Raw genomic sequence first — 72,089 nt, forward strand, 5'->3', positions numbered from 1 at the left:
GTTTTTGCCGTGACCCTCTCTACTCTTTCGCACATGCTATGCGGGTGAAATGATGATACCATGCCAATTTTCAACATTTTCAGAATTCATTTTGTAGTGATTTTCAATTTCACGGTCATTTGGCTCTCTAAACAATTACGTAAATTACCGAAAAACAACAAATGATGTCAGAACATGTTGGAAATTGATGACGTCGCTTTCAATGCTGCATACTGAACACAAAAGAAGTCCGGAGTTCAAATAAGTTTAAAAAACATTGAAGTGCCCGTGTAACAGATGAGTTCTCGTCCGAAACCCTGATACTCCGAAAGAGTTTGTCCAGTTTGTACACGAAGTGCGTCCAGTTTTCGCCGTGACCCTCTCTACTCTTTCGCACATCCTATGCAGGTGAAATGATGATACCATGCCAAGTTTCAACATTTTCAGAGTTCATTTTTGTAGTGATTTTCAATTTCACGGTCATTTGGCTCTCTAAACAATTACGTAAATGACCGAAAAACAATAAATGATGTCAGAACATGTTGGAAATTGATGACGTCGCTCTGAATGCTGCATACTGAACACAAAAGAAGTCGGGAGTTCAAATAAGTTTAAAAAACATTGAAGTGCCCGTGTAACAGGTGAGTTCTCGTCCGAAACCCTGATACTCCGAAAGAGTTTGTCCAGTTTGTACACGAAGTGCGTTCAGTTTTTGTCGTGACCCTCTCTACTCTTTCGCACATGCTATGCGGGTGAAATGGTGATACCATGCCAAGTTTCAACATTTTCAGAGTTCATTTTGTAGTGATTTTCAATTTCACGGTCATTTAGCTCTCTAAACAATTAGGTAAATGACCGAAAAACAAGAAATGATGTCAGAACATGTTGGAAATTGATGATGTCGCTTTGAATGCTGCATACTGAACACAAAAGAAGTCCGGAGTTCAAATAACTTTAAAAAACATTGAAGTGCCCGTGTAACATATGAGTTCTCGTCCGAAACCCTGATACTCCGAAAGAGTTTGTCCAGTTTGTACACGAAGTGCATTCAGTTTTTGCCGTGACCCTCTCTACTCTTTCGCACATGCTATGCGGGTGAAATGATGATACCATGCCAAGTTTCAACATTTTCAGAGTTCGTTTTGTAGTGATTTTCAATTTCACGGTCATTTAGCTCTCTAAACAATTAGGTAAATGACCCAAAAACAACAAATGATGTCAGAACATATTGGAAATTGATGACGTCGCTTTGAATGTTCCATACTGAACACAAAAGAAGTCCGGAGTTCAAATAAGTTTAAAAAACATTGAAGTGCCCGTGTAACAGATGAGTTCTCGTCCGAAACCCTGATACTCCGAAAGAGTTTGTCCAGTTTGTACACGAAGTGCGTCCAGTTTTTGCCGTGACCCTCTCTACTCTTTCACACATGCTATGCGGTGAAATGATGATACCATGCCAAGTTTCAACATTTTCAGAGTTCATTTTGTAGTGATTTTCAATTTCACGGTCATTTAGCTCTCTAAACAATTACGTAAATTACCGAAAAACAACAAATAATGTCAGAACATGTTGGAAATTGATGACGTCGCTTTCAATGCTGCATACTGAACACAAAAGAAGTCCGGAGTTCAAATAAGTTTAAAAAACATTGAAGTGCCCGTGTAACAGATGAGTTCTCGTCCGAAACTCTGATACTCCGAAAGAGTTTGTCCAGTTTGTACACGAAGTGCGTCCAGTCTTTGCCGTGACCCTCTCTACTCTTTCGCACATGCTATGCGGGTGAAATGATGATACCATGCCAAGTTTCAACATTTTCAGAGTTCATTTTGTAGTGATTTTCAATTTCACGGTCATTTAGCTATCTAAACAATTACGTAAATGACCGAAAAACAACAAATGATGTCAGAACATGTTGGAAATTGATGACGTCGCTTTGAATGCTGCATACTGAACACAAAAGAAGTCCGGAGTTCAAATAAGTTTAAACAACATTGAAGTGCCCGTGTAACATATGAGTTCTCGTCCGAAACCCTGATACTCTGAAAGAGTTTGTCCAGTTTGTACACGAAGTGCGTTCAGTTTTTACCGTGACCCTCTCTACTCTTTCGCACATGCTATGCGGGTGAAATGATGATACCGTGCCAATTTTCCACATTTTCAGAATTCATTTTGTAGTGATTTTCAATTTCACGGTCATTTAGCTCTCTAAACAATTAGGTAAATGACCGAAAAATAACAAATGATGTCAGAACATGTTGGAAATTGATGATGTCGCTTTGAATGTTGCATACTGAACACAAAAAAAGTCCGGAGTTCAAATAAGTTTAAAAAACATTGAAGTGCCCATGTAACAGATGAGTTCTCGTCCGAAACCCTGATACTCCGAAAGAGTTTGTCCAGTTTGTACACGAAGTGCGTTCAGTTTTTGCCGTGACCCTCTCTACTCTTTCGCACATGCTATGCGGGTGAAATGATGATACCATGCCAAGTTTCAACATTTTCAGAGTTCATTTTGTAGTGATTTTCAATTTCACGGTCATTTGGCTCTCTAAACAATTAGGTAAATAACCGAAAAACAACAAATGATGTCAGAACATGTTGAAAATTGATGACGTTGCTTTAAATGCTGCATACTGAACACAAAAGAAGTCCGGAGTTCAAATAAGTTTAAAAAACATTGAAGTGCCCGTGTAACAGATGAGTACTCATCCGAAACCCTGATACTCCTAAAGAGTTTGTCCAGTTTGTACACGAAGTGCGTTCATTTTTTTCCGTGACCCTCCCTACTCTTTCGCACATGCTATGCGGGTGAAATGATGATACCATGCCAAGTTTCAACATTTTCAGAGTTCATTTTGTAGTGATTTTCAATTTCACGGTCATTTAGCTCTCTAAACAATTAGGTAAATGACCGAAAAACAACAAATGATGTCAGAACATGTTGGAAATTGATGACGTCGCTTTGAATGCTGCATACTGAACACAAAAGAAGTCCGGAGTTCAAATAAGTTTAAAAAACATTGAAGTGCCCGTGTAACATATGAGTTCTCGTCCAAAACCCTGATACTCTGAAAGAGTTTGTCCAGTTTGTACACGAAGTGCGTTCAGTTTTTGCCGTGACCCTCTGTACTCTTTCGCACATGCTATGCGGGTGAAATGATGATACCGTGCGAATTTTCAACATTTTCAGAATTCATTTTGTAGTGATTTTCAATTTCACGGTCATTTAGCTCTCTAAACAATTAGGTAAATGACCGAAAAATAACAAATGATGTGAGAACATGTTGGAAATTGATGACGTCGCTTTGAATGTTGCATACTGAACACAAAAAAAGTCCGGAGTTCAAATAAGTTTAAAAAACATTGAAGTGCCCGTGTAACAGATGAGTTCTCGTCCGAAACCCTGATACTCCGAAAGAGTTTGTCCAGTTTGTACACGAAGTGCGTCCAGTTTTTGCCGTGACCCTCTCTACTCTTTCACACATGCTATGCGGTGAAATGATGATACCATGCCAAGTTTCAACATTTTCAGAGTTCATTTTGTAGTGATTTTCAATTTCACGGTCATTTAGCTCTCTAAACAATTACGTAAATTACCAAAAACAACAAATGATGTCAGAACATGTTGGAAATTGATGACGTCGCTTTGAATGCTGCATACAGAACACAAAAGAAGTCCGGAGTTCAAATAAGTTTAAAAAACATTGAAGTGCCCGTGTAACAGATGAGTTCTCGTCTGAAACCCTGATACTCCGAAAGAGTTTGTCCAGTTTGTACACGAAGTGCGTTCAGTTTTTGCCGTGACCCTCTCTACTCTTTCGCACATGCTATGCGGGTGAAATGATGATACCATGCCAAGTTTCAACATTTTCAGAGTTCATTTTGTAGTGATTTTCAATTTCACGGTCATTTAGCTCTCTAAACAATTAGGTAAATGACCGAAAAACATCAAATGATGTCAGAACATATTGGAAATTGATGACGTCGCTTTGAATGCTGCATATTGAACACAAAAGAAGTCCGGAGTTCAAATAAGTTTAAAAAACATTGAAGTGCCCGTATAACAGATGAGTTCTCATCCGAAACCCTGATACTCCGAAAGAGTTTGTCCAGTTTGTACACGAAGTGCGTCCAGTTTTTGCCGTGACCCTCTCTACTCTTTCGCACATGCTATGCGGGTGAAATGATGATACCATGCCAAGTTTCAACATTTTCAGAGTGTATTTTGTAGTGATTTTCAATTTCACGGTCATTTGGCTCTCTAGACAATTAGGTAAATGACGAAAAAAAACAAATGATGTCAGAACATGTTGGAAATTGATGACGTCGCTTTGAATGTTGCATACTGAACACAAAAGAAGTCCGGAGTTCAAATAAGTTATTAAAAATAAAAAAGAGGTGCAATGCTGGTTAATTTGCTTCAAACCTTTCGGAATAGTGTAGACTGCACTGCACATAGCTTAGTGCAATCTATGCTATTCCGAAAGGCTTGAAGCTAATCAACGTGCAGGTGAGCATTGCGCCTCTTCGTCATTGTCTCTGCACTCACGTTTTATAAACCGCTCATACTGCCTCTCTCTTGGCGAGGTGAGACTAAAAATCAGCTTACTAAGAAACTCTAGTACCGGTTTATGCCATGAACCGGTACTAAAGGTCTTCGTGGGGGCCCCAGCCTAACCACAGCCGCACTGGCCTCATTAGTACCGGTTTGTGGCATGAACCGGTACTAAAGGTTGCCCACGAACCGGTACTAATGATGCCCGCCCTCCTAGCCGTTGGAACCGGCACTAATGGTCACATTAGTGCCGGCTCAAATTCAAACCGGCACTAATGTGCTTCACATTTGACCCTTTTTCTACTAGTGTAACCGAATGATGTGACGATCCCCGCAAGCTCAACTCCATGAAGAAGTGTATTAATAGGGTTATGCTTGACATGATGATAAGAATAAATAGTGTTAGGATAATTCGAGGCCATTGTCGATCCGTCGAGGACAAACAATTCCACAAGCACGAGTAACGGCACCAACATTTCTTAACGAGGTGTATCAACATGGCTAAATCCTAGGGCATGCTATGGGTGCTTCTCCCCATGTATCAAATCACATGATACAGTCCGATTATACGCCTTCTAAGGTCGTCAAATAGTGCTCCGACCACCACTCTGTGGTTGGTCCGGCCACCCCTACCAGGGCGTCCCGACCGTCCTTCTCGTGACCTCTGTTCTAGTCTATTTGGCTACCCCACAGTGCCTACATATAATAGGCTTGGGTTAGACGTGTCCGACTAAAACAACCCTAATTCATAGACCTAATGTTCAATACATATTCTAACCTTCACCTTGGCAAATATGTTCTCGCCATCTTGAAACCACCATGCGTGAATCTTCGTGTACCTTGGACTTGAACCATTATTCATGAGCTCTGCTACTACTCCCTTAACATCACATGATTCCACATGCAACTATAGTCCCTTCTTTTCTTCATGATAGTCAAAACTCGAACGAATAATCACACAACATGTCATGATGTTACTCAGGGTTTGCTTGTTTCAAAACCGAGCAGGACCACGAACAATGGCAAATCTAGATTGCAAACCCTGAAGTCTCTTTCAATATCTTTTCGGGAAGCCTCGTGTACCTTTGCAAATTCAATATGCTTCTTAGTTTTGGGCTTTTTAATGCTCTTGACAAATGTACAACAAGAAGGGTAAATATCATCTGCAAGATAGTAACCCTTTGTGTACTCATGCCCATTCACTATGAAATTGCAAGCACGAACATCACCACTAGCAAGTCTAGCAAACAAATGAGATTGTTGCAACACATTTATATCATTGAGAGTACCAGGCATACAAAAAAACAATGCCAAGTCCACAAATACACGGATGCTATGGCCTCTAGCACAATTGTTGCATCACGAGACTTGCCACAATACTGCCCGTGCCATGCCTTCGGGCAGTTTTCCCAAGTCCAGTGCATGCAAATCAACGCTTGCTAGCATGCCGGGCCAACCTCGCTTCTCATTTGCTGCCATCAATTTTTTTGTCTTCCTCATTGATTTCACGAAGATAGACAGGACCAAAGACGCGGATGATCACTTTGGTGAACCTACGCACTGACTTAATTGTAGTATCTTCGCCAATGCGAAGATACTCGTCGACATAGTCAGCCGGGATGCCTTATGTAATCACCCGCATAGCTGCGGAGATTTTTTGATATGCGCTGAAACCCAACAAGCCCGCAACGTTTCTCCTTTGAGTAAAACCCCGAGAATTGGCCTCGCAAGCTTGCACAATTTTTACGAAGAGGGATCGGCGCATTTGATACCTTCTCTGGAAGAGGTGTGGCGGATAGGTAGGATTGTCCACGAAGTAGTCTTGCATCAACATCATGTTCCCGAGAAGGCTGTTGCGAGGGATGCCAAGACGGCCGACATTCGATCCTCGCCGTCTCTTGCGGTTTTGATCCTTGACCTCCTTCATGGCTAGGACCGCCACCACCATCTGCTGCCGATGGCGTTTGAGCAGTGAATCCACATCCGAGTCGTAGGACGAGGACGAATCCTCGAGCAAAAATTGCTCTCAAGGGCTCAAATCCATCTACAAAAAACCGCATGCGAGCTTGCACCAACGAAATTTCAGCTGCGATCGAGCTACAAGGGGCAGAAAAAGGGGCCCACTGGGGGCGGCTTGGCGAATGAGGACAGCTCAGCGAATCCAGGGCGGCCGACGACTCAGCGGCGATCGATCTGGGGCGGGTGGCGACCAGGGGCACCTCGGTTCGGTGGATTCGGGGCGCCAACGAGTGGACCCGGGCCTAGTCAGCCCGACAAAGAGATTCCGCTGGCGGAGATGGCCGAAATCACAGGCGGCGGGCCGGCGGCGACGGTCGCGGGCGGCTGCGGGAGGGGATGTGAGGAGCGCGCGCTAAAATGGCCCTCCCGTTAACCGCTTTCGCGGGATACAGGGTACCCATGGGGCGAGGGGGAGGGGGGCTGGGTTTTCACGGCTCGGAGTAGGGAATTTTACCGTGCCCCTCAAAAATTTTAAGAGTCAGATGCCTTTAAGGTTTCTGTTTGGGTCACTATTTTTGCCCAAAATCTAAACTGGCAGTTATTTTACGGGTCGGGAAGATATAAGGGTCTACCAGAGATGTTCTAATGCCCTTCTTTTAGTCTTGAAGGATTCATGAATTCGAAAAGGTGCTATGGCACCCGGGTGCCCCGACACCCTCTTATCGGACGTGTCTAGCAACTTGAAGATTCGTGTGGAGAAATGACAGCAGCAGTGCATTTGCATCCGCAGGTTAATTAATCAGATGGCACAGGCAGGTTGTGGTCAGAACAGGCCGGTCATAGGCATCTTTCCGATGGAGGCACAGATGACTTGACAGCACTGTTGTAGCCCTGTCAGGCCTCGACTGTTTCTCCATATATTTTTATGCATGCGGTGAAAGGGCTTGTCATGGTCAGTGTGCATGTGGTGCAACCAATGCGGGACCCTAGGTTTCACGACAGAGTTTTTATAATAGTTGATCATGTTCTTTCTGCAACAGAGAGTGGCTACCGTGAGAGAGTGTCAATTGTTTATAATCAGCGACGGGCGGTACATGTGGCTCACGAACGACACAGTTCTAGCTAGCCAATGGCGATTAAAAGGCTTCAGGGGCGTGATCATTGCGGCTATAACTGGCTTCAACTAATCACGTTTACCATTGAAAATGCGTTGTGGATTCCTGTGTAATACGACCCACTTGTCATAGAGCATGAGATAGGTCAGGTAAAAACACCTTCTATTAATATTTAGTGTGTCTACCCATTAATATCTTGTAGGACGCCCAACAGCCCCACCAAAACTATTAAGGGCATTTCACAACAACAAAATTAAGGCCAATGAATAATAATATTTTGACCTCGTACATCCATATTCCAGAGTGACCTATACACTAGCGGATGCTCGAAGCAAATCATAATTAAATTTGACGATCGCAAACGGTGTAGGCAGCGGGGGCTAGGCAGCCAGTGCACAGGCCTGGCAACAGTGACAGATCGGTTCACTGTTCAACCCACCATGCTTTTTTTAATTGGAAACCACGCAACTATTGAAGAGAGAGGATAAATGTGAGGAGAGAGACTCTTTTGAGCCTGCGAGAGAGTTTGCGTGAAAAAGAACAGAGAGAGAGAAAAGAAACGTTTACTATAAGAGAGAGAGAGGGGGGGGGGGGGGGGGGGGGGGAGGGAATGTTGGGTAGAGAAGGAAGGAGAAAAGTGAGAGGCAGTAATGCGCTAGAGCAACAACTTCGGTAAATATTATCTTATTGACTGAGGCTTCCGTAAATATTGTTTATGAGAAGTTGAGGAAAAAAACTCTTCAATAACTTCTATAAACCCAAAAGGATTTAATATATTTTTAAAAACCCGATAACTTTTCATGCAACTACACGGGAATATCTAGCGAAAATCAATCTCTGCACCTGAGCTCATCTGCACCCGCGCTGACGAAAATAAAATAAAAACAAATACTAAAAAATTCCAATTTTTTTTGTGCAGTAGATAATTTGATGCATGAGGTCCACTCCAATTTTCAAATCATTTGGACATCCGAGGAGCTCTCAGCAAAAAAGAATTGTGTACCAGAAAAAATTGGATTTTTTTCAAAAAAAATTTACGATTTTTTTTCTAACAGGGTGCAGAAGAGCGTGGGCACCGAAACGCCCTACTCAATATCTAGCCCTTTCTGTATAAATTGACAGGTAGATATAATTAATTTTTTATGAAAACTAAGAGAAGCAGATGTTAGACAACTCTTTTGAAGATGATACCCCGTGCGTTGCTGCGGGAATTGCTTGCAATATATTTAACTGAGATTTTTTTATAGAAATATGAACATTGGTAATAAAATGACAACTGGATTTCAAATATTATAATTTACCATATTTTATTATCGTATAGTTTTAAAATATCCATTGCATACAAGTAGCATAATGGAGTGCATAGTGGGTCTTTATCCATGCATGGATATACAGACTCCTTTAAGGAATACCAAAGTGAATAGTTGGCTTAGCAAAGTTAAATAGTAAAGATGAATTGAGAGAGCATCTTGCATCTCTACAATTTTGTATGGTAAGGTTTCACTTAGTTTTGTTCACGTTGTTATCCCCTAAAAACTTTGAATTGGCAGGTAGCAATGTGTATGGAATTAAAGGCTAGTAATGTGTATGGAATGTACCAGGTCCAAGTATGTTGTGTCGGCTGAATGTACCAGGCCCAAGTATGATTGTGTTCGGTGACGTATATGACCGCGTGGGGTAGTTGGGCGGCTGACGCACAGGCCTGAGGCAGAAATTGAGCAGACGCGTGAGGTGTCTTTCTTGGGTTCGTGTGGACGCAAATCGGGGGCAAATTTGGCCGGGAGTGCGTCCAGACGGACAGCGAGCAGACCAAATATGGTTTTAAGTCGACGTGTTGGGTCGATGTTTTCGTCTGTTTCCACACAAACGGACACGCACGGACGAATTGCGTCGGGGCGTTCGAGTTGCCCTAATTCCGAAGATGTACTAGAATTGGTATTGGTCAATCCAATTCCTACTTCCCACCTAGAAAAGGCAGCACAACCTGAAACAAATTGAATTATGATTTGTGTTGTCTGGGTGTAGTAGGTCCAAGTACGTTTGGGGTCCGATGAAGGTACCATTTCCAAGTATGGTTGTGTCCACTGAATGTACCAGGTCTAAAAGTATGATTGTGTCGGTTGAATGTACAAGGTCCAAGTATGGGGTTGTCGGCTGAATGTACTAGGGCCAATTATGATTGCGTCCGCTCAATGTACTAGGCCCAAGAAGGGTTGTGTCTGGTGAACGTACCTGGTCCATGTATGGTTGTATCGGCTGAATGTACCAGGTCTAAGTATGGTTGTGTCGGCTGAATGTACCTAGTCCAAGTATGGTTGCGTCGGATGAATGTAACAAATCCAAGTATGGTGGTGTCCGCTAAATGTACCAGGTCCAATTATGGTTGCATTGCCTGAATGTACTAGGTTCATATATGGTTGTGACGGAAATGTACCTGGTCCTTGTATAGTTGTGTTCGCTAAATATACCAGGTCCAAGTATGGTTCTGTCTGGATGAATGTACTTGGTCCATGTATGGTTGCGTCTCGCTGAATGTACTCGGTCCAAGTATTGTACCAGGTCTATGTATGGTTGCTTCCGACTGAATGTACCAAGTCCAAGTATAATCATGTTGAATGTATCAGATCCAAGTATGGTTATGTCCACTGAACGTATCAGATCCAAGTATGGTTGCTTCGCTGAATGTACCAGGTCCAAATATGATTTTATCGGATAAATGTATCACGTTCATGTATGGTTGCGTCGGCTTAATGTGCTAGGTCTAAGTATAGTTGCGTCGACTATATATACTAGATCCATGTATGATCATGTCCGGTGAATGTACAAGGTCCATGTATGGTTAATGTACGAGGTCCATGTATGGGTTCGTCTGCTAAATGTAGCAGGTCCAAGTATGGTTGCGTCTGGACGAATGTACCTGGTCCATGTATGGTTGCATCCGGTTGAATGTACTAGGTCCAAGTATTGTAACAGGTTCATGTATGGTTGCTTTCGGGTGAATGTACCAAGTCGAATATAATTGCATCGGCTGAATGTATCAGGCCGAACTATGGTTGTGTCTGTTGAATGTACCAGATCCAAGTATGGTCGTGTCCACTGAATGTACTAGTTGCAAGTATGGTTTTGTCCGATGAATGTACCAGGTCCATGTATGGTTGCGTATCAAGTGTGATCTATCGAGGCCGATTCCTTGTATTTCACTCACGATGACGACTCTGTAGTGTAGAACATCTAGTGTGATCCACTGAAGGTGATTCCTCGTATTTCACTCTAGGTAATAACTCTACAGTGTAGTATATCGAGGTAAACCTATCGAGGGTGATTCCTCCGGTTACACATTCATGGTATGGACCTGAACCCCGGCTCTTACAATGATAAAGGCAGGTCGGCCTCAAGGGTACCCACGAGAGATAATGTGGCGGAACAACAGGGCAGGTTGAGACCACCTAGGATAGGGGTGGGCCTGGTCCCTAGCCGTGGTCCTCGAGTTATCTAGTCGGAGCAACGGCCCTGATCGTCTCCGTGAGATGCTAATAATAGACTAACAGGTTTGGGTATTTGATCTGAGTTGGCCGCTGGCCTATACGCACTAACGGACGCGCGAGATAATGGTATATGGGACCCTCAGCGTCGTACGTTCCTTCCGAAAGCGATCCAGATATCATAGTTCAGAGATGCGGGCTGATTGTTGGGGTGGACAATAACCACCTGTGCTTGTATAAAGAAGTGGGTTTGGTCCCCGGCCAGTCACGCAACATGCAGAAGTGCAAAGGGCGATGGGCCCAAGACCCCCGAGAACTTAGGATTTAGACCGGCGTGCTAACCTCTCTGGAGAGCCTAGGTTGGTCTATGGCGTGTTGATTATCCGAGGCCGGGCATTACCCAGAAAAGTGTGTCCGGCCAGAGGTGGTTGAGCATATCGGGTAACTTGGTGCACCCCTACAGGGAAGTTAAACTATTCGAATAGCCCTGTGCACGGTAACATGACGCTTGGAGTTGTATCCCGATCTACTACAACTAGAACCGGATACTATTGTGATACTTAATTGTTTTAGCACCCCGAGATCGCTTTTTCTTTGGGTAGTCGATGAAGGATCTCTGGGTTTTGGTGATATATACATGTTACTAAATAATGTTATATGCTCCTCTAATCTACTGCTGCAAGATGATGGCCGTAGTAGATGCAATTTTCGATAGGATGAGCTTCTCTCCTTTATCCTGGCATTTCTGCAGTATAGTCCAAAGATATAGTCCCATTCCTTTGACACCGATGCATACTTAGTATAGATTTGATGTAAGTCTTACGAGTACTTTGGATGAGTACTCACGGTTGCTTTTCTACCTTTTCCCCCTCTACCCGATTGCTGCGATCAGATGATGGAGCCCAGGAGCCAGCTGATCCCGCCGATGACTATTACTACACCAACGGAGCCTACTACTACGTGGAGACCCACGACCAGGAGTAGTTAGGTGGCCCCAAGCAGGAGGCCTGCACCTTTTCGATATAGATGTCGTTATTTTGCTCAGCCTTCTTAAGGCAAACTTGTTTATCTTATGTCTGTACTCAGATGCTGTTGCTTTCGCTAACTTATGTATTCAAGCCTTCACAACCTTGACTTGTAATATAAAGTTTTATGTTTGAATTTGTGTCTATAGTTGTGTTGTGATATCTTCCCGTGAGTCTTTGATCTTCATCGTGCGCATTTGTGTGTATGATTAATGCATGGTCGAGTCAGGGGCGTCACATGCCTGAGTTGGGCGAGGCCGAGGTGTTGGAGTGGGTCTGGATATTCAACCAACACAATTATACTTGGACTTGGTACATTTCGCCGTAACCAACCATACATGGATCTGGTACAATAGTTGGGTCTGTACATTCAGTCCAACGCAACCATACATGGACTAGGTACATTCATCCAGACAGAACCATAGTTGGACCCGGTACATTTCAACGGACATAACTATACATGGACCTGGTACATTCACCCAACACAACCGTACTTGGACCTGGTACATTCAGCCAACACAGACATACTTGTACCAGGTACATTCAGCCAATGCAACTATACCTGGACCTGGTACATTTTAGCAGACACTACCATACTTGGACCTACTATATTCACCCGACGCAATCATACTTGGACTGGGTACATTCAGCCGACACAACCATACTTGGACCTGATACATTCAGCAGATGAAACCATAGTTGGACTTGATACATTCAGCCGATACAACCATACATGGACCAGATACATTCATTAGACACAATCATATTTGGGCCTGATACATTCAGCGACCACTTTCGGGTGAATGTACCAAGTCCAAGTATAATTGCGCCGGCTGAATGTCCTAGGTCCAAGTATGATTGTGTCTGCTGAATGTACTAGATCCAAGTATGGTCGTGCCCTTTGGATGTACCAGATCCAAGTATGGTAGTGTCCGCTGAATGTACCAGGTCCAAGTATGGGTTTGTCGCGTGAATGTACCAGGCCCATATATGGTTGCATTGGCTAAATGTGCCAGGTCTAAGTATGGTTGCGTTGACTAAATGTACTAGGTCCAAGTATGTCCATGTCCGGTAAATGTGTCAGGTCCAAGTATGATTGTGTCAGGTGAATGTACTAGATCCAACTATGGTTGCGTCGGCTTAACGCAACCCACAACTTGCAAACCATTCGTTTAAACTCCACGGACAACTACCCTCATGTTTCTCTATCCTACTTCATCTCTATGTCCCCTCTCTATCTATCGTTATCCCCCGCTCCATCCGTATATGAATTTAACACCTTTGCCAGATTTCCCACACAAGAACACAAACACACAAAATAGATTGGCATAGGTGAATGACTCGTTACATATGGTGCGTCAGTCATAACAGTTGGTACGCCGAGGGCCGCCGGCGACCCTGGCCTCAGCGTGCCATGTAGTACTCCCAGCGTCGCTAGTAGTGGGCGTCGGTGATGGTGGGGCTGACGGTGGATGACGCCACAAGGCCTGGGATGATGGTGAAGTGGCGTGAACTAGGCGGCGGCGACGAGGAGGAGGAGGAGGAGACCAAGGTATTGGAGTGGATCTGGTACATTTAGCGGACACAATTATACTTGGACTTAGTACATTCAGCCGGAAGCAACCATACATGGACCTGTTACAATACTTGGACCTGGTACATTCAGCCGGACGCAACCATGCATGGATCAAGTACATTCATTTCGACACTACCATACTTGGACTTGATACATTCAACAGACACAATTATACATGGACCTCGTACATTCACCCGACACAATCATATATGGACCTGGTATATTCAGCCAACGGAACTGTACTTAGACCCGGTACATTTAGCGGACACTACCATACTTGGACCTAGTACATCCAGCTGACTCAATCATACCTGGACCGGGTACATTTAACCGACATAACCATACTTGGACATGATACATTCTGCCGACGGAGCCATACCTGGACTTGGTACATTCAGCCGATACAATCATACATCAACCAGATACATTCGCTAGACACTACCATACTTGGGCCTGGTACATTCATCGACTGCTTTGGGCTGAATGTACCAAGTCCACGTATGGTTATGTCCGCTGAATGTACCATATACAAGTATGCTCATGTCTGTTGAATGTACTAGGTCCAAGTATGCTTTCGTTGGGTGAATTTATGAGGTCCATGTATGATTGTGTCGGTTAAATATGCTAGGTCCAAGTATGGATGGACCTTGTACATTCAATGGACCAGGTGCATTCACATTACACAACCATACATAGACCTGGTCCATTCACCCAAGAAAACCATATCAATTCCTAGAGAGAATGAAATATGTGACACAAGGGGACCCCCACTTTGTCCCAATATGTCTGGACTACCTGCAAATTCTCATATCCACCCCATATATTAAAAGAATATAAGGGCTTGCGGGTGCGCGGTCAGTCAACCACGTAGGACGCGGACCATCCTAGATCATATTTTCTTTTTCTTTATTCTTTCTTTTTTCCTCTCTCCATCCTCATCAATCATATGCATAGGACTGGTAATTTAACGGCAAAATAGATGATATAGCTGATTCATACATAACCGAGGGCTTAAAACAAACACCAATCGGACACGTCTCTGGACATTTGAGGAGACAAAATGGACGGGACCTGTTGTAGATGTCCTTGGAAGATGAACGTCAAACAAAACAAAACCCGATCTTTTGGAACCATAATTCCAATACCATATTTTTATGCTAGTTACTACTTGTTGTGGGATGATAATTTAATGACTATTCGACCGTAAATTAATATTGTATATGAATGCACCAGACAGTTTTAAAAATTCATCAAAGAGTCTTAATTACTTGGCCATACTATTATAATTAGTTGTGGAGTCAATTACACTGATGGTGCTACAACTTGCGTAAATGGTCACTTTGGTGCTAGAAGTTGTGGTGTACATTGAAGTGGTGCAAAAACTTGGCATTAACATGCAAATTCGGTGCTTATCTCGTTTATATACGGAGTAGGTGCTGACTAGGCGCGTGGGGCCCGCTGTCAGCCACTGCACCAGAAAGAATATAAGGGCTTGCGGGTGCGCGGTCAGTCAACCACGTAGGACGCGGACCATCCTAGATCATATTTTCTTTTTCTTTATTCTTTCTTTTTTCCTCTCTCCATCCTCATCAATCATATGCATAGGACCGGTAATTTAACGGCAAAATAGATGATATAGCTGATTCATACATAACCGAGGGCTTAAAACAAACACCAATCGAACACGTCTCTAGACATTTGAGGAGACAAAATGAACGGGACCTGTTGTAGATGTCCTTAGAAGACGAACGTCAAACAAAACAAAACCCGATCTTTTGGAACCATAATTCCAATACCATATTTTTATGCTAGTTACTACTTGTTGTGGGATGATAATTTAATGACTGTTCGACCGTAAATTAATATTGTATATGAATGCACCAGACAGTTTTAAAAATTCATCAAAGAGTCTTAATTACTTGGCCATACTATTATAATTAGTTGTGTAGTCAATTACACTGATGATGCTACAACTTGGTGTAAATGGTCACTTTGGTGCTAGAAGTTGTGATGTACATTGAAGTGGTGCAAAAACTTGGCATTAACATGCAAATTCGGTGCTTATCTCGTTTATATACGGAGTAGGTGCTGACTAGGTGCGTGGGGCCCGCTGTCAGCCACTGCACCAGAGAGAAGGGGTGCGTGGCCTGATTTTTTTGGGAAACACCCTCGAAATATATATTTTCACAAAAAAACCCCTGTTGACGTGGAAGAGTGGACTTTTTTCCCTATATTAGGAGTGGGTCCCACCTGTCAGAGAAGAGTGAAAATTATATCAAAAGTGAGGGCACCTGGACTCGAGCCCATACCGACAAATAGTCATCAGTACTGCTAACCAACACGGCAACAAAGTCTCATGTCAAATTTGGATAAGAAAGCTATCTGTACTAACCTGGCAGCATGCGGAGCTTTTATTGGCTGCAGATAGTGCGGCCCATTCTACACCTGTTCCTTTTTTAAATTTATTTGTAAAACATAATTGATAAAAAATATGTTCAAATATTTGTGTGATACAAATATTATACATGGAAAATATTATTAGTGAATAATAACATTTAAATATACATCCTTGCATGATATAAAAAATTTAGTTAATACTGACATTTAATAAAATTAAAATATTTAATGAATACATAAATATTATACAGTCACGGCTTATATTCAAATTATAGAAAATGAATATTCATATGAGCAGCTTAAATTATAAATTATGATTATTTTTTATTATAAAAACATTGAACTATACAAACATGCATATGATTATTGAAATGTTGTATACCTAAACTAAATTTCGTAATTGTAATTTTTTTAGTTCTATAGTTTGCAAACACTGTTATAATTCATAAATATTATTTAAATAATATGTGAAAAGTTTTATAAAATAATTTATTCTGTTTGCATGTACTCCCTTTGTTTGTTTTTATAAGACGTTTCAGACAGCTTGCTTTGTGCTGTTTTCAACAGTGTCTGAATGTCTAAAACGTCTTATAAAAGTGAACAGAGGTAGTACAATATTTATAAACACAAATATTTATTCGTTATTTTTATTACCGAGAATATAATTTAGATTTTTTAAGAACTTATAATTTAGATACTTTCTGCTGAAAAATAAAAGAAACTAACAGGTGGAAAATAAGCCGCAAGATGTACAGCCCATTTAACCTCCGCCTGCGCTGCGATTAAAATACATATAATATGTTTACCCGTATTGCCCGTAGAAGACTTAATCGGTGACAAAATCTTCCCACGTCAACAGGGATTTTTTTGTGAAAAAATATTTCGAGGGTGCTTTTGAAAAAAATCTGGCCTCAACAGGGATTTTTTTGTGAAAAAATATTTCAAGGGTGCTTTTGAAAAAAATCTGGCCACACATCCCTTCTCTCTGGTCGAGTGGCTGACAGCGGGCCCCATGCGCCTGGTCAGCACCGACTCCGTATACAAATGAGATAAGCACCGTATTTGCACGTCAATGTCAAGTTTTCGCACCACTTCAATGTACACCATGACTTTTAGCACCAAAATGACCATTTACGTCAAGTTGTAGCACCACGAATGTAATTGACTCTTAGTTATGATTTTATCAAAATTGATGACACTTGGAAACACAAATGCGCGTGATAATCTAGCAGTAACCTTTTCGAAGAAAATGTTAATCTTATAGGTAGCGTCGAAATGTCAGGCACCTGTCCACGTACTTAAAAGGAGGCCCCCTCCCATACTAGGAACAACATCATGACGCAATGTGATCTTGTACCAGGAACATACATTTTTTTAGTGTACCAAGAACAGACATTTTTATTACTGTACCAAGAACAGATGTGATCTTGTACCAATAACAAGTTGTTTTTCATACTGTACCAAGAACAGCTTGGATGTGGAACATGATATGAATCTTTGAAGCACGTGACAGTTTGCAGCATAATTGCCGGACACACCAGTTCACGTGCACGTCACTAGTACATCTGAGTCTATGCCGCACCGATTTACAGCTCCATAGGTGATACTGCTACAGTGTACCACGAATAAAGAATCTCTCTTCTTTTAATGAGCATGGGGCTGTATCTCTCTCTACACAAAACGAGGCACCAGGGAAGCTGTTTCAGCGACAGTCTCAATGCCCTGCCGTCAAGGTGGCGGATTCCATTTTAATCCTCCTTTGGTTTGAAAGAATTTCATAAGAATTTTAGAGGATAGGATTCTTATAGAATTTTTTTTCTTTAGAGCCCTTTGGTTCATAGGAATAGATTTCTATTCCTACATAGGATTGATTCCTATCCTCCACATTTCATAGGAAAATAAAAATGAGCCTAGACTCAATGGAAAAATTCCTTTTGCGTCAATCAAATTACATCTCATTTCCTATTCCTACTCATAGGATTTAAGATACATGCTATCTCATTTCCTATAAAATTCATATTCCTATGATAATCCTATCCTATGAACGAAAAGAGGCCTAAGATGTGTACCCCCACAAAGTGTGATCACGACCCATGCACGAGCGGTAAATCGGTGCTTACCTTGCAAACCAAAATCAAAGTGAGATATTGATAGGGCTAATGTCTTTAATATATATAGCAAACTGATTGCAGTAAGCAAAAATCACAATGTAAATGACACGGCTAACTTTAAAAGAGATGGCTAACTTGGATATGCTAGGAATTCCATGTTTTGCCCAGTTCGGGAAACTAAATATAGCTATTTTGCATACGAAATTAAGTAATATTCTTCGTGTGAATGCCCTTACCAAGTTCAAGTTCTGCCCGCAAAAACCAAGATTTTAGTGTAACAAGATAATCTCCAACAAGTACTATTAATTCTGGTTGGGGAGCCTTACAACCCACTTGTAACTATGTATCTTTTAATATTAACTAGATCATGAAGATGCGCGTTGCCGTGCCATCCCATGTTGAGAAGGTACAGATATATGCATTATGATGGGTAACACAATGAATTAATTATTCGAGAAACACAATATTAACCCAGTTAATCTTAACAATCTAGGATAACACTCACTTCTGTGAAATGCCAAGGTTGTTAGTATATCATCCTAACATTGGAGAAGGTTTTGCCTACTTCCGCCATCGCCCATGACTGTTATGACAATGGCATTCAACGCACATAATGAAGTAGACGTCAAACTTGGCAAATAAAACATCCTCGCAAACTGGATGGTAAATTCATCAGGTACTGAAACAGATTAAAACTAAAGATCAAAATTAAAGTTAAAATTATTCATGCCGACAATTACTCAGACAGAACCGTGCTACAAGCAAAGTACTAATATTGACAGTTTCCATCTACATACATACATGCCGTGTCATAGGGTCCATCCTTGACTTGTGGAAAAATAGTCCCAGAAAAGTAATCCTGAATAGACCCAGAATTGCCCCCCCCCCCCCCCCCCCAACACACACACACACACACACATGGAACATCCGTATATTTCAACATAATATGAGTGAGCAAAAGATCATGGATAACAAGTTGCTGTTTAACAGTATTTGCATTAGGATTGCACACTTTAAATCCTAAAGTGGTTCATGGCTAGAAGGAATTAAACCAGACCTCAAATTATCAACATTTGGCAATGACATTTTATTTCCAGAAGATCCAAAATAACAGAATGCATGATCAATAAATGCCATTTTGTCATGATTCATGCATCAAGCATATTCTGCCCATTCCTACTCATTTTAGACTAATTATGTTCTTTAGCTAGAACAATTATAAATTGTTGATAGCAATAGCAAAGGAAAGAACATAGGCAATAAGAGTTATTCAATCTTGCATACCAGAGCCGTACGAAAGAAGCCAATCTTCATAGGTTTAGCTCATGCGAGAGACAGATTATATGAAATCTGAAAAAAAAGAGAAGGAAAGGGAGCAGGCATAACGGAAGTGTCTGGCTGAAATAAAAAAAAGAAACAAAACGCATGGAATGCAGAACTAAACTCACTGTAATAAAGAGAAAAAAGATGAATAGACAACAATAATTTGTGAGTAGTCGCACCTGCCCGCCCCCCATGATCGCATAGGTGGCTTTTACTGTTTTTTAATTGGGTTTGATGCACACCCCTTGAGAAATTCGTACAGAGAAACTCCAATGAACGAGCACTGCAACCCAGCAAGGAGGAATAGATCCAAATCAGTTCCACAGATACGAAGACATGGAGGAATGTGCGTCAAATAGAATTAGGGAGAACGGTAGATTGTAGTGACACAGCGATAACAGAAATCATTTGCCACCATTACAGACCATAATGGTTTGTCAGATTAATTATGCGCTAGGTTTCAGCTTTCATGGGGTGAGGTTTCAGTTATGGAATTTGAAAGGATACGATCAGCCGACCATGATGCCAGCAGCCACCGACGCGTGCGGCCGCCGCAGCCGCCAAGAAGATGTGTATGTCACTCTTGCGCCGACGAGGATTCTGGCGCAGTGGTCGCCCCCACCTCCTCCTGGCACTAGCGAGACGCCGCCGCGTCATCTTGCGTCATCAAGACGTAGCTGCTTCATGCTGCCGCGTCACTCTTGAGCCATTCACATGCCTCCTCCTCCAACTGATTGCCCGCCTTCACCTCAGCCAAAGCTCTCTCGCTCGTTGTCGCCGCATCCATGATTCATGGACAATCACCAATAAGAACAGCCGTGGTTAGCACTAAGAACTTAAAGGACATAGGGAGGGGGAATCAAAATGTAGGGCTGCACTTACGATGGACTGTTACCGGAGGAATACCATCGACATTGACCGGCGCCACCGCCGGTTTCAGGGCGATGGGGAAGAACCACTTCGGATCTAGAAAAAGGAGTTTGGGTGGGGGGGTCGAATCGATACAATACATCAGATGAGGTTAGAGAAATCGGCAATAGATCCGACTGAGCATGGCGACTCTGACCTGGAGCTTGGTTCCAAATCCAGATCGGCGGCTATTGATGCCAGAAGGTCGATGCCATGAGCCGTGCCGGGATCTGATTTACCTATCATTGGTGATTCACGGCCGTGGAGTAGTTCGGCGAGTCCTGAAACCATATCATCTCCACGAGGCTCGATGGTCTCCATTGCCATCATCGGTGGGGTGCGTGGGCAGAGTGCGTGATGAGAGGAAGGTGGAGGGGGTGGGGAATAGCGATGTGGAGGGCGAAAGGCTTCAAGGCGACACGTCTCTTTCTTTTCTTTACAGCGGGCCGACATGTCAACTCAACGTCCATCTCGTGTCGCTAGGTGGAATCAGCCTAAGATGTACAGTGCCATACTAGGCCCAGATTCTTTTCTACTCTGTCCAGCCTCCCACGCTTAGCAAGCTGTGGCCTGTTAATCAAATTGCTGATATCGTACGTGGTACAGATCTCTAGGTGCTGCACCCTGAACATACGGTGGGGATAAGAGGGTGCCTGGACACCCGGGTTCATGAATTTTAGTCTTACCACAATGTGCAGATATAATATCCATTTTCATTTCAGTTAGTTGCATCTTGAAATAGGCAAACTATAATGCCCTTGCATTTTTGGTATTTTTGTCAGACGATGGACGGCTCTTCTGTTAAACTAGCTGCTTTACATGCCATTATTTAATTAATTTGTCTCCGAATAAAATTGAATCTAGAACCGGCATTTCATGAATAGTATAATTGAATAATATTGAAATTTCGGGAATCACTTTCTGAACGACAGCCCCATTTAGCTCTGGAACAGTTTTTCTTTTTTGGGGTTTAAGATATATATATTCAGTCTGTCGTCCACAACTAAGTAATTTTTGGAGCAACCCAACCCTGTGAAGCACCTAGATTGTTTGTTCCGGAAGCAAGCCACATATGCCTCCAGGTGATGTATTTGTGTTTAAGATTTATGTATCTTTTCAAGTGTCAGAATGCAACTCCTCCAAGCTCAACGCCGCTTCAAGAAGAAGGCGGACCGCCACCGCACGGAGCGCAGCTTCGAGGTGGGCGACGACATGCTGCTCAAGCTCCAACCATATGCTCAATCCTCCGTCGCCAACCGCCCGTGTGCCAAGCTCGCGTTCAAGTTCTATGGACCGTTCAAGATCGAGGACAAGATCGGCTCGCACGCCTACAAGCTGGTGCTGCCGCCGGACAGCCGCATCCATAGCGTCTTCCACGTCTCCCAACTACAGTCCTGTCTTCGCCGAGCTGCCGCGGCCACCAGACTTGTCCACTGTCGAGACGGCGCCAGAAGAAATCTTGGACATGCACATGATCAAGCACGGCGACACGACACTGGTCCAGCTTCAAGTTCGTTTGTCATCGTCATCTCGAACGGCCACCACCTGGGAGGACTACGACACACTCCGTCAGTGTTTTCCGACTGCGGCAATCTGGCAAGGGGCGACCGGAGCGCCAGGTGACGCTCGTTCTGAAGAGGAGGGCAATGTCTGTTGGGGAACGTTGCAGAAAACAAAAAAATTTCTACGGTTTCACCAAGATCCATCTATGAGTTCATCTAGAAACGAGTGATCGGATTGCATCTACATACCTTTGTAGATCACGCGCGGAAGCTTTCAAATAACGGGGATGAGGAAGTCGTACTCGACGTGATCCAAATCACCGGAGATCCTAGCGCCGAACGGACGGCACCTCCGCGTTCAACACACGTACGGTCAGCGTGACGTCTCCTCCTTCTTGATCCAGCAAGGGGGAAGGAGAGGTTGATGAAGATCCAGCAGCACGACGGCGTGGTGGTGGATGCAGGGGTCACCGCAGCAGGGCTTCGCCGTTCTACTACGAGAGGGAGAGGTGTTGCAGGGGAGAGGGAGGCGCCAAGACTCAAAAGGGTGCGGCTGCCCCCTCCCTCCCCCCTTTATATAGGCCCCCTAAGAGGTGCGCCGGCCCTAGGAGATGGGATCTCCTAGGGGGGCGGCGGCCAAGGGGTGGAGTGCCCCCCAAGCCAGGTGGGGCGCCCCCCCCCATCCTAGGGTTCCCAACCTAGGCGCATGGGGTGGGCCAAGGGGGCGCACCAGCCCACTATGGGCTGGTTCCCCTCCCCACTTTGGCCCATGGGGCCCTTCGGGATGGGTGGCCCCACCCGGTGGACCCCCGGAACCCTTCCGATGGTCCCGGTACAATATCGGTGACCCCCGAAACTCTCCCGATGGCCGAAACTGCACTTCCTATATATAATTCTTCACCTCCGGACCATTCCGGAACTCCTCGTGACGTCCAGGATCTCATCCGGAACTCCGAACAACTTTCGGGTTACTGCATATTCATATCTCTACAACCCTAGCGTCACCGAACCTTAAGTGTGTAGACCCTACGTGTTCGGGAGACATGTAGACATGACCGAGATGGCTCTCCGGTCAATAACCAACAGCGGGATCTGGATGCCCATGTTGGCTCCCACATGCTCCTCGATGATCTCATCGGATGAACCACGATGTCGAGGATTCAAGCAACCCCGTATACAATTCCCTTTGTCAATCGGTATGTTACTTGCCCGAGATTCGATCGTCGGTATCCCAATACCTCGTTCAATCTCGTTACCGGCAAGTCACTTTACTCGTACCATAATGCATGATCTCGTGACCAGACACTTGGTCACTTTGAGCTCATTGTGATCATGCATTACCGAGTGGGCCCAGAGATACCTCTCCGTCATACGGAGTGACAAATCCCAGTCTTGGCCCGTGTCAACCCAACAGACACTTTCAGAGATACCCGCAGTATACCTTTATAGTCACCCAGTTACGTTGTGACGTTTGGTACACCCAAAGCACTCCTACGGTATCCGGGAGTTACACGATCTCATGGTCTAAGGAAAAGATACTTGACATTGGAAAAACTCTAGCAAACAAACTATACGATCTTGTGCTATGTTTAGGATTGGGTCTTGTCCATCACATCATTCTCCTAATGATGTGATCCCGTTATCAATGACATCCCCATGTCCATAGCCAGGAAACCATGACTATCTGTTGATCAACGAGCTAGTCAACTAGAGGCTCACTAGGGACACATTGTGGTCTATGTATTCACACATGTATTATGATTTCCGGATAATAAAATTATAGCATGAATAATAGACAATTATCATGAACAAGGAAATATAATAATAATCCTTTTATTATTGCCTCTAGGGCATATTTCCAACAGTCTCCCACTTGCACTAGAGTCAATAATCTAGTTACATTGTGATGAATCGAACACCCATGGAATTCTGGTGTTGATCATGTTTTGCTCTAGGGAGAGGTTTAGTCAACGGATCTGCTACATTCAGGTCCGTATGTACTTTACAAATCTCTATGTCTCCATTTTGAACACTTTCACGAATGGAGTTGAAGCGACGCTTGTTATGCCTGGTCTTCCTGTGAAACCTGGGCTCCTTGGCAAGGGCAATAGCTCTAGTGTTATCACAGAAGAGAGTCATCGGGGCCGATGCATTGGGTATGACTCCTAGGTCGGTAATGAACTCCTTCACCCAGACTGCTTCGTGTGCTGCCTCCGAGGCTGCCATGTACTCCGCTTCACATGTAGATCCCGCCACAACGCTTTGCTTGCAACTGCACAAGCTTATTGCCCCACCATTCAAAATATACACGTATCTGGTTTGTGACTTAGAGTCATCCAGATCTGTGTCGAAGCTAGCGTCGACGTAACCCTTTACGACGAGCTCTTCGTCACCTCCATAAACGAGAAACATTTCCTTAGTCCTTTTCAGGTACTTCAGGATATTCTTGACCGCTGTCCAGTGTTCCTTGCCAGGATTACTTTGGTACCTACCTACCAAACTTACGGCAAGGTTTACATCAGGTCTGGTACACAACATGGCATACATAATGGAACCTATGGCTGAGGCATAGGGGATGGCACTCATCTCTTCTATATCTTCTGCCGTGGTCGGACATTGAGCTGAGCTCAATTTCACACCTTGCAACACAGGCAAGAACCCCTTCTTAGACTCATCCATATTGAACTTCTTCAATATCTTATCAAGGTATGTGCTTTGTGAAAGACCTATGAGGCGTCTTGATCTATCTCTATAGATCTTGACGCCTAATATATAAGCAGCTTCTCCAAGGTCCTTCATTGAAAAACTCTTATTCAAGTAGGCCTTAATGTTGTCCAAAAGTTCTATATCATTTCCCATCAAAAGTATGTCATCTACATATAATATGAGAAATGCTATAGAGCTCCCACTCACTTTCTTGTAAACGCAGACTTCTCCATAAGTCTGCATAAACCCAAACGCTTTGATCATCTCATCAAAGCGAATGTTCCAACTCCGAGATGCTTGCACCAGCCCATAAATCGAGCGTTGGAGCTTGCACACCTTGTCAGCATTCTTAGGATTGACAAAACCTTCCGGCTGCATCATATACAGTTCTTCCTTAAGATAACCATTAAGGAATGCCGCTTTGACGTCCATTTGCCATATCTCATAATCATAGTATGCGGCAATTGCTAACATGATTCGGACAGACTTCAGCTTTTCCACGGGAGAGAATGTCTCATCGTAGTCAACCCCTTGAACTTGTCGATAACCCTTAGCGACAAGCCTAGCTTTATAGATGGTCACATTACCATCCGCGTCTGTCTTCTTCTTAAAGATCCATTTATTTTCTATGGCTCGCCGATCATCGGGCAAGTCAGTCAAAGTCCATACTTCGTTTTCATACATGGATCCTATCTCGGATTTCATGGCTTCCAGCCATTTGTCGGAATCCGGGCCCGCCATCGCTTCTTCATAGTTCAAAGGTTCACCATTGTCTAACAACATGATTTCCAAGACAGTGTTGCCGTACCACTCTGGTGCGGAACGTGTCCTTGTGGACCTTCGAAGTTTAGTAGGATCTTGATCAGAAATATCTTGATCATCGTCATTAACTTCCTCTCTAATTGGTTCAGGCACCACAGGAACATTTTCCTGAGCTGCGCTACTCTCTGCTTCAAGAGGCAGTACTTCATCAAGCTCTACTTTCCTCCCACTTACTTCTTTCGAGAGAAACTCTTTCTCTAGAAAGGATCCATTCTTGGCAACAAAGATCTTGCCTTCGGATCTGAGGTAGAAGGTATACCCAATAGTTTCTTTAGGGTATCCTATGAAGACGCATTTTTCCGACTTGGGTTCGAGCTTTTTAGGGTGAAGTTTCTTGACATAAGCATCGCATCCCCAAACTTTTAGAAACGACAGCTTAGGCTTCTTCCCAAACCATAATTCATACGGTGTCGTCTCAACGGATTTCGACGAAGCCCTATTTAAAGTGAATGCGGCAGTCTCTAAAGCATAGCCCCAAAATGACAACGGTAAATCGGTAAGAGACATCATAGATCGCACCATATCCAATAGAGTGCGATTACGACGTTCGGACACACCATTACGCTGAGGTGTTCTAGGCGGCGTGAGTTGTGAAACTATTCCACATTTTCTTAAGTGTGTGCCAAATTCGTGACTCAAGTATTCTCCTTCACGATCTGATCGCAAAAACTTGATTTTTTTTGTCACGTTGATTTTCAACCTCACTCTGAAATTCCTTGAACTTTTCAAAGGTTTCAGACTTGTGTTTCATTAAGTAGACATACCCATATCTACTCAAGTCATCAGTGAGGGTGAGAACATAATGATAGCCACCACGAGCCTCAACACTCATTGGACCGCACACATCAGTATGTATGATTTCCAATAGGTTGGTTGCTCGCTCCATTGTTCCTGAGAACGGAGTCTTGGTCATCTTACCCATGAGGCATGGTTCGCACATGTCAAATGATTCGTAATCAAGAGATTCTAAAAGTCCATCTGCATGGAGCTTCTTCATGCGTTTGACACCTATGTGACCAAGGCGGCAGTGCCACAAGTATGTGGGACTATCATTATCAACCTTACATCTTTTGGTATTCACACTATGAATATGTGTAGCATTATGCTCGAGATTCATTAAGAATAAACCATTCACCATAGGAGCGTGACCATAAAACATATCTCTCATATAAATAGAACAACCATTATTCTCGAATTTAAATGAGTAGCCATCTCGAATTAAACGAGATCCTGATACAATGTTCATGCTCAAAGCTGGTACTAAATAACAATTATTGAGGTTTAAAACTAATCCCGTGGGTAAATGTAGAGGTAGCGTGCCGACGGCGATCACATCGACCTTGGAACCATTCCCGACGCGCATCGTCACCTCGTTCTTCGCCAGTCTCCGTTTATTCCGCAGCTCCTGCTTTGAGTTACAAATGTGAGCAACCGCACCGGTATCAAATACCCAGGAGCTACTACGAATGCTGGTAAGGTACACATCAATTACATGTATATCACATATACCTTTTGTGTTGCCGGCCTTCTTGTCCGCTAAGTATTTGGGGCAGTTCCGCTTCCAGTGACCACTTCCCTTGCAATAAAAGCACTCAGTCTCGGGATTGGGTCCATTCTTTGGCTTCTTCCCGGCAGCTTGCTTACCGGGCGCGGCAACTCCCTTGCCGTCCTTCTTGAAGTTCTTTTTACCCTTGCCTTTCTTGAACTTGGTGGTTTTATTGACCATCAATACTTGATGTTCCTTTTTGACTTCTACCTCTGCTGATTTCAGCATTGAAAATACCTCAGGAATGGTCTTTTCCATCCCCTGCATATTGAAGTTTATCACAAAGCTCTTGTAGCTCGGTGGAAGCGACTGAAGCATTCTGTCAATGACCGCGTCATCCGGAAGATTAACTCCCAGCTGAGTTAAGCGGTTATGTAATCCAGACATAGTGAGTATGTGCTCACTGACAGAACTATTTTCCTCCATCGACTTATCGGAGACTTCATATCTCTCGACCCGGGCATGAGCTTGAAAAACCATTTTCAGCTCTTCGAACATCTCATATGCTCTGTGTCTCTCAAAACGCTTTTGGAGCCCCGGTTCTAAGCTGTAAAGCATGCCGCACTGAACGAGGGAGTAGTCATCAGCATGTGTCTGCCAAGCATTCATAACGTCTTGGTTCTGTGGGATGGGTGCGTCACCTAGCGGTGCTTCTAGGACATAATCTTTCTTGGCAGCTATGAGGATGATCCTCAGGTTCCGGACCCAGTCCGTATAATTGCTGCCATCATCTTTCAGCTTGGTTTTCTTTAGGAACGCGTTGAAGTTGAGGACAACATGGGCCATTTGATCTACAAGACATATTGTAAAGATTTTAGACTAAGTTCATGATAATTAAGTTCATCTAATCAAATTATATAATGAACTCCCACTCAGATAGACATCCCTCCCGTCATCTAAGTATAACATGATCCGAGTTAACTAGGCCGTGTCCGATCATCACGTGAGACGGACTAGTCAACATCGGTGAACATCTTCATGTTGATCGTATCTTCTATACGACTCATGCTCGACCTTTCGGTCTTCTGTGTTCCGAGGCCATGTCTGTACATGCTAGGCTCGTCAAGTCAACCTAAGTGTTTGCATGTGTAAATCTGTCTTACACCTGTTGTATGTGAACGTTGGAATCTATCACACCCGATCATCACGTGGTGCTTCGAAACAACGAACTGTCGCAACGGTGCACAGTTAGGGGAAACACTTTCTTGAAATTATTATGAGGGATCATCTTATTTACTACCGTCGTTCTAAGTAAACAAGATGCAAAAACATGATAAACATCACATGCAATCAAATAATAATAATGACATGATATGGCCAATATCACATAGCTCCTTTGATCTCCATCTTGGGGCTCCATGATCATCTTGTCACCGGCATGACACCATGATCTCCATCATCATGATCTCCATCATCGTGTCTCCATGAAGTTACTCGCCAACTATTACTTCTACTACTATGGCTAACACGTTTAGCAATGAAGTAAAGTAATTTACATGGCGTTTCTCAATGACACACAGGTCATACAAAAAATAAAGACAACTCCTATGGCTCCTGCCGGTTGTCATACTCATCGACATGCAAGTCGTGATTCTATTACAAGAACATGATCTCATACATCACATATATATCATTCATCTTTCATCACAACTTTGGCCATATCACATCACAAAGCACTTGCTGCAAAAACAAGTTAGACGTCCTTTAATTGTTGTTGCAAGTTTTACGTGGCTGCAAAAGGGTTCTAGCAAGAACGTTTTCTTACCTACGTGAAAGCCACAACGTGATTTGTCAACTTCTATTTACCCTTCATAAGGACCCTTTTCATCGAATCCGCTCCAACTAAAGTGGGAGAGACAGACACCCGCTAGCCACCTTATGCAACTAGTGCATGTCAGTCGGTGGAACCAGTCTCACGTAAGCGTACGTGTAAGGTCGGTCCGGGCCGCTTCATCCCACAATACCGCTGAAGCAAAATAAGACTAGTAGCGGCAAGAAAGTTGACAACATCTACGCCCACAACAAATTGTGTTCTACTCGTGCAAAGAGAACTACGCATAGACCTAGCTCATGATGCCACTGTTGGGGAACGTTGCAGAAAACAAAAAAATTTCTACGGTTTCACCAAGATCCATCTATGAGTTCATCTAGCAATGAGTGATCGGATTGCATCTACATACCTTTGTAGATCACGCGCGGAAGCGTTCAAAGAACGGGGATGAGGAAGTCATACTCGACATGATCCAAATCACCGGAGATCCTAGCGCCGAACGAACGGCACCTCCGCGTTCAAAACACGTACGGTCAGCGTGACGTCTCCTCCTTCTTGATCCAGCAAGGGGGAAGGAGAGGTTGATGAAGATCCAGCAGCACGACGGCGTGGTGGTGGATGCAGGGGTCACCGCAGCAGGGCTTCGCCGTTCTACTACGAGAGGGAGAGGTGTTGCAGGGGAGAGGGAGGCGCCAAGACTCAAAAGGGTGCGGCTGCCCCCTCCCTCCCCCCCTTTATATAGGCCCCCTAGGGCGTGCGCCGTCCCTAGGAGATGGGATCTCCTAGGGGGGCGGCGGCCAAGGGGTGGAGTGCCCCCCAAGCCAGGTGGGGCGCCCCTATTGGAAATATGCCCTAGAGGCAATAATAAAAGCATTATTATTATATTTCTTTGTTCATGATAATTGTCTTTATTCATGCTATAACTGTATTATCCGGAAATCGTAATACACGTGTGAATACATAGACCATAATATGTCCCTAGTAAGCCTCTAGTTGACTAGCTCGTTGATCAACAGATAGTCATGATTTCCTGGCTATGGACATTGGATGTCATTGATAACGGGATCACATCATTAGGATAATGATGTGATGGACAAGACCCAATCCTAAGCATAGCACAAAGATCGTGTAGTTCGTTTGCTAGAGCTTTTCCAATGTCAAGTATCTTTTCCTTTGACCATGAGATCGTGTAACTCCCGGATACCGTAGGAGTGCTTTGGGTGTATCAAACGTCACAACGTAACTGGGTGACTATAAAGGTGCATTACAGGTATCTCCGAAAGTGTCTGTTGGGTTGACACGGATCGAGACTGGGATTTGTCACTCTGGATAACGGAGAGGTATCACTGGGCCCACTCGGTAATGCATCATCATTATGAGCTCAAGGTGACCAAGTGGTTGATCGCGGGATCATGCGTTACGGTACGAGTAAAGTGACTTGCCGGTAACGAGATTGAACAAGGTATTGGGATACCGACGATCGAGTCTCGGGCAAGTAACATACCGATTGACAAAGGGAATTGTATACGGGGTTGATTAATCCTCGACATCGTGGTTCATCCGATGAGATCATCGTGGAGCATGTGGGAGCCATCATGGGTATCCAGATCCCGCTGTTGGTTATTGACTGGAGAGTCGTCTCGGTCATGTCTGCTTGTCTCCCGAACCCGTAGGGTCTACACACTTAAGGTTCGGTGACGCTAGGGTTGTGAAGATATGTATATGCAGTAACCCGAATGTTGTTCGGAGTCCCGGATGAGATCCCGGACGTCACGAGGAGTTCCGGAATGGTCCGGAGGTAAAGAATTATATATAGGAAGTGCTGTTTCGGCCATCGGGACAAGTTTCGGGGTTATCGGTATTGTACCGGGACCACCGGAGGGGTCCCGGGGGCCCACCGGGTGGGGCCACCTATCCCGGGGGGCCACATGGGCTGTAGGGGGTGCGCCCTGGCCTGTATGGGCCAAGGGCACCAGCCCCTATAGGCCCATGCGCCTAGGGTTTCCATGGGGGAGGAGTCCCACTAGTGGAAGGCACCCCTGAGTGCCTTGGGGGGGAGGGAAACCTCCCTGGCCGCCGCACCTAGGAGATTGGATCTCCTAGGCTGGCGCACCCCCCCTTGGCCCTCCTATATATAGTTGAGGAGAGGGAGGACTTCATACCTCAGCTTTTGGTGCTTCCTCTCTCCCCGTTACGTCTCTCTCTCGTAGTATAGGCGAAGCCCTGCTACTGTGACGCCCTGCATCCACCACCACGCCGTCGTGCTGCTGGATCTTCATCAACCTCTCTTCCCCCCTTGCTGGATCAAGAAAGGAGGAGACGTCATCCGTTCCGTATGTGTGTTGAACGCGGAGGCACCGTCCGTTCGGTGCTAAGATCATCGGTGATTTGGATCACGTCGTGTTCGACTACATCATCCCCGTTCTTTGAACGCTTCCGCTCGCGATCTACAAGGTACGTAGATGCATATAATCACTCGTTGCTAGATGAACTCATAGATAGATCTTGGTGAAACCGTAGGAAAATTTTTGTTTTCTGCAACGTTCCCCAACAGTGGTATCAGAGCCAGGTTTATGCGTAGTTCTCTTGCACGAGTAGAACACAAAGTAGTTGTGGGCGTTGATTTTGTTCAATATGCTTGCCGTTACTAGTCTTATCTTGATTCGGCGGCATCGTGGGATGAAGCGGCCCGGACCGACCTTACACGTACTCTTATGTGAGACAGGTTCCACCGACTGACATGCACTAGTTGCATAAGGTGGCTAGCGGGTGTCTGTCTCTCCTACTTTAGTCGGATCGGATTCGATGAAAAGGGTCCTTATGAAGGGTAAATAGCAATTGGCATCACGTTGTGGTCTTTGCGTAGGTAAGAAACGTTCTTGCTAGAAACCCATAGCAGCCACGTAAAACATGCAAACAACAATTAGAGAACGTCTAACTTGTTTTTGAAGGTTATGCTATGTGATGTGATATGGCCAAAGTTGTGATGAATGATGAATGATCTATATGTGATGTATGAGATGTTCATGCTATTGTAATAGGAATCACAACTTACATGTCGATGAGTATGACGGTGACAGGATGATCATGGAGCCCCAAGATGGAGATCAAAGGAGCTATGTGATATTGGCCATATCATGTCACTATTATTATTTGATTGCATGTGATGTTTATCATGTTTTGCATCTTGTTTGCTTAGAACGACGGTAGTAAATAAGATGATCCCTCATAATAATTTCAAGAAAGTGTTCCCCCTAACTGTGCACCGTTGCTACAGTTCGTCGTTTCGAAGCACCACGTGATGATCAGGTGTGATAGATCCTTACGTTCACATACAACGGGTGTAAGACAGATTTACACACGCAATACACTTAGGTTGACTTGACGAGCCTAGCATGTGCATAGACATGGCCTCGGAACACAGAAGACCGAAAGGTCGAGCATGAGTCGTATAGAAGATACGATCAACATGAAGATGTTCACCGACGTTGACTAGTCCGTGTCACGTGATGATCGGACACGGCCTAGCCAACTCGGATCATGTTATACTTAGATGACTAGAAGAGGGATGTCTATCTAAGTGGGAGTTCATTAATAATTTGATTAGATGAACTTAATTATCATGAACTTAGTCTAAAATCTTTACAATATGTCTTGTAGATCAAATGGCCAACGTTGTATTCAATTTCAATGCGTTCCTAGAGAAAACCAAGCTGAAAGACGATGGCAGCAACTATACGGACTGGGTCCGGAACCTGAGGATCATCCTCATAGCTGCCAAGAAAGATTATGTCCTACAAGCACCGCTAGGTGATCCACCCGTCCCACAGAACCAAGACGCTATGTACGCTTGGCAGACACGTACTGATGACTACTCCCTCGTTCAGTGCGGCATGCTTTACAGCCTAGAGCCGGGGCTCCAAAAGCATTTTGAGAGACATGGAGCATATGAGATGTTCGAAGAGCTGAAAATGGTTTTCCAAGCTCATGCCCGAGTCGAGAGATATGAAGTCTCCGACAAATTCTTCAGCTGTAAGATGGAGGAAAATAGTTCTGTCAGTGAGCACATACTCACTATGTCTGGGTTACATAACCGCTTGACTCAGCTGGGAGTTAATCTCCCGGATGATGCGGTCATTGACAGAATCCTCCAGTCGCTTCCACCAAGCTACAAGAGCTTTGTGATGAACTTCAATATGCAGGGGATGGAAAAGACCATTCCTGAAGTATTTGCAATGCTGAAATCAGCAGAGGTAGAAGTCAAGAAGGAACATCAAGTGTTGATGGTCAATAAAACCACCAAGTTCAAGAAGGGCAAGGGTAAAAAGAACTTTGAGAAGGACGGCAAGGAAGTTGTCGCACCCGGCAAGCAAGCTGCTGGGAAGAAGAAGTCAAAGTATGGACCCAAGCCTGAGACGGAGTGCTTTTATTGCAAAGGGAAGGGTCACTGGAAGCGGAATTGCCCCAAATATTTAGCGGACAAGAAGGCCGGCAAAACAAAAGGTATATGTGATATACATGTAATTGATGTGTACCTTACCAGTACTCGAAGTAACTCCTGGGTATTTGATACCGGTGCCGTTGCTCATATTTGTAACTCACAGCAGGAGCTGCAGAATACTCAGAGACTGGGGAGGGACTAGGTGATGATGCGTGTCGGGAATGGTTCCAAGGTCGATGTGATTGCCGTCGGCACGCTACCTCTACATTTACCTACGGGATTAGTTATAAACCTCAATAATTGTTATTTCGTGCCAAGTTTGAGCATGAACATTGTATCAGGATCTCGTTTAATACGAGATGGCTACTCATTTAAATCTGAGAATAATGGTTGTTCTATTTATATGAGAGATATGTTTTATGGTCATGCTCCGATGGTCAATGGTTTATTCTTAATGAATATCGAACGTAATATTACACATATTCATAGTGTGGATACCAAAAGATGTAAGGTTGATAATGATAGTCCCACATACTTGTGGCACTGCCGCCTTGGTCACATAGGTGTCAAACGCATGAAGAAGCTCCATGCAGATGGACTTTTGGAGTCTCTTGATTATGAATCATTTGACACGTGCGAACCATGCCTCATGGGTAAAATGACCAAGACTCCGTTCTCAGGAACAATGGAGCGAGCAACCAACTTATTGGAAATCATACATACTGATGTGTGCGGTCCAATGAGTGTTGAGGCTCGCGGTGGCTATCATTATGTTCTCACCCTCACTGATGACTTAAGTAGATATGGGTATGTCTACTTAATGAAACACAAGTCTGAAACCTTTGAAAAGTTCAAGGAATTTCAGAGTGAAGTTGAGAATCAACGTGACAGGAAAATCAAGTTTCTACGATCAGATCGTGGAGGAGAATACTTGAGTCACGAATTTGGCACACACTTAAGAAAATATGGAATAGTTTCACAACTCACGCCGCCTGGAACACCTCAGCGTAATGGTGTGTCCGAACGTCGTAATCGCACTCTATTAGATATGGTGCGATCTATGATGTCTCTTACCGATTTACCGCTATCTTTTTGGGGCTATGCTTTAGAGACTGCCGCATTCACTTTAAATAGGGCTCCGTCGAAATCCGTTGAGACGACACCGTTTGAATTATGGTTTGGGAAGAAACCTAAGCTATCGTTTCTAAAAGTTTGGGGATGCGATGCTTATGTCAGGAAACTTCAACCTGAAAAGCTCGAACCCAAATCGGAAAAATGCGTCTTCATAGGATACCCTAAAGAAACCATTGGGTATATCTTCTACCTCAGATCCGAAGGCAAGATCTTTGTTGCCAAGAATGGATCCTTTCTGGAGAAAGAGTTTCTCTCGAAAGAAGTAAGTGGGAGGAAAGTAGAACTTGATGAAGTATTACCTCTTGAACCGGAAAATGGCGCAACTGAAGAAAATGTTCCTGAGGCGCCTGCACGAACTAGAGAGGAAGTTATTGATGATGATCAAGATACTTCTGATCAAGCTCCTACTGAAATTCGAAGGTCCACAAGGACACGTTCCGCACCAGAGTGGTACGACAACCCTGTCTTGGAAATCATGTTGTTAGACAACAGTGAACCTTCGAACTATGAAGAAGCGATGGCAGGCCCAGATTCCGACAAATGGCTAGAAGCCATGAAATCCGAGATAGGATCCATGTATGAAAACAAAGTATGGACTTTGACTGACTTGCCCGTTGAACGGCGAGCCATAGAAAATAAATGGATCTTCAAGAAGAAGACAGACGCGGATGGTAATGTGACCATCTATAAAGCTCGGCTTGTCACTAAGGGTTATCGACAAGTTCAAGGAATTGACTACGATGAGACTTTCTCACCGGTAGCGAAGCTAAAGTCCGTCCGTATCATGTTAGCAATTGCCGCATTCTACGATTATGAGATATGGCAAATGGACGTCAAAACAGCATTCCTTAATGGTTTCCTTAAGGAAGAGTTGTATATGATGCAGCCGGAAGGTTTTGTCGATCCTAAGAATGCTGACAAGGTGTGCAAGCTCCAACGCTCGATTTATGGGCTGGTGCAAGCATCTCGGAGTTGGAACATTCGCTTTGATGAGATGATCAAAGCGTTTGGGTTTACGCAGACTTATGGAGAAGCCTGCGTTTACAAGAAAGTGAGTGGGAGCTCTGTAGCATTTCTCATATTATATGTAGATGACATACTTTTGATGGGAAATGATATAGAACTCTTGGACAGCATCAAGGCCTACTTGAATAAGAGTTTTTCAATGAAGGACCTTGGAGAAGCTGCTTATATATTAGGCATCAAGATCTATAGGGATAGATCAAGACGCCTCATAGGTCTTTCACAAAGCACATACCTTGATAAGATTTTGAAGAAGTTCAAAATGGATCAGTCCAAGAAAGGGTTCTTGCCTGTTTTGCAAGGTGTGAGATTGAGCTCAGCTCAATGCCCGACCACGGCAGAAGAGATAGAAGAGATGAGTATCATCCCCTATGCCTCACCCATAGGTTCTATTATGTATGCCATGCTGTGTACCAGACCTGATGTAAACCTTGCCGTAAGTTTGGTAGGAAGGTACCAAAGTAATCCCGGCAAGGAACACTGGACAGCGGTCAAGAATATCCTGAAGTACCTGAAAAGGACTAAGGAAATGTTTCTCGTTTATGGAGGTGACGAAGAGCTCGTCGTAAAGGGTTACGTCGACGCTAGCTTCGACACAGATCTGGATGACTCTAAGTCACAAACCGGATACGTGTATATGTTGAATGGTGGAGCAGTGAGCTGGTGCAGCTGCAAACAGAGCGTCGTGGCGGGATCTACATGTGAAGCGGAGTACATGGCAGCCTCGGAGGTAGCACATGAAGCAATATGGGTGAAGGAGTTCATCACCGACCTAGGAGTCATACCCAATGCGTCGGGGCCAATCAAACTCTTTTGTGACAACACTGGAGCTATTGCACTTGCCAAGGAGCCCAGGTTTCACAAGAAGACAAGGCACATCAAGCGTCGCTTCAACTCCATTCGTGAAAATGTTCAAGATGGAGACATAGAGATTTGTAAAATACATACGGACCTGAATATAGCAGATCCGTTGACTAAACCTCTCCCTAGGGCAAAACATGATCAACACCAGAATTCCATGGGTGTTCGATTCATCACAATGTAACTAGATTATTGACTCTAGTGCAAGTGGGAGACTGTTGGAAATATGCCCTAGAGGCAATAATAAAAGCATTATTATTATATTTCTTTGTTCATGATAATTGTCTTTATTCATGCTATAACTGTATTATCCGGAAATCGTAATACACGTGTGAATACATAGACCATAATATGTCCCTAGTAAGCCTCTAGTTGACTAGCTCGTTGATCAACAGATAGTCATGATTTCCTGGCTATGGACATTGGATGTCATTGATAACGGGATCACATCATTAGGAGAATGATGTGATGGACAAGACCCAATCCTAAGCATAGCACAAAGATCGTGTAGTTTGTTTGCTAGAGCTTTTCCAATGTCAAGTATCTTTTCCTTTGACCATGAGATCGTGTAACTCCCGGATACCGTAGGAGTGCTTTGGGTGTATCAAACGTCACAACGTAACTGGGTGACTATAAAGGTGCATTACAGGTATCTCCGAAAGTGTCTGTTGGGTTGACACGGATCGAGACTGGGATTTGTCACTCTGGATAACGGAGAGGTATCACTGGGCCCACTCGGTAATGCATCATCATTATGAGCTCAAGGTGACCAAGTGGTTGATCGCGGGATCATGCGTTACGGTACGAGTAAAGTGACTTGCCGGTAACGAGATTGAACAAGGTATTGGGATACCGACGATCGAGTCTCGGGCAAGTAACATACCGATTGACAAAGGGAATTGTATACGGGGTTGATTAATCCTCGACATCGTGGTTCATCCGATGAGATCATCGTGGAGCATGTGGGAGCCATCATGGGTATCCAGATCCCGCTGTTGGTTATTGACTGGAGAGTCGTCTCGGTCATGTCTGCTTGTCTCCCGAACCCGTAGGGTCTACACACTTAAGGTTCGGTGACGCTAGGGTTGTGAAGATATGTATATGCAGTAACCCGAATGTTGTTCGGAGTCCCGGATGAGATCCCGGATGTCACGAGGAGTTCCGGAATGGTCCGGAGGTAAAGAATTATATATAGGAAGTGCTGTTTCGGCCATCGGGACAAGTTTCGGGGTTATCGGTATTGTACCGGGACCACCGGAGGGGTCCCGGGGGCCCACCAGGTGGGGCCACCTATCCCGGGGGGCCACATGGGCTGTAGGGGGTGCGCCTTGGCCTGTATGGGCCAAGGGCACCAGCCCCTATAGGCCCATGCGCCTAGGGTTTCCATGGGGGAGGAGTCCCACTAGTGGAAGGCACCCCTGAGTGCCTTGGGGGGGAGGGAAACCTCCCTGGCCGCCGCACCTAGGAGATTGGATCTCCTAGGCTGGCGCACCCCCCCTTGGCCCTCCTATATATAGTTGAGGAGAGGGAGGACTTCATACCTCAGCTTTTGGTGCTTCCTCTCTCCCCGTTACGTCTCTCTCTCGTAGTATAGGCGAAGCCCTGCTACTGTGACGCCCTGCATCCACCACCACGCCGTCGTGCTGCTGGATCTTCATCAACCTCTCTCTTCCCCCCTTGCTGGATCAAGAAAGGAGGAGACGTCATCCGTTCCGTACGTGTGTTGAACGCGGAGGCACCGTCCGTTCGGTGCTAAGATCATCGGTGATTTGGATCACGTCGTGTTCGACTACATCATCCCCGTTCTTTGAACGCTTCCGCTCGCGATCTGCAAGGTACGTAGATGCATCTAATCACTCATTGCTAGATGAACTCATAGATAGATCTTGATGAAACCGTAGGAAAATTTTTGTTTTCTGCAACGTTCCCCAACAGCCCCCCCACCCTAGGGTTCCCAACCCTAGGCGCATGGGGTGGGCCAAGGAGGGCGCACCAGCCCACTATGGGTTGGTTCCCCTCCCCACGTTGGTCCATGGGGCCCTCCGGGATGGGTGGCCCCACCCGGTGGACCCCCGGGACCCTTCCGGTGGTCCCGGTACAATACCGGTGACCCCCGAAACTCTCCCGATGGCCGAAACTGCACTTCCTATATATAATTCTTCACCTCCGGACCATTCCGGAACTCCTCGTGACGTCCAGGATCTCATCCGGGACTCCGAACAACTTTCGGGTTACTGCATATTCATATCTCTACAACCCTAGTGTCACCGAACCTTAAGTGTGTAGACCCTACGGGTTCGGGAGACATGTAGACATGACCGAGATGGCTCTCCGGTCAATAACTAACAGCAGGATCTGGATACCCATGTTGGCTCCCACATGCTCCTCGATGATCTCATCGGATGAACCACGATGTCGAGGATTCAAGCAACCTCGTATACAATTTCCTTTGTCAATCGGTACGTTACTTGCCCGAGATTCGATCGTCGGTATTCCAATACCTCGTTCAATCTCATTACCGGCAAGTCACTTTACTCGTACCGTAATGCATGATCCCGTGACCAGACACTTGGTCACTTTGAGCTCATTGTGATCATGCATTACCAAGTGGGCCAGAGATACCTCTCCGTCATACGGAGTGACAAATCCCAGTCTTGATCCGTGTCAACCCAACAGACACTTTCGGAGATACCCGCAGTATACCTTTATAGTCACCCAGTTACGTTGTGACGTTTGGTACACCCAAAGCACTCCTACGGTATCCGGGAGTTACACGATCTCATGGTCTAAGGAAAAGATACTTGACATTGGAAAAACTCTAGCAAACGAACTATACGATCTTGTGCTATGTTTAGGATTGGGTCTTGTCCATCACATCATTCTCCTAATGATGTGATCCCGTTATCAATGACATCCCCATGTCCATAGCCAGGAAACCATGACTATCTGTTGATCAACGAGCTAGTCAACTAGAGGCTCACTAGGGACACATTGTGGTCTATGTATTCACACATGTATTACGATTTCCGGATAATAAAATTATAGCATGAATAATAGACAATTATCATGAACAAGGAAATATAATAATAATCCTTTTATTATTGCCTCTAGGGCATATTTTCAACAATGTCACGCCTACACCATCTGGTGCCACATACGGTGGACTCGATGGATCAATAGGAGCACGGGGGACAAGTCATCAGAGGGCCAAGTCAGCAGTGGGCCACTGCCCAGGGTCAGCGTGGGTTATAAGCAGCCCCTGCATGGGCGACGAGGGCATCTTGTGTGTGTATGCTTCTGAATCTCTCCTTGTACCGAACCTCTTTCCTTCTCTGCGAGAAAACCTCACCTCCTAACCGCTTGAACTAAGCGGGTAGCTATCTCAAAAACAATTAACAACTCAAAAAAAAAAACCTCACCTCCTACCTTTCTCTACAATCTCATCCCCCTTTACCCTAGCGCGATCTGATCTAGCCATCGGGTGGTCACACGTAAATCCAGAGTTCCAATTTAATACGACGCGATTGCGGCAAGTGCAATCCGACCCAATATAGATATCGGCAGTATGGTAGTACTATAAATAGAAGAGCCTTCAGCCTTCAGCAAATCTCAGATCGATCAACAGAGAAGGTCACTAGGCGGCCGGCTTGGTTCCTGGTCGAGCCTGTCAGCCCGTCGCCATGGCGTCCTTGTCCCCTAAGCGGCGGCGCCGTGACCTCGATTCAGCCGCCACGGAGGCCAGAACTCCCACCATTGCCGTCTCGCCATCAACGGACGTTATCTTCGAGATCCTGTCCTGGCTGCCGCCCAGGTCCCTAGGCCGGTGCCGGTGCGTGTCCAGGAACTGGCGCGACATCATCTCCAACCCAGCCTTCGTGGCGGCGCACAGGTCCCGTGCCGAGCCGCTTCTCGTCGCCAAAACCAGCGACTCCCACCATTGGTCCCTGCAACTGATGGACACGGAGGGCACACCTGTGAGAGTGTCGAGCTTAGCTGGGGCGTGGACCTTCCAAGCCAGCCTCGACGACCTTGCCTACATCACCTTCCGCAACAGGGACTCGGTGACCCCCGCCGTCGTGAACCTAGCCACCGGTGTGACGCTCACGAATTTGCCGAAGCAGACGGTTCTAGAGTATTACACGTTGACATACATGGGCTTCGGACGCACCGCCCAGTCCGGCGTGTACAAGCTCCTTCGCCTCCGTATGACCAACCGAACACAAACTTGCGACATCCTCACAGTAGGAGACAACGTCGAATGGCGACGGACACGACTGCCCCCAATGATAGCCCGCCAAAGCTATGCTAGTCCCCCTGTCGCCCTTGATGGTGCCTTGCACGTCTTGTCCCGTGATGAGAACTGCGTGCTGTGCTTCGACCTTGAGAGCGAGAAGTGGCAGGCGATCCATGGACCGCAAGGAGGAGTTATCAGAGTCAAGGAGCCTATAAGCATAGCCCAGCTCAATGGCACCTTGTGCATAGCTCAAATGGAACCGTATTTGATCAATATATGGCTCCTGAGTGATTCTAAAAGCAACGTTTGGGTCAAAGCGTATACGATACCGACGCGTCGGAAAGTCGTCAAACATGTGCTGCCTTTGAGAGTGTTACGTCTCGGTGGGGGGCTGCTCTTCTACTTCTATGGCAACAATGCAAAGCCAAAGTTAAAAGTATACAATCCTAGTTTGAGAAGATGCACGGCCGTCAAGACACCGGCCAACCTCATCGGCACAATCGGCCTTTGCAGTGCGGACATATATTCTAATGTAGATCTTGTGACCAGCCCTAACTGAAACCATGTTAATGATTTTTGTAGTTTTTCTTTGAGGGACCAAACAAATAACAACATTTTTTAGATAAACAAGTAAAGATATTTCATGGGAAGTAGCATGTAATTTATGACTCTAAATACAAGTTTTCTGCTATCTATCATATATATATATATATATATATATATATATATATATATATATATATTTGCGAGGATTTATCTATTACTCCCTCCGTTCTCAAATATTTGTCTTTTTATAGATTTTAACAAATGGCTACACACGAAGCAAAATAAATGAATCTACATTCTAAAATATGTCTACATAGATCCATATGTTATAGTCCATTTAAAATGTCTAAAAAGACAAATATTTGGAAACGGGCGGAGTATATTAATAAAACTAATAAAACAAAAGACAAACAAGCCTTCACGTTCGTCTGCATAGGTTAGAAATATATTATCCATCGATTGACTGTATTACAATGGTTGAGATTAAAATATCAGAAGGTGATCAAAAGGTTATGCAGAAAATATTATGTGCAATTTTCTTAACATCCGCCACATCCGCCACATACAAGATACAACTTAAACAGCACGGAACTGAAAAAACAAGATGCGTTTCTATGCCGATGGTTTGGCTGGCTTTGGACACAACATTTTTTCAACATAAAGGGCGGATTTTATTAGCACAAATTGGAGCATGAAGAGGATATAAACATAATGAGCACTCAGCTGGCCTTTATATAGTTAGGATGCACACAACCAAATACCAAAGCATGCACACAAAAATACAACAGTAAATAGCAAAGTCAAATAAGACCGAAGTTATGTGTAGGCGAGGAAAATAAACCCAGAGTGATCGGATCCACTATCAGCAAACTACAACAATAATCATATCCACACCAACCATCTCATAACATCACACGGACGATGAGTTCTTCAACAACAACACCTTCAAGGGAGCGATGCTCAAGTGTCGTTGTCACTGGATTCAACCACCCAAGACCAGAATCCAGTTTTTCACCCTGAAGAACCACTCCGAGCATATCCGAGCAATGTCTTCAACAAGGTAACAACATAAAAACATTACCATTGCCAGGTATAACCAACTCGGGTCAGACCTAGACTTTCACCGCGGAGCTCGACACAGGGTGCTAGTTGCACCTTATCTGTTGTTGTAACTACTCTTCACGATTCCAGCAGCTACATGTGATGTGCGTCCGTTGTCGCTGCACAACCATCCCACTACGTCAGGTCATCGTCCATAGTTTGCATCTCAACGCATAAGTCAACCATCGAATCTTGAGAGGAACCCTCACGAAGACCTTTCGGTGACCATTGCAGTCCACGGTGAGGCCCTCGCCACAAGACGGAGTGGTCACCACAAGGACCAACACTTACGACGGAGCACACCGCCGCTGACTACTACCTCACCGGTAGTATTTCTCTTATTTGTGTGCTGTAGAACATAACACACAGTAGTATTCACTAGTAGAAAACATGGCTTTGGTCCTGGCCAGATCAGAGCATTAGTCCCGGTTGTGTTACGAACCGGGACTAAGGGGTCCATCAGTCCCGGTTCGAGCAGTCAGGGCGTCGGCCGGGCCTCGGCAGACACTAGTCCCGGTTCGTCTGACCCCTTTAGTCCCGGTTCCAGACACGAACCGGGACTAAAGGGCCTCGCTCCTGCCGCAGCCGCTTTAGTCCCGATTGGTGGCTGGAACCGAGACTAAATGTCAGTCTTCTGTCCCATTTCTAGCCACCAACCGGGACTAAAGAGATGCCTATATATATGCTCGCCCTTGCCCGCTCACTCCTCTGTTTTTTGGCCGGCCTGCGTGTGGAAGGTGTGTGTTGCTCTGCTCTCACCTCATATCCACATGAGGTGTTCCATGAAATGCCCGAGCCACACTTAAGCTTTCTCATCTCCAACCTCGATCTCCAAGCTCAATTTTCCCTAAGATTATCTAGGTTTGGCGGAGCACCAACTACACAAGTGTTCTAAAAGGTTAGCAACTTCATCCTTTCATCTCCCATTGCTAGTTTAACTCATTTCAAATGCTCTAGAAGTAGAGTGATTTGTGGGTTTTAGTGGAGGATTGTATGTGGGAGTTCATTTGATTTAGAAGCACAATTTGAGCTCAAATTAACTTCTTAGACTCTGCACATATGTAGGGTGCCATCCCGTCCCCGTCCCCGTCCTAGTCCTCGCTGACGTTGATCGCCTGTGCCGATCTCGTCGCCGGCACCACCATGGTGAGCCTCTTGTTCTTATCTTCTTTCTAAAAAAAAAAATTCTTACTTGTACGATTTAAATAGCCACTTGTATTATTTTCTTACTGTTATTAATGTTTGTTATTATATAGTGCCATGGTTTTGGCATCTGCCCCTATCGGCTCTCGTCCGGTCTATGATTCGGGTGTGGTATATTATCTTTTATAACCATTTGCTTCTTTTAGTGTTTATGACAATTATGCCGACCAACGTGACATAGATGTTTTTATCTACAAGGTATGTGAACCGGAAATTCCAACCAACCCTCTTGTCGAGAAGTTAAATTTAGTTGAAAAAGAAAACAAGTATTGGAAAGAAAAATTGAAAAGAATTGAAGAGGAGAAGATGAAATTGGAGTTGCTCATTTTAGTTCAACACACACAAAATCATCTTCATTATGAAAACAATGGTTTCTGAATTTTTCAACAACAACAATCTCAATCTACTGTACCACTGTGTACATCAAATTAATGAAGCTGAACTTATATAAAATTTCTGGAAAAAAGATTCAACTGCACCACTGGAAACATCCAAGTTTATGAAACTGAACTTTCTGAATTTTCATTATTTTTTGCAGTACTCTACAATTTTCTGAACTTTTTTCATGAACAGTGTGCTCAACAGTGGCTGATCCTGTTTCCGAACTTCAAGTTCACAATCACAACTACTGCCTGAACATGGAAATTACTAATTTGGACGCGCCATTGCAACAAGGGAATACAAGCATGTATGCTAGGTTTTTTTAGGAACTTACCCAATTTGCAGAGGAATTGACAGCGGAAGGCGGATTTTCTGGGAAGAAAACCGGTGGATTTCGGTAGTTACTCGCAGCAGGTACTACGTAGCTCGCCGGAGTTGGATCCTCCACCTGGATCCGTTCCATGGGAGGTTGGAGCTGAGATGGAGGCAAGCATATCTCTGTAGATATGCTGCGCTATCGGGGGTAGATGCAGGGGTGGGGGAGACGTGTTGCGATGATTCGGGGGCGTCGGGGCACTGCCAGAGTTGTTGCAGAGGTGGAATTTTGGCGGCGGAGAAGCGCCCGAGGGTGGGCAGCCGTCGCCGCCCGCGATCTGTGGGGTCAGGTGCGGTGCGATCTATTCGCGGTTGTTGCATTGCAGCGCGCGTCTCGTTGCAACGGTCTGTCAGTAGGAACTACCGCACGTGGCCACATTTCAAGCCGGATCGGATGGCGGGGACGCATCCGATTGGACGGCTCCAGAGGCGGCTTAAAACTGGTACAAATTAGTCGGCTGATTTATAGCAGCCGCCTTTATTACAATGGCTAATTACACGGCATAATTTTTTGATGGTTAATTACACGGCATATTTTTTAGAGTTAATTACACGCCTTTGTGCTTGCAATGGCAATGCGGTCAAGCAGCGTGGCGTGAAAATATCAAAATAGTCCAACCTGTAACAGAAGTCTCTCTGCAAAAAAAAGGTCTCAGCGCGCGACAGGATTTACGGAGACCTAGAGTTCCAATTTAATACTCCCTTCATTCGGAAATACTTGTCTTAGAAATGAAAAAAATGAATGTATTTATAACTAAAACAAGTCTAAATACAACCATTTCTAGGGCAAGTGTTTCTTTTTCTTTTTTTTAGGAAAGCCATCCTGGCGGTTTTTATTGATCTGAAATAAGAGTTACATCATCTGGTAGAACAGCACGAATAAAATCTGGGGGTTCCTGCCACATTTGGTTCCCCATACTAAATTGAGCTAAATTATGGGCTGCCCTATTAGCCTCCAAGTATTTTCGAATGAAGAGAGTACTACGATGAGATTGTGGCAGGTGGAATCCGACCCAATTTCTGATAGATAGAAATAGCTTTCACCCTTCACCAAATCTCAGATGGATCAAAGGGCAGCAAACCGAAGAGCCTGTCAGCGCGTGGGCATGGCTCCGTCGCCTAAGCGGCGACGCCGTGATCTCGGTTCAGCCGTCGCTGCGACCAGAAGATCCATAACTCCTACAACTGCTGTCTCGCCATCAGCGGACGCCATCTTCAAGATCCTCTCCTGGCTGCGATTGCGGCAAGAGTTCTAATTTAATACGATGCGATTGTGGCAAGTGCAATCCGACCGAATCTAGAAGTTGGCAGTATCGGGAGTACTACACATAGAAGAGCCTTCAGCAAATCTCAGATCGATCAAGGGCAGGAAATAGAGAAGGTCTCTAGGCAGCCGGCTTGGTTCCTGGTCGAGCCTGTCAGCCCGTCGCCATGGCGTCGTTATCACCTATAAGCGGCGACGCCGTGACCTCGATTCAGCCGCCACGGAGGCCAGAACTCCCACCATTGCCATCTCGCCATCAACGGACGTCATCTTCGAGATCCTGTCCTGGCTGCCGCCCAAGTCCTTAGGCCCGTGCCGGTGCGTGTCCAAGAACTGGCGCGACATCATCTCCAACGAAGCCTTTGTTGCCGCACACAGGTCCCGCGCAGAGCCGCTTCTCGTCGCCATCACCGACGACCGTGCACCCTAGGTGCCTTCAGCTGATGGACACGGAGGGCAGTGTCGTGGGGGTGGTGACTGGTGAGCTTAACAGCTGGGGCGTCGACGTTCCACTTCCACGGGAGTGTCGACGGACTTGCCTGCATGACCTTCGGCGACAGCAGCATCGTCAACCACACCCAGGTCGTGGACCTAGCCAACAGGGCGACGCTCCCGAATCTACCGAAACTACCGGTTGCGCAAGTGCAATACACGTCGTGCATATACGCCACTAGATGCTTCGGCTTCGGACGCACCGCTAAATCCGGCATGTACAAGCTCATCTGCCTCAATAGAAACACCCAGAGAACTTGTGATGTCCTCACTCTAGAAGATGCTGCCCAATGGAGGCAGGCACAACCGCCACCAAGGATACCCTCTAGTCGCTATGATTGTATGTCTGGTGTTGCGGTCAATGGCGCATTGCACTTCCTATCTCATGATAACTACGTGCTCTGCTTCGACCTCGAGAGCGAGGAGTGGAAGGTGATCCCTTGGCCACAAGGAGCCGCTAGGGGCCAAGATACCATAGGCATAGCCGAGCTCAATGGCACCTTGTGCATGTGCCAAACAGCGCCTCATGTGATCAATATATGGCTCTTGAGTGATTCCGTCAAGAACATTTGGATCAAAGCGTACATGATGCCGATGGATTGCCCTGCGGGCAATTTTGTGGTGCCTTTGAGAGTGTTACGTCTCGGGGGGAGCTGCTCCTCTACAATTATGGCTTCAACTCAAAGCCCAAGCTTCAACTATATGATCCTCGTTCCGGGAGATGGAAAGACGTGAAGACGCCAACCAACCTCATCGGCAAAATCAGCATTTGCAGCTTGAACTGGGATTTTAGATTCTGTGTCCAACTATAGTGGTTGAATCATGTTAATGTTTTTTTGGTAGTACCCCTTTGACAGACCAAACGAATATGAACGATTTATGAGAAAGAAGCAGGAATTGTATCATTTCAAATGCCGATTCATAAATGAGCAATGGTGCCTCCTTAAGAAGTAGAAAAATACAAGATATATAAGAGTAACTAAAAAGGTGTGAAAAATTCAAATATGAGTTCGGGCCCATATATATAATCTTGAACGATCAGAAAGAAAAACAGTAATCCGGGAGAACTATTTTTCTTTTAAAATCTTGAGTGTCCGCGTGTTCAAGTTGTTTGCAAATTTTCGTGGACAAAAAATATATGTGGTTGTCATCATGTACGACTAAGATTGGCAATCGTGTCAAGCATATCGGCTCGGTGATCACCCCAATCTGGGCAGACAGCTGCACTAGTATCACTAGATCAAAGTTGATGACCTTGCTCTCAAAGGCTCGAAGGAAGAGGTTGTAGAAGAAGATGTTGCTGCCACCGAAACCCATGGAGCCACGCCGACAGAAAGCACAAATAATCAACCTGTTATCCACAAAGAACAACATGGAGAAAAGCTCCAGGGCTCTCATCAGCGTCGGCCAAGTGCCACCAAGACAGGATTGGGGTTGAAGGACTTTTATTCAAGATGACACCATCAGAGGGGCGTCACCACGACATGGAACCTAGTACACACAGAACGAGAGATGAGGACCTCCTCTCCTCCCCCTCACGACTACGGAGTGACGGTCGGGGAGATGCGATTGGTTTTGTGGCGCCTCGGTTTCGAGATGGCTGAAGTCAATGAGGCTCAATGTTTAGCATTTTGTGATGAGAGTGGTTTGACACCGTGTGCTTTGGTGTTCAAGGGTGGGCTTGGCCCTTGATGTATCGGTTTTCGTCCGGTTTTCCTCTAATTAACTAGACAACTCTCTTCTGTTTACCCCGCAAAAGAACTCTCTTCTGTTTAATTAATGGATGAGACAAATCTTTTGCCTCCATTTCAAAAAAAAAGTTTAGCATTCTGTTAGAAAATAAAGCAGAATATTGTATGAGTTTAAATTACTATTCATAAATGGACAATGGTGTCTCCTTGATAACTAAATAATGTATACAAATGACTACAATATGGGCCCTTTTATGGGTCACATTGTATTACTATTTAATTAAATATTTGGCTTAATGGTCTAAGAAATCAGTTGATTGTGCTCAAACTTGCTTGTGCCACAACATCTTTGTCATGAGTAATCCATCCTCTGTGAGCATGGCTCATGCCAGCAACGGGAAATGTCGTGCATCCATGGCTTCTTAGGAGGGAAGCAGGGACGAAGGCTGCGGCGGTGCCGACTGGCCCGCAGGGGCGGATGGCGATGGTCTGACGACAGCGTATCTAGGTCAACAGAGAGGAGAAAGCTTAGGGGTAGGACGAAGGAGACTGCATCAGTGTCAAGGCTGGAGGAAAGGGCCTGTCGTGTATAAGGGGCAACAACGGCGGCAATGGCGGGCGACGTCTAGGCTAGTGATATGCGTGTGTTGGCAATGAATTTGGGGGTGGGTTCGTGTGGGGATGCCACCAATTTCATTACTTACTTCTTTAATACCGCGGTGGCGGCGAAGAGCTGCAGATTTTGCTGAGTGCTAGCACTCTTCTTTCTGTATTATTTTTTATTCTTTGTGTTTTTTTCTTCTTTACCAAGTGTTCGTTAGTGAAATTTGACAATATTAGGAAACAGATCCTGAGCATTTTCAATTTTGACATGTGTGATGTAATAGTGAGTTTTGCATGTAAAATAAGTTATAAAGCCAATGGATTATTCAAGGTCACTTCACATGCAAAATTGGCCTGTCCTATCTCAAAATGTAGTTTCTTCCTCGGAGATGTCCGGTTTCTAAACAGTCCACGTGACTACTTTTCTGAAATATTCTTAAATTTTGATCACAACATTACACCAAGCCAAGTTTTGTGTTTTCAGATGTCCTTATTTTTTTGCAATTAAATAACCAAAAAAAACTCTATGTTTGTGCCCGAGTCTCGGTCACCTGCTGCTTGGGACTCTTCTTATTTCATTACATAAGGCCTAAACATGGACTTAGGACCTGCTTGGGACTGCTCTGCTCCCTAAAATCCAGCTCCACTCCAGAAAAAGTAAGCCAAATGTGATAGCTCCACGATATGCTGCTCCGCAAAAAAACTAGAATCTGAGGCACTAGAAAGAATGGAGGCCTTATCGGATCGGTCAAGAAAGTGTGGGCACGTCAACCTCGTGGTAACACGCCCATTCAACGATGGAACAATCGAATTTGCGCCTTACGCCGATTCCTTTGTGAATGGGCTAAACACACTGCTGGCATTTACAAAAAAGAAAAGTTGTGGCTATCTACTTTAATCGATACCCTCGATAAAATTACGGAGGTGAGGCCTCTTTCTACTGCTGAGATTGAGCAAAAAAGCCATCTTAATGAGTAGATTGCACGCTTGCTTCGTGAGGAAGAGATTAAATGGTACCAACGTTGCAAGGCCGATTAGCTCGTTCAAGATGATGATAATACGAAATACTTTCAAATGCTGGCCAATGGCAGACATAGAAAGAAACGTATCTTTGCTCTTGATCAGGAGGAAGCCCGTATTGAGGGGGAAGCACCGCTCAGAGACTTCATTACTAAATACTACAATGAGCTTTTTGGTCCTTCCACTGAAAGATTTTTTGAGCTGGACGAGCCTATCACTCATGACATCCCTCAAGTTTCAGAAGCGGAAAATGAATTCTTAACCTCTACATTTTCTGAAGAGGAAATTCGAACCGCGGTGTTTCAAATGGAACACAACAAGGCTCCGGGACCGGATGGTTTTCCTGCAGAGTTTTATCAATGCTTTTGGGACATGATCAAGGCGGACTTGGTTCAGTTGTTTAACCAACTGCATACCGAAGACCTTGATATTTCCAGCTTAAACTTTGGGGAGATTATCCTACTGCCTAAGATTAAGGAGGCCAGCCATATTCAACAATATCGACCGATTTGCCTTCTCAATGTAAGCTTCAAAATCTTTACGAAGGTCGCAACTAACCGGTACATGAGCTTCACCGCAAAAAGTTGAATGGAGTGATCTTTAAAATAGATTTCGAAAAAGCCTATGATAAAGTTAAATGGCCCTTTCTATTGAAAACTTTACGCATGAAGGGGTTTTCACCAAAATGGTGTCGACGGGTTGAGAGTTTTGTTTCTGGAGGTAGTGTGGCCATCAAAGTTAACGATGAGGTTGGCAACTATTTTCAGACAAGGAAGGGGCTTCGCCAAGGGGACCCCGCATCACCCATTTTGTTTAACATTGTGGCTGACATGTTAGCTACCCTTGTTGAGTGGGATAAGGTGTCCGGTCAGGTTAGCGGCATCATTCCTCATTTGGTAGAAGAGGGTTTATCTATCCTACAATATGTGGATGACACGATACTTTTCTTGGATCATGATCTAGATAAAGCAATAAATCTCAAGCTGCTTTTATGTTCATTTGAGGAACTCTCTGGCCTCAAAATTAATTTTCATAACAGCAAACTTTTTTGCTTCGGGGATGCTGTAGAATATGCACCTGAGTATGCTGATATTTTTGGATGCCAGCTCGGGCAGTTCCCGATTCGGTATCTGGGTATTCCCATACACTATCTGCGTTTAACTATCGCTGAGTGGAAGCATGTGGAAGAGAGAGTTGAGAAACGACTAGCCAGTTGGAAAACCAAACTCTTGTCATATGGGGGGCGATTGATCTTGATCAATTCCGTCCTTAGCAACATGGTTTTATATATGATGTCATTCTTCCATCTACCGAAAGGGGTTCTTCAGCGTCTCGATTACTTTAGATCCAGATTTTTTTTGTCAATGTGATAATGAATCAAAGAAATATCGACTGGCTAGGTGGACTGTATTATGTCGACCTAAAATTCAAGGGGAACTTGGAATCCAGGACCTTGAGATTAAAAATATTGCCCGTCTCAGCAAATGGGTTTATAAACTACTCACTGAGAATGGAGTATGGCAGGAAATCATTTGTAACAAGTACGTGGAATCCAAAGCCATTTCTCAAGTCCATTAGAAACCTGGTGACTCACATTTTTGGTCTGGAGTCATGAAAGCCAAGGAATTCTTTTTCCAATTTGGGACTTTCTCGGTTTGGGACGGTTCCCAGGTTCGATTCTGGGAAGACACCTGGCTAGGGATCACACCACTCATGGTGCAATACCCGAGTTTGTATAGGATTGTTAGACATAAATTTGTCACCATCAAACAAGTTTTGGGACAAGAAAACCTTCATATTTCTTTCTGTAGGGACCTTTTAGGACCTCGGCTGGCAGCTTGCAATGAGCTACTCATACATCTAGAGGCTATTCAGCTGTCAGATGAACCGGACATCTTTCGATGGAATTTGCATCAGAATTGCAAGTTTACAGTCAAATCCGTGTATGATGCAATGGTTCATTCTGATGTTCCGGTTGATAACACGAAATTGTGAAAGCTTAAAATCCCTCTAAGAGTGAAGATATTCCTCTGGTTCCTAAACAGAGGGGTCATCTTAACTAGAGATAATCTGGCACGACGCAACTGGCAAGGCACCAAGGCGTGTGTCTTTTGCCAACATGACGAGTCTATTAAGCACTTATTTTTTTGAGTGGAAGTTCGCTCGGGCGGTTTGGGCCATAGTTCAAGTAGCTTCAAATTTATACCCACCACGTAGTGCACGTAACATGTTCGGCAACTGGTTAAGGGGTATTGATAAACAATTTTCTGCACATATTCTTGTGGGGGCAGCTGCCTTATGCTGGGCATTGTGGCTTACCAGGAATTATGTGGTTTTTAGTAAAAAAAAATGTGTTTCATCTCCTATGCAGGTTATTCATATATGTACGCGATGGCTCCGTACTTGGTCTATCTTGCAGAGGCTGGAGGACAGTGACCTTTTTATGATGGCGTCTACGCGGCTGGAGCGTACGGCCAGTGAGGTTTTCTCCCCCCATGGATGGCGGTGTGATCTCCGGATAGGATCTGCCACATCATAGGTTGGACTAATTTATCTTTTTAAGTTGTAAAACGATTTTATTTTTTGGGTCGGTTGGACTTTTTTGGCTGTGTGCATAGAGTTTTGCAGAGACCGGGCATTCTTTCGATGCGATTGTATCACCTTGATATATCAATTCAATGAAATGTCCTTTATCAGAAGAAAACTCCCTGTTTTTGTGAAGCTCTTTAGGGGGTGCTCCAAAAACGGTAGAACCTAGAGTTGAGGAAAAATTACCCACCACTACCATCAGTAAATGGATACCCTTTGTTTCTCCCCATACCAGCCAATCAAACAGATCATTTTCATCAAATTTCCCATTCTTGAAGCCGGATATAACTGGAAGCCAAACATGATAAAGTGCTCTTTGGTGGAGTTGTAACTCCAGTATGAAACCGCTCCAAACTAGATTTGATGGTGTGAAGCTGATTTTGATGGAGTGGGTCAGTCCCAAACAGGCCCTAAGTACTACAAAAGACAATTTTTAACCCACTTTTGGCTATCATTCAGGTACTCACAGTTCAAATTTGATTTATATTCAATTAATGGTTGCAAATGAACTTAATGCTTAAATATTGCAAACGGGCATTGAAAAATGCAAAATTTTATCATGGAACATGTAATGGTGTGTGTTGTGTGTAGAAAATGTTTTGAGGCCAACTAATGATTCAACAATAAGTTTACATGCAAACTTTGTCCGTTCCATCTCGAAACCTAGTTTATTCCTCATAGATGGCCCATTTTATAAGAAGTATAAGTAACAACTGTTCTGAAACATCACCCGAAATTTACAACAACCTACAAATGTCATATCATGACACCATGCCAAGTTTCGTGTTATTTAGAGTTCTTTTGAATTTCCTAGATAACAACATGGTGCTTGGGACCCTTCTCACTTACTTCAATTTTTTGAGGGATTCTTCTTTACTTACTTGTTCAAAAGATTAGTAAACAACGCAAAGAAAATAAAATGGAAGAAGAAATCAAAGAAAAGAAAAGAAAATAGAACAGAAGAAAAAAGCAAAGCAAAGGAAATAAAATAGAACAAGAAACCAAAGCAACGAAAAGGAAATAGAAGAAGAAAGCAAATAGAAAAAGGAAACAAAGAAAGAGAATATAAAATATGTGAAAGGAATAAAAAAACAGCATTGCCAAGCGATGGATGTCGGGTACTCGGCAAAGGGTCCACACGTTACTTCGTAGTCCACAACGGCGTCCGTGCCACCGAATTTGCCGAGTTCCTGGTCGTTGCCGTGTGTTTTTCCATTAGCACTCGGGTTTGGTTATTTTGCCAAGTTATTTTTTTCCATGGAAGCCAACAAAGTCTCCGCTTCGCCGAGTTTTGCTGTTTTGCTGAGTGTTTTCTCATGGCACTCGACAATGGCCTTTTTGGCTGATTGCCCGACAAGTTGCACTCTGTGAAGACAAATTTTCCTGCAGTGATGTGTCGAAGCCCCTGTAGTGGTGTGTCGAAGCCAGTGCATACGATACGGACCTTGCCATGGGAAATGCACGGACGTGATGAACACTCTGCCTATCGTCGTCGGCACAATCGGCCATTACATGCAGCCCGCATTTGGGTCATAGATGTAGAAGCAATCCGTCTCTCTTATTCTTTTGAAATATTTTTTAATGTACAGAATGGGTAATAACTAATTATGGTGTTCTCATAGAAAGATGCAGGCAATTGCCTTTGTCAGTTAAGAAATAAATAACCCCCCCAAGCTTCTTGCTCTCTGCTCATTACAGAGGAGAGAGGCAATGCCAATGCGGCCAATCAGCATCGCACGATGCAAATGACAGGACAATGGACATGCGTTAAAATAGCCCAATCTGTAACAGAAATCTCAGCGGCAGATTTTACGGAGACTTCAATTACAGAGTTCCATAGCAATACGACAGCTAAGTGCAACCCGAATCCGTGTAAGATATCTCCATGATATGTATGGTACATTACATAGAAGATCCTTCAGCCTTCGCCAAATCCCAGATCGATCGAAGGCGGCAAACCGAGAAGGTCTCTAGCTAGGCCGCTGAGGCTGCGATGACCACGACTGCCGCCTTTGTCTCGCCGCCAACGGACGTCATCTTCGAGATCCTCAGCTGGCTGCCGGCCAAGTCCCTGCGCCGATGCCGGTGCGTGTCGAAGAAGTGGCGCGACCTCATCTCCGACCCGGCCTTTGTCGCCGCGCATAGATCCCGCGCCAAACCGGAACCGCTTCTGGTCGCCATGACCCACAACTCCCACGCTGGGTATAAGCTGCAGCTGATGGACACGGAGGGCACTGTCGTGAGGGTGGTGAGCTTAGCTGGGCAATCGACGTTCCGCGCCAGCCACGACGGTCTTGTCTGCATCACCTTGGGCTACAACAACTCCCGCACCCAGATCGAGATCGTGGACCTAGCCACAGAGGTGAGGCTCATGAATTTACTGAAACCGGCTGTGGGGGAATACTACACATACTACACATGCATAGGCTTTGGACGCACCGCCCAATCCGGTGCATACAAGGTCCTCCTCCTCGGTACCCGTACTACCAAGACACAAACTTGGGAGGTCCTCACTGTAGGAGACAGCGCCGAGTGGAGGCAGACGCAATCGTGCCCAATGATGGTCCGTCTTCATTATGATTCGAGTTCCGGCAGGGGCGATTTCACTGTCCGGGCATCTTGGGCACGTGCCCGGGCTCGATCGCTGCAGATTTTTTGAGTAGCCAGAGTCACAATCGATGAATACGTGCGATATAGGACAAAAATATGACAGCTTAGTGAATTGGGCTAGTTTGGGCGTTGTTTTGCCTTTTGGGCTTACTCACGCCAAATCAGAACGTCTAAGGGCCATCCATTATTTTTCTTTACATGGGCCACGTTAGGGTAGTCAGATCGATCTCAAGCCTTCTGGCTGCATTGCTCGCCTCGCCTGTTTGGCTACCTCGCACACTGTTCGGCTGTTCGCCGCGCCGTAAGACTGTACCCTAGCAATTCCGGCATTGCAGGTGGTGGCCGGCGAGATGGACTGGTGAAGCACCGATGACCGGCAAGACTGCAAGAGATGGTGTATGACCGGGCCTCCAATTAGGCTACGATTCCACCAAGCAACGATCGGGATCTGAAGCAGAAGCGTAGAAGTCAAAGTGGCATCCCCTATGGTGTGAATTCCTCCCCGACGGGTGGTGGCTCGTCCTCATCATCGTTGGCACTTCAGCGAGCACTAGTCACGTGTGCAGCACCAGCAAGTGCCCAACCTGCGCAAGGCCATGGCCAAGAGGCAGCAAATAGCCAACGATCGATGGCCACCAACGGCAGCGCCAAACGACAACTAGGTGAGTTATCCGACTTTAATTAGGTTTCTTCAACTACATAATTGAGCATATTATTTAGTGACACTAGTGTGTTGGCGGTTTGATAGACCAAAGTACATTTTAGTTTATAGGGTGCCCAGGCTTTGGCAATTCGCTAGCTCCGCCACTGAGTTCCGGTGTTACGGTTAATAGCGCCTCGCACTTCTTGTCCCATGATGAGAACTATGTGCTCCACTTTGACCTCGAGAGCGAGGAATGGAAGGTGATCCATGGACCACAAGGAGCCATCAGGGACCAGAACACCAGAAGCATAGCCGAGCTCAACGCCACCTTGTGCATGGCTCAAATATTGTCGCCTGTTATAATCAATGTATGGCTCTTGACTGACTCCAACAAGAACAATTGGGTCAAAACATACACGATACCAACGGATTGGAAAGTCGTCAATTATGTGGTGCCTTTGAGAGAGGTACATCTTGGCGAGCTGCTCTTCTACTACTATGGTAACAGTTCAAAGCCAAATCTGCAAGTATACGATCCTGTTTCGGGGAGATGCACAGATGTGAAGACACCGACCAATATCGTTGGCAAAATCGGCCTATGCAGTTCGAACTTGAATCCTAGCTATAGTATGGGCAGTCTTGCTGAATCTCCTTAAAGTTTGGTGTTTTGTTAGAACAAAGCAGGCAATTGTTTGATTATAAATCCCAATTCATACGTGAATAACGGTGTTTGCTTGAGAACTCAAAAATATATTCGAGTAACTACAAAGTGATCTCTCTTTTATGAGTTAGTTTTATTACCAGTTGTTTAGCTTTGATGATGGAAGAAGTCCGTTCAAACCTATTTGTGCCGGAACAGCTTTGCAAAATGTCACGGTCAATCATGTCATCTTTGAGCACGGTTCACACCATGCATGCATGTATTCTTAGTTGTTTTGAACTACATAGGTAGCAAAGAGTCGATGAGGCAGAGCACCTGTTAGACTAAGTATATATTAGATATACGTGTTGTACCATAACCTGTATTTGTACGGTTTCCTCTTATAAATATATGACAGCCGTACCCATCAAGGGTATCGAGCATTGTTCCAAACCCTAATTTGTCTAACATGATAGCCTCGTTGAGCGCCTCGTCCGGTGTCCCCATACTCGCATCAAAAGTGGCATCTTCCAACCGAAGAAGCGCACTGACGGCACTGTCGCGTGGCTTGCGGCCTGTGTGACGCATGCTGAGGCTAACCCTACAACTGAACCACGACATTTCGAGCAGCGCTTGGCATCCCACATTGGCGTGCTGCGATGGAGCAGGAGATTCATGCTCTTTAAAGAAACAACACTTGGCGTTTTGTTCCACCTCCATCTGGTGTCAATATCATTGACTCTAAATGGGTATTCAAGGTGAAGAAACATGTTGATGGCTCCATTGAGAGGTACAAGGCACGCCTGATTGCCAAGGGATTCAAACAACGGTACGGCATTGATTACGAAGACACATTCAGTCATGTTATTAAACCAACTACTATTCGTGTTCTTCTCTCTTTGGTTGTTACTCGTGGATGGTCGCTTCGACAGCTTGACGTTCAGAATGCCTTTCTCCATGGAGTTCTGGAAGAAGAGGTTTATATGCGTCAGCCGCCAGGTTTTGTTGATCCTGCTCAGCCACATCATTTGTGTCGCCTTGTCAAAGCTCTTTATGGTTTGAAGCAGGCCCCGCGTGCGTGGCATGCCCGTCTTGGCGCTGCTCTTCGTGCACATGGGTTTGTTCCTTCTACAGCAGACACATCTCTGTTTATTCTTCAGCGACCTGAGGTGACTATGTACATTCTGGTCTATGTTGATGACATCATCCTTGTCAGTTCGTCTGCTTCTGCTACGGATCGGCTTGTGTCCTCTCTTGATGCTGAGTTTGCTGTTAAGGATCTTGGAAGAATGCATTATTTTCTTGGCCTATAGGTTCTTCATTCTGATAGTGGCTTGACTCTTACTCAGAAGAAGTACTCTCAGGATCTGCTGCGTCATGCAGGTATGTTGCAGTGCAAGTCTGCTACGACTCCCATGTCTGCCACAGACAAACTGACAGCTCTTGCTCGTGACTTGCTCTCTCCTGAGGATGTCACTGAGTACCGCAGCATTGTGGGTGGACTGCAGTACTTGCTCATTACTCGACCAGACATATCATTTGTTGTTAACCGTGTGTGCCAGTATCTTCATGCACCACGTGATTCTCACTGGTCAGCTGTTAAGCGCATCTTGCGCTATGTTCGTCACACTGGTTCATGTGGTCTCCATCTTCAGCCTGCACGTTCTGGACTGATCTCAGGATATTCTGATGTTGATTGGGCTGGTAGTCCTGATGATCGGCAATCCACGGGGGGACATGCTGTGTTCTTTGGGCCTAACTTGATCGCCTGGCAAGCTCGCAAGCAAGCTACGATGTCTCGGAGTAATACCGAAACTGAGTACAAAGTTGTTGCTAATGCCACAGCTGAGATCATGTGGGTGCAGTCGTTGCTTCGAGAGTTGAAGGTGTCCCCAACTCAGCCGCCTGTTCTTTGGTGTGATAACTCGGTGCCACATACCTTTCATCCAATCCAGTATTTCATGCCCGGACGAAGCACATCGAAGTTGACTATCATTTTGTGATGGAACGTGTTGCTCAGAAGCTCCTTCAGATTAAGTTTGTTTCTTCTAAGGATCAGCTTGCTGATATTTTCACTAAACCCTTGCCCTTGCCTTCTTTTGAAAGATGTCATCGCAATCTTAACCTTCTGAGTGTTTCAGGACATAGTTAAGATTGAGGGAGGGTGATAGACTAAGTATATATTAGATATATGTGTTGTAACATAACCTGTATTTGTACAGTTCCCTCTTATAAATATATGACAGCCGTACCCACCAAGGGTATCGAGCATTGTACCAAACCCTAATTTGTCTAACAGCACCATCCAACATCCAAGGTTCATGCACCTTCATCCTGAAAGCTTCTTGTACCAACTATGGTTTTCGAAAACCGGGGGAGACGAGGAATAAAATTATGGTGTTATGGGGTGGCAAAAGTGAGTGAGGAGAGAAAGTGGCGGTAGCAAAGCTGTCAGCATCATCCAGTGTATTCTCCTCTTCCACTGTGGCGGGCTTCGAAGGCGAAGCGGTACCATGGCGCCAACAAAGTCAATGGTACCTTATTTGGAGCATCTAATGTTGTTTGAGCTTGCAAAGAACAACATATTCCTAAGGAGGGTGCTGTGCTGTGGTGGATATTGTCGAGTCAAGCCAACCAAGACGGATGTACTATATGCTTGCGTGGGTGCATTGATATGCTCGATTTCCCATGTTCTAATCCATTTTCCTCTGCATTGCTTTGTCTCTCTTTTCCATGATCTTCATTTTCTTAAATCTGTGAGTGGTTGTGGAGTGATGATTCCTGGAGGGAAAGCTGCTCTTCTACTACTTTTAGGGTGAAAACCTAGACTCCGGCCTTTGGTAGTTGGTTTCAGTGACGGCGGCACTCGAGCATCGCTCCTTTCCTGAAGGCATTGTTGTTGAAGAATCTCGTTGTCTTTATGGTGTCATGAGATGGTTGCTGCGGATATGGTCATTGTTGTAGTTTATCGATCACGATTTTGATCGCTTCATGGTGTTTTCCTTTTTTGTCGTATAGGCATAGCTTTGGTCGATATGACTTTGCTATTTGTTGATGATTATTTTGTATGAGTGCATTGGTGTTGGTTGTGTGCATCTAGCTATGCAGATGCCAGGTGTGTGCTTAATGTGTTTGTATCTTTTTGATGCTTCATTTTAATTAATAAAATCCATCCTTCCTCAAAAAACATGCATGCGATCCTCGGAAAATTCACAGGTCCTAACGAACGCTCCGCCCAGCCTGATCGGTAAAATCGGTCTTTGCACCGTACCCCCACACTTGGATCCTAGATTTAGAATCAGCCAGCACTCTTTATTGTTCTTTTGAACGCTAATTTTTTTAGGAAAAGTCTTCAATTCATCTGGCTGATTATAACGCACACGTCTACCGCCTGGTGCACCGTCCGATCGGGCGCGTGATTCAGTAATGCTACGGCACGTGACATGTTTTTTCTTCATGTGTGTGGTCCTTTGGGCATAGCTAGTTTAACGACAATGCTTGGTTTTCAATAGGTGGATCTCTCGCACGTCCACCTCCTCTTTACGACACGTGTCCTGCATGGGTTCCTCCAGTACTACTTCTCATAGTTTTGTGCGACCCCTGTTTTCTACAACATCATCTGTGTTGCAAAAATTTCTTCCACAACAACATCCATGTTAGTACAAAAATGAAAACGAACAATTTTTTTTGCAACTTCACCAGTGGAAGTTTGCCCGTGCCAGACCGCGCCACCCATGTGGCAGAAAAGTAAAGGCGGATTTCTTTTTTGCAAAATCATCTATGTTGCAAAAATTCCTTCTGCAACAACACCTATGTTGCAGAAGTTTGTGCGTAATATGCTCTTTTGTTGCAAAAAAATTTATGTAACATAATCTTTATTTTTGAAAATATTCTGCAACATGCTCTTTATTGCAAAAGTTTTTCTGCAACATAAACTCTACTGCAAAGGTTTCTGCAACCTCATCTATGTTGCAAAGTTATTCTGCAACAAAGCGCTTGTTTCTGCAATTCGGCCGTTGTTTCAGAAATTAATGGGTCAAGGGAGCCGACCGAGCCGTATGCCAGAACTAGATCGGACAGCTACGCGCGCGTACATCAAACGGCTGTCGAGGTGGCGGATATTTCATACGGATCAGCCGGCGGGCGCGTAGCGTCTCCCAATTTTTTATGGATAAACTGCATAACAATTAAGGTGTTATGTTAGAAAGACGCAAGCAATTGTAATTGTTGGCTCAGAAATAAATGACCAAACTGCAACAGAAATCCAACGCCATAGATTTCACGGTGATGTAAATCAACAGTTCAGATGGAATATGCGATTGTGATGGCAAGTGCAACCCGAACCCATGTCAGATCGGTTCACTGTACCTAATAAGAAGAGACTTCACCAATCTCAGATTCAGATCGACCAAAGGGCAAAGGCGGCGAACCGAGGTCTCTAGGCGGACAGATTGGTTCCTGGTCGAGCTTGTCAGCGCGCTGCCATGGCGTCGCCGTCGCTACGGCTTCCACCCCCGTCACCTAAACGGCGACTCCGTGATCTCGGTTCAGCCGCCATTGCTGTCTCGCCATTACCGGACGTCATCTTCAAGATCCTCTCTTGGCTGCTGGCCAAGTCCCAAGGTCGGTGCCGGTGCGTGTCCACAAAGTGGCGCGACCTCATCTCCAACCCGACCTTCGTCGCCACGCACAGGTCCCGCGCCAAACCGCTCCTCGTCGCCATGATTGACGAGTACTCCAGCTCCCGCCCTAGTTTCCTCCAGCTGATGGACACGGAGGGCACAGTCGTCAAGGTGGTGAGCTTAGCTGGAGCTGGTGCTGGGCTATGGAAGTTCCACGCGAGCCTCGACAGACTTGCCTGCATCACCATCGGCGACATAAACTCCTACACCCAGGTCATGGATCTAGCCACCGGGGTGACGCTCCCGAATTTACCGAAACCGGCCGTGGAACAGACATGCGGATACTCCACTGGATGCTTCGGCTTCAGACGCACCGCTAAGTCCCACATGTACAAGCTCATCTGCCTCGATAACAACACCCGAAAAAATTGCGAGGTCCTCATTCTAGGAGATGGCGCCCAATGGAGGCAAACACAATCACCCCCAATGACGCCCTCTCTTCGCTATGATTGTACCTCCGGCGTCACGGTCAATGGCATCGTGCACTTCCTATCCCATGATGGCAACTACGTGCTCTGCTTCGACCTCGAGCACGAGGAGTGGAAGGTGATCCATGGACCAGCAGGAGTCGTCGGAGACCATGGCCAGGATACCAGAATCATAGCCGAGCTCAATGGCACCTTGTGCATGTCTCAAATAGCGTAGCCCGTGATCAATGTATGGCTCTTGAGCGATTCCGACATGAACATTTGGATCAAAGCGCACACGATACCAACGGATCGAAAAGACATCAAGGCCTAACCTACAACTATATGTTCCTCGTTTCCAGAGATGCAAAGATGTGGAGACATACAACCTCGTCGGCAAAAGCGGCATTTGTTGTTTGAACTAGGATCCTATGGCCGGTTGTCAGGTTATGAGATCAAACCCTCCTATCGGCAATTTAATTTTTTGCCAGCTCTCCGGACCTGGGCCACAGCGCACCGTCAGATGGGCTTCCTCCGTTGGGAGAAAACAGGTGGCAAGTAATGAAACCAAATTTCGTACTTGAAATTAATTAAAGCGGGACCAAACGTAGAGAGACGAAACCAAGAATATCACCTCTTTTTAATAGTAGATATAGATATAGATATAGAAGTCATCTTACGAAAACCAAATAATCCCAAAACACCTAGACATGGTGCTCCCACCTCGTGTCTCGTTTCTTGACATGAATAAAGGAATCAACCAATAAGAGAATTGGGGCATCTATGCTTTCAATGTCTTGACGACATGGAGTGGTCAGTTCATTACATGCAATGCTATTAGTTAGCAAATAAACATTAAGTTCTCTCGTTTTTCCCTCCACCTTGGTCGCGGTACACAACCTAAGATGATTTATGCACCTAGATGGAGGGAGTATGTAGTACTCCCTTGGGCAGCAGACCAAACGAATAATGGTGATTTATATGAGAAAGAAGCCGAAAACTGTATGATTTTAAATGCCAATTCATAAATGACCAGTGGTGTCTCCTCAAGAATTACAAAAATAGTAGACATGTGACAGTAACTAAAAACTGTAGAATTCACATGTGAATTCGGGCCAATGTATATGGTCTCGAGTGAACCGTAAACCAAAAATAGGAAAAGGCTGTTTTGTTTTTACAAATAATGTGTCCATGTGAAAATTAGCTGTTAACAATTTTTCATGAACAAAAACTGAAAGAAAGGCTTTTAGGTGACTCAATTTTGTTCACAGACCACCACACATGCCCCCCCCCCCCCCCCCCCCCCCCCCCGCCCCCCCGGGCTATAAAGTGGTGTTCCTCTCATATGGGTCAGTTTGTATCTATTGCTACAGCCTTAGTACTAGACTGCCGCATACGACCAAGATTGATAACCATGTCAAGCATATCAGCTAGGGGATCACCCTGATCTGGGCAAGCAGCCACACTAGTATCGCTAAGACCAAGCTGGCAACTTTGCTCACAAAGGCTGAAAGAAATAGGTTGTCAGAAAACATGATGTCGTTGCCCCCAAAGCACATGGAGTCACAAATCTAGAGCAGCAACGGCTCTGGAGTGGCGACAAAGTATGATGGCGGCGGTGGCGGGACGACGTCTAGGTTGGGGACGCGCGCGCGGTGGAGATGAATTTGGGGTGGGTTCGGCGGGGGATGCCACTAATTCGTTTACTCTCGCAGTGGAAGTGGGTGCGGCTTTTGCCCAGCACTCGGGAAAAGTTCTTTTCTTATTCAATTTTCTATGTTTCATCTCCCCCCCCCCCCCCCGCCCCCCCCCCCCTCCCTGTTCTTTTACTGTCTTTCCTTATTTTGCTTGATTCTTTGTGGTTTTGTTTCTTTTTTAAACATCTGTTTGTCGGTGAAATTTGACCACAATATAGGAAACTGATCCAAAACATTATCAAATTTGGACATGTTTGATGTAACAGTGTGTTTTCCATTTTAAAAGGTTTCAAGGCCAACGAATGAATCAATTGTCACTTCACATGCAAACTTGGTCCATCCCGTCTTGAAACATAGTTTCTTCCTCATAGATGGTCTGGTTGTAAGTAGTCTACATGGCAAATGTTCCAAAATGTTTTCAAATTTTTATAACAGCCTATAGGGATCATATCATTACACCATGCCAGGTTTCATATTTCTTAAACTTCATTTCAAAAAAATTGGAATTAAATAACCACTAAACTCCATGTTGGTGCTAGTCTCTGCCACCTGCTTCTTGGGACTCTTCTTATTTCCCCGCGTAAGGCCTAAACATAGACTATAAGTACCACAAAATATATTTTTCAATCCATTTTTGGCCATTATTTCTTGTACCCCCAATTTAAATATGATTTATATCCATGAAAGGACTAAAAATGTATTTAACGACTTAAATAAAGCAACCGAACACTGAAAAAATGCCACGATTTAGAATGAAACATATAATTGTGTGTGTTGTGTGTATAAATTAAAACTTTCAAGGCCAAATTATGATCCAACAGACACTACGCATTCAAACTTGGTTCGTTCCATCTCGAAACCTACTTTCTTCCCTCGAGATGGTCCGGTTTGTAAGCACTCTACGTGACAACTTTTCCAAAACATTCTCAAAATTCTACCACAGCCTATAGGGGTCATATCATTACACCGTGCCAAGTTTCATCTTTTCTAGACTTCGTTAGAATTTTTTGGAATTAATAACTGCTAAATTAAATGTTGGTGGCCGAGCTGCTTGTGAATCTTCTTATTTCCTTCCATGAGGCCTAGACTAAGTACCACAACAGAGATTTTTTAAACCATTTTGGTCATCATTTCTTGTACGCATAATTCAAATTTGACTTATATCCATTAAATGACTGTAAATGCAATTAAATGGCTTAAATAGAGCAAAAAATGAATTTTCTTTTATCTTGGAACATGTAATGGTGTGTGTTGTGTGTAGAAAACGTTTCATGGCCAACTGATGATTTGATGGTCACTTCACATGCAAACAAGGTCTATTCCGTCTTCAAGCCTAGTTTCTTCGTAGAAGATGGTCCGGTATGTAACCAGTCAACGTGACAACCGTTCCAAAGTGTTCTCAAATTTCTACCACGGCCTATAGGGATCATATCATGACATCATGCGAAGTTTCATGTTTTCCAGACTACATTTTGATTTTTTTTCTCACAATTAAATAGACACTAAGATCCATGTTGATGCCCGAGTCTCGGCCAACATGCTTCTTGGGACCCTTCTTATTTACTTACCTTTTTTAGGGATTCTTCTTTACTTAGTTGTTCAAAATATAAGTACGCAATGCAAAGAAAATAAAATAGAAGAAGAAATCAGAAGAGAAAAGGAGAAAATGAAAGGAAATGAAAGAAAAGAAAATAGAAGAAGAAATCAAAGCAGAGAAAAGAAAACAGAAGAAGAAAGCAAAGCAAAATAAATAAAGAAAAATGGAAAATATGAGGGGAGGGGGGGACACCATGCCGAGTGCTGGATGCCGCACACTAGGCAAAGGGCCCGTGTCGTTAGTCTGCTCGTCAACAATACCGTCTGGGGCACCGTGTTTGCCGAGTTCCTGGTGTTTGCCAAGTGTTTTTCAAATGGCACTCAGCAAAAAGGTCCTGCTTCGCAGATTTGTTTTTCTCATGGAAGTTGGCAAAGTGTTTGCTTCACTATGTAGTTTTCTCATGGTGGCAAAGGCCCATTTTTCCATGGGCCCGACAAATTACACTTGTTGAAGGGAAATTTTCTAGTGTTACATATGATACGGTCCGAACAGAGGGGGTACACGCTCAGTCACTCGCGTGCGGAACTTACCCTCTAGCTTAGGGTTTACGTCCTCCGGAGGCGATTTGCGCCGCCGCGAGTTTTCTCATCGCAACTTCAACATCCCTGTCGGCGTCGGCACCCTGCTGACCGCTGGTGGGGACTAGGAAGGAGCTTCCCTGGCGTGGCTTCTGCTGAACCACGCATAACCAAACCATAGATGGCGGAGACTTTCGGCTCCGCGTCGTCGGCGGGATGGAGTGGCAAGAATCTGGAAGAGATGATGCAATACTTTGATCTGAAGGAGGAGGAATTGGATGATGTGGTCGTTGGAGAAGAAAAATTGAAGAAGCTAGAGGCAGACGCCAGGTGGTTAGCCATTGGTAAGCTGAGCACTTCTCGCACCTTCAGTTCATCAGCCATGTTTGAAACACTGAAGTCGATCTGCAGCCTGGCACATGTTCCCAAGTACAGAGAAGCTGGGGAGAACCTGTTTATTTTTCAGATGTTTTGCCTTGGTGATTGGAAGAAGGTAGTTCATGGCGGACCTTGGCTCTTCAGGGGGATGGGGCTGCTAGTGGAAGATTATGACGGCAAAACTGATCCAGCCTCAGTGGTGTTTGATGGTCTGTACGTGTGGGCGCAAATTCACAGTATCCCGGATATGTACAGAGATGTTGATGTGGTCGATCAATTAGCTCGCCGGATAGGACGGGTTAAGGAAATTCAGCTATCACCAAAACTGTATTATGAAGGGGACTACGTCCGAGTGCGAGCTCGTGTGTTGGTTGGTAAACCGCTCACTAGGGTTACACCCTTGAATGTCGCGGGAGAAGGCCGTCGATTCCTGCCAGTCAAGTATGAAAAGATCCCGTACTTCTGTCAAGTCTGTGGTTTCATGGGTCACAATCATGAGGAGTGCGGCGATGGCGTTTGGGAGCCGAAACAGAGACAGTTTGGCAGTTGGATGCTTGCACAGAGGAGGGAAACGAGCCCGGCACCAGAGCCACCATTGGGAGGTCGGGGTACCCGTGGCGGCCGAGGGCGAGGCCGTGGAAGGGCAGGGAGAGCTGGGCGTGGGGAGCCAGTCCAGCCCACGCAACAGCAACAGGAGTCGGCCGCTCGCAAACGCTCCTCTCAAGACGCCGACCTGGGCACCGACGAGGAAGACGGCGATACGGTCACGAGCCCGTTGAAGCAGGCTGCATTGGCTGTCAGGCCTGAATTAGCTGTAGCAGACAAGGTGGAGGGGGATCCTCCTGCTCGCAAGGATCTCACCGCGGCATTCTCGGCTAGTACTTCTGTGACAGGGCAGGAGTTGATCAATATCCCTCCACTCCCTGCGGCATATGTGTCTCCAAGAGAGATCAAGAAGGCAAAGAAATCAGTATCTCCGGTGAAGAATAATAATTTGGCACTAGTGGCGGGCTCCGACAGGGAGCGCCGCCAGGCCCAATGAAAATATTATGCTGGAACTGTCGTGGGATTGGCGATCCCGCGACGGTTCGAGAACTCCGCGATCTCGTGGAGATGAGTTCGCCGACGATCCTTTGCTTGGTGGAAACTCAGCTGCAAAAGGATCGTGTAGAGGGTCTTCGTTTTTCTCTTGGTTATGATTTTAGTTTTGGCATTGGTAGTAGTGGCCGCAGTGGCGGTCTTTGTATCTTTTGGAAGAATTTTCTTGATGTGTCAATAAAAAATTATTCGCAGTATCATGTGGATGCCTGGGTCAAGGAGCCAGGTAGAGAGCAGTGGCGTCTTACATGTTTTTATGGGGAAGCAACTAGAACTCTTCGCTACAAAACCTGGGACACGATGAAGACATTGCGAGGTGAGAGCACTCTTCCGTGGGTCTGTATTGGAGACTTTAATGAGATCTTAAGACCAGAGGAGCAGATTGGACCAAACGAGCGAGACAGTGCACAAATTGATGCGTTCCGGGAGGCGGTGGATATCTGCGAACTAGTGGACCTTGGCTACAAAGGTCTGGATTGGACATGGGAAAAGAAGGTAGCGGGGGGAAACTACTGCAAAGTACGTTTGGACCGTGCCCTCGCTACCTCGTGCTGGTCTGCAATGTTCCCTTTCGCTAACTTGGAACACTTAACGGCGGCAAAATCAGATCATTGTCCGATGCTACTGGAGACGGAGCGTACAGACACAAATGTGCGTGCGACTCAGCGGCCTTTCCGCTACGAATGCATGTGGGAACGAGATGCGAGCTTTGGTGATGCGTTGCAAGAATTCTGGAGCTTGGCTGGACGTGCTCATTCTTTGACCGAGCTCACTAGTAAGCTCTCAAATGTAGCTAGTAGCCTTCAGCGCTGGGGACAAACCACTTTTGGTTCGGTTCGTACGGACCTCCGGCAGCTTCGTCGGCGCCTTGAGCAGCTCCGGTCAGCTGTAACACGAGTCGGCCCATGTGCCGAGGAAAAGGAAGTTGAAGCAAGAATCATCGAGCTTTGTTACAGAGAGGAGATTATGTGGCGCCAACGAGCAAGAATCTAGTGGCTTGCAGAAGGAGATAGCAACTCAAAGTTCTTCCACAGGAAGGCTAGTGCTCGTAAGGCTAAGAACCGAGTGCCCGAGCTACAGCGCAGCGATGGGTCCATGACCAAGGATGATCAGGAGATGGCTTCAATGGCAACAAGCTTTTATGAGAATTTATACACTTCAGAGAATACCATTGGTATGGAGGAGGTGCTCTCTCACATACCGGTGAAGGTGGATGCCAATATGAACAACAAGCTCAACTGTCCATTTAGTAAAGAGGAGGTAAAAACTGCGTTGTTTCAAATGTTCCCTACGAAGGCCCCTGGCCCCGACGGGTTCCCGGCACACTTCTTTCAGCGGCATTTGGGACTTGTGTGGCGATGAGGTTACTGATATGGTGCTTCGAGTTCTGAGTGGAGTTGATTCCCCGGAGGAGATAAACAAAACGTTCATTGTGTTAATTCCCAAGATTGCAAGTCCAAAAAGTTTAGGACAATTTCGACCGATAAGCCTATGCAATGTGATCTATAAGATCGCCTCTAAGGTATTGGCTAACCGGCTCAAGATTATTCTCCCCGCCATCATCTCTGAAGAACAATCTGCATTTGTACCAGGACGCCTTATTACAGACAATTTCATTTCTGCTTATGAGTGCCTTCACTACATGAAAACTAGGAAATTGAAAGGGAATCGGTTTTGTGCTCTGAAGCTTGATATGATGAAGGCATATGACCGTCTGGAGTGGTCTAATTTGAGAGTTGTTATGCTGAAACTGGGAATTAGCTCTGGCTTTACTGACACAGTTATGCGTTGTGTCTCATCGGTATCATTTGCTGTTATGTTTAACGGTGGCCAACAAGAGGAGTTCAAACCCACCCATAGTATTCGGCAAGGTGACCCCATCTCACCTTATTTTTTCCTATTGGCTGCTGAAGGTCTATCATGTTTATTGAAATCCACCAACCCATCTGAGGCAGTTCATGGCATCACGGTGGCCCCAGGCGCCCCTCAAGTTAACCATCTCTTATTTGCAGATGATAGCCTTCTCTTTTTTGATGCCACCCCAGAGATGGCCTCGAGGGTTGACTCTCTTTTGCAGAGATACTGTGGTGCGTTTGGTCAACGCATTAACAAGGATAAATCTTCTATCTTTTTTAGCAAAGGGTGTTCAGAAAATTTGATGGAGGAAATTAAGTTGACTCTGGATGTTCAGAATGAGAAGTTATCTGAGAAATACCTTGGCCTCCCCTCTGACGTGGGAAGAGCAAAGGAGGGATCGTTTAAATACTTGAAGGACAAAATCTGGAAACAGGTGCAAGGGTGGATGGAAAAAGCACTTTCAGTTGGAGGTAAAGAAGTTCTAATCAAATCCGTAGCTCAAGCCATACCTACATATTCTATGGCATGCTTTAAGCTCCCCCGGGGGCTGTGTCTACATATTAATGGGTTGCTGCGTAAATTTTGGTGGGGTTTCAAGAAAGGCGAGAGGAAGACAGCATGGGTCTCTTGGGAGGTCATGTCACAACCGAAGTTCATGGCAGGTATGGGGTTCCGAGACATCGAGCTCTTTAATTTGGCACTTTTGGCTCGTCAAGCGTGGCGTCTCCTCCAGGAACCTAACTCGTTAAGTGCCCGCATCTTGAAGGCTGTGTACTACCCTGATTCTTCGGTGTTAAATGCAGAGGTAGGCAAAAACCCGTCGCAGGTTTGGAGGTCGATCTTCGAAGGATTAGACACGCTGAAACTTGGCATCATAAAACGGATTGGTTCCGGAGAAAATACACACATCTGGGCAGAGAACTGGATCCCCCGCGACTACAAGTTGAGGCCGGTATGTGCTAAATCAAATAATCCGCCGCAGCATGTTTCTGAGTTGATTGACCAAGCTACAGCGTCATGGGATGTTCAAGTGCTTGATCAACACTTTTATGCGATGGACATAGCAGCGATACTCAATATTCCGTTAAGCACCAAAGTTCAGGAAGATTTTTGGTCCTGGCATTATGAAAGGAAGGGTGTTTTCACCGTTCGATCAACTTACCGTTTACTTGCTGCCACCAAACAGCAAAGGACGGACTGGTTGGAGCACAAACCGGGACACTCCAATATTGATGCAGACCGGCGCTCCTGGACAAAACTATGGGAAGCAGATGTGCCATCTAAAATCAAGGTTTTTGCATGGCGACTGGCTAGGACATCTTTGCCGACAGGCGATGTGCGCAAGCATCGGAGCATGGCCGAAACACCTGAATGCGTGATATGCCAGGCGGCCAACGATACTTGGCGCCACTCCCTGTTCAATTGTCAGATGGCCAGATGTGTTTTGGCTCTCGTGGACAAGGAGTTGACTGAGTTCGCCATATCAAACCGCACGGAGGATCCTAAGTTGTGGTTGCACTGGCTCGTGGACACTTTACTGTCGGAGGACCTCTCCAAGGTGCTTGTGACGATGTGGGCGATATGGTGAGCTAGACGACGAGCTATACACGATGATCAGTACCAGAGCCCCATTAGCACGCATTGCTTCATTAACAAATTCCTTGCTGATCTTGAGTTGGTCACTATTCAGAGCTCCGAACGAGCCAGCGGCATGCGTGCAAGGGAAAAGGATGTGCATGCAAAAAATGAGCTGCAGCATGCAGTGCAGGAGGACGGGCTTGTACACAATCCCTCGAAGGGCTGGCAGCATCCAACAGAGCATAATGTGAAAATCAATGTCGATGGGGGCATCTCGCGGGACAGAACGAAAGGAGCGGCGGCTGCCATCTGCCGGGACAAAAATGGACTTTATTTGGGTGCCTCGCTCGTCGTGTTTGAAGGCTTGATTGACCCAGCATCATCGGAAGCTCGTGCGTGTAGCGATGCTCTGGCATTAGCTATGGACTTGCATGTGGATTCAGTTTGCGTTGCTTCGGATTGTAGTGAAGTGGTCGCCAATATTGAAGCAGGCGTTCCGTGTCACTATGTCACTATCTTGAGGGAGATCACAGCCCAGCGGACCTTATTCCGAGACCTGAAGTTGAGAAATGCTACAACTACGCGCAGATTTTAACGGACGATGCGCTACGGACAGACGTGGGGTTAAAGGATTGGGAAATCATGATGATCGGCCCCACCACACAAACCAGAGGGGGCAAGAGATTGGTTAGGAGAGGTAGTCCGTAGGCTGCAGCCTGTAACTTGTCCATAGGTGTAGAATTTTCGCCTGAAGTTTATCCATAAGAAGCGTCAACATAATGGCGAGGCACACGCACTTGCCAAAGCTAGTTCTTCCCTTTCTCTTGGGCGCCATGTGTGGCTGTTATCCTTGCCCGATGTAATCTGTACCACCATGAACATTGATCATTAATAAAGGGTGCAGGTTCCTCAAAAAAAAATATGATACGGTCCTTGCCATGGGGAAATGCACAGACGTGATGAACAGTCTGCCTAACCTCGTCGGCAAAATCGGCCATTGCAGCCTGCACGCGGTCATAGATTTAGATACCAACCCTCTCCCTTATTCTATTGAAATACTTTTTAATGGACAAAATGGAGAATTATGGGCTCACCAGAATGATTACTATGTGCGCATAGACCACCTTCGTGGCCGCCCGATCAACTTTGATGGTGCGATGTGCAGCGACACCTATCTCAGTGGCTAGATTTGCAATGTGGGTGTTGTGGCCACCCTTTAGATCGCAGCACAGACTCTGTTGCAGACCGACTGTGGGTTGACCCGATCCTCGTCAGCACGTGTCCGGGTGCGGAGAGAGAGAGAGAGAGAGAGAGAGAGAGAGGGGGGGGGGAAACGGGTGACATAGGGTTGTAGGACTATCTAGTGGATCGCCAGCAGGAGCGGCGATGAACAGCCAAGCGCACACATGTGTGTGAGTTCCTCCCAGGCGGCGTGTACAGATCGCAAGGGGGTCCTATTGCAATTGCGGCACCTTGTTGTTGCAAATGCGACGAACACACCGTTAGCCGGAGATATTTTTTTTTCACTACAAGGATCCTATTGCAAGTACAACGAGGGACTTGTTTTTCTTAATACAGTATCATCGAAACCGCTCACATACACGAGCATGCACTTATTCTATAAACGCACGCACGCACGCACACCTTCCCTATGAGCGCCTTCGAGAGATTGAGCCAGCACATCATCTTGAGATTGATGAAGTTGCCACAGACGCCTTCATAGTCGACGAAAACGCCACCTCCCACTGAACGCACATCGCCAGAAGGCCTGAAATAAACCCAAGAAAATGCGAGCACCAATGTCTAGTCTAGGACTTAAACTCTGGTGGGCTGGAGATACAACTGTCCTCCTAACCATTCAGCCCAGGTTGGTTTGTACAACGAGGCACTTGTTGCAAGATGCTTTTGCAAAAGGATTCAGTTGCAATTGCAACAAGGATCTTGTTGCAATGAGTGAGATCACACAATGAGCAGATCGGGTGATCATCGGCTGTGTGACCAGCCGTCCCAACTGAAGTAAATTGCACAAAACCACCACATTGAAGGCTAGGTTACCAAAATACACTACCCTGCTTTTTCTTAACAGAAAACACCACAGCTATGGTAAATTTTTTTGCAACTAATACTAATCGGCGGCTTTGGCTCGGTTGAGCGCGTTTATGACAGATGGGACCATCAGTCAGACTGACATGGCACCCCTTAACACCTGCATGTAACGGAGACGCTTGGTAACGTCATGATCATGTGTGGAGCCCTACGAGGTCCACCTGTCATTGAAAGAAAAGAAAAATATCTAGCTTTTTTTTGCTGGCCGGGTGGCCGGCCGTCCCAACTGTAACTGAAATCTCAGCAACAGATTTGTACGGAGACTCTAATCACAGAGTTCCAATGCAACACGATGCCATTGTCTCAGGTGCAACCCGAATCCATCTAGATATCTCCATGGTACGTATGGTACTGTACATAGGAGACCCATCAGCCTTCACCAAATCTCAGATCGATCAAAAGGCAGCAAACCGAGAACGTGTCTAGGTGGCCGAATTTATATATTCCTGGTTGAACCTCTCAGCGCATTGCCATGGTGTTGCCATCACGTAAACGGCGATGCCGTGATCTCCGTTCAGCCGCCGCCGCAACCAGAACATCT

At 45.3% G+C, this 72,089-nt stretch overlaps 2 protein-coding genes and 1 long non-coding RNA gene across 7 annotated transcripts; 2 read left to right on the forward strand and 1 right to left on the reverse strand.

Annotated features, from left to right (window-relative positions):
• Nucleotides 1-17,988: 17,988 nt before the first annotated feature.
• LOC125523319 (uncharacterized) lies at nucleotides 17,989-20,846 on the reverse strand. 5 transcript variants are annotated; one of them, XR_015611421.1, is made up of 6 exons: nucleotides 20,590-20,841; nucleotides 20,042-20,489; nucleotides 19,703-19,806; nucleotides 19,485-19,550; nucleotides 18,706-18,856; nucleotides 17,989-18,209 (listed from the first exon to the last, which is right to left on the reverse strand). It is a non-coding gene; the product is annotated as an uncharacterized LOC125523319 (long non-coding RNA). The 5 variants fall into 5 exon arrangements; XR_015611420.1 differs by having other exon boundaries at nucleotides 18,706-18,879; XR_007290175.2 differs by having other exon boundaries at nucleotides 18,706-18,783; nucleotides 20,590-20,840.
• A 19,072-nt stretch (nucleotides 20,847-39,918) lies between these two features.
• On the forward strand, nucleotides 39,919-41,031 carry LOC147961522 (F-box protein At1g67130-like). Its single transcript, XM_087533841.1, has one exon. The coding sequence runs from the start codon at nucleotides 39,919-39,921 to the stop codon at nucleotides 41,029-41,031; it is 1,113 nt and encodes a 370-aa protein (XP_087389967.1).
• Nucleotides 41,032-60,114: 19,083 nt separating this feature from the next.
• Nucleotides 60,115-60,957, forward strand: LOC147961523 (putative F-box protein At1g30930). Its single transcript, XM_087533842.1, has one exon. The coding sequence runs from the start codon at nucleotides 60,115-60,117 to the stop codon at nucleotides 60,955-60,957; it is 843 nt and encodes a 280-aa protein (XP_087389968.1).
• The last annotated feature ends 11,132 nt before the right edge of the window (nucleotides 60,958-72,089 follow it).

This window comes from Triticum urartu, chromosome 7A, assembly GCF_056163025.1.
Source record: "Triticum urartu cultivar PI428250 chromosome 7A, HENAU_Tu73, whole genome shotgun sequence".
NCBI classification, from domain to species: domain Eukaryota; kingdom Viridiplantae; phylum Streptophyta; class Magnoliopsida; order Poales; family Poaceae; genus Triticum; species Triticum urartu.

Excerpts from the sequence above, each read along its gene's own strand:
- LOC147961522 (XM_087533841.1), top strand. The coding sequence starts at position 39,919 with ATGGCGTCCTTGTCCCCTAAGCGGCGGCGCCGTGACCTCGATTCAGCC.
- LOC147961523 (XM_087533842.1), top strand. The coding sequence starts at position 60,115 with ATGGCGTCGCCGTCGCTACGGCTTCCACCCCCGTCACCTAAACGGCGA.